General features: G+C 56.1%; 3 protein-coding genes and 1 long non-coding RNA gene across 4 annotated transcripts; 3 read left to right on the top strand and 1 right to left on the bottom strand.

The window, feature by feature from the left end:
- Positions 1-3,409: 3,409 nt before the first annotated feature.
- On the top strand, positions 3,410-11,498 carry KIAA1614. The gene is made up of 9 exons (XM_079313874.1): positions 3,410-5,050; positions 5,606-5,669; positions 6,774-6,920; positions 7,488-8,716; positions 8,789-8,918; positions 9,568-9,772; positions 10,130-10,242; positions 10,334-10,518; positions 10,736-11,498. Exons 1-9 carry the CDS (start codon positions 4,471-4,473, stop codon positions 10,927-10,929), a joined length of 2,847 nt encoding a protein of 948 aa, XP_079170000.1. The 5' UTR covers positions 3,410-4,470; the 3' UTR covers positions 10,930-11,498.
- A 1,272-nt stretch (positions 11,499-12,770) lies between these two features.
- On the bottom strand, positions 12,771-25,609 carry STX6 (syntaxin 6). The gene is made up of 8 exons (XM_079313715.1): positions 25,503-25,609; positions 22,913-23,094; positions 22,253-22,347; positions 20,490-20,552; positions 18,341-18,463; positions 17,043-17,149; positions 15,440-15,534; positions 12,771-13,947 (listed from the first exon to the last, which is right to left on the bottom strand). The coding sequence occupies exons 1-8, from the start codon at positions 25,535-25,537 to the stop codon at positions 13,871-13,873; spliced, it is 777 nt and encodes a 258-aa protein (XP_079169841.1). The 5' UTR covers positions 25,538-25,609; the 3' UTR covers positions 12,771-13,870.
- LOC306805682 lies at positions 15,541-17,190 on the top strand. Its single transcript, XR_013775264.1, has 3 exons — positions 15,541-15,788; positions 16,909-16,971; positions 17,060-17,190. It is a non-coding gene; the product is annotated as an uncharacterized lncRNA (long non-coding RNA).
- A 9,779-nt stretch (positions 25,610-35,388) lies between the features above and the next one.
- IER5 (immediate early response 5) lies at positions 35,389-36,819 on the top strand. The gene has a single exon (XM_079313883.1). The coding sequence runs from the start codon at positions 35,540-35,542 to the stop codon at positions 36,239-36,241; it is 702 nt and encodes a 233-aa protein (XP_079170009.1). The 5' UTR covers positions 35,389-35,539; the 3' UTR covers positions 36,242-36,819.
- Positions 36,820-51,341: the final 14,522 nt, after the last annotated feature.

The raw sequence follows: 51,341 nt of genomic DNA, 5'->3' as shown, positions 1-51,341 counted from the left end.
TTCCTCTGGGGATTTTGGGGTTGCAGCATCCAGAGTTTATGTGCTGGCTGGGCTTCCCCATGTGGCTTTGGGATGAAACACCAGGTCCCTGTGCTTGGGCTGGGCAATGCCATGTCCCATGGGTGTGTTCTGGGCAGGATTGGGACCTTTGGGCTTGGCAAGCAGGAGTGGGAACTTCTCCAATGAGAACCAACATGTTCCACCACATTTTCAAAGAAATGCATTTGCAGCACTCCTGGCTGCAGCCTGCATGTATCCAGTAAGCTCCTACCTTTCTCATGAGGTGCATTCCCAAAGTAGCTGGTGTTCATCCAAGGCCTTTCCCAACCCTGCTCCTGGCCCTCCTCATTCTCTCAAGTGTCTTTGCTGTTTGATTCCAATAAAAGGGGTCAACTGGCACAGCCTTCAGCATGAACATCTTGGAATGGGAGAGATCTCTGGTGGAAATCTCAGCAGAGTTGGATCCTGCTGTTCCTCCTTCCCTAAAAACGTTTGTGCTGCTTGTTCTGCCTCTGTGCTGGCACTCAGCTGCAAGGCTGAGCTGCGAGGGAGGGAAAGCACGTTCCTGGTTCAGGAGATAACAGTCCCTGGGGATTTTACTTCCAACAAGCAGTGGGGACAGTGTGAAGCCTTTGCTGTGTTCTGAGCAGCCGAGTGGCTTTGGCCTTGTCCTGCAGGGATGCTCTGCTCTGCTCTCTGGGCTTTGGGGCTGTGTCCCCAGTGTCAGGCTGTGTGCTGGGCAGTGTCCCAGGGCTGGGACGTGGCTTGGCAAGCTGGGGACACAAAAGCCACTTTGCTCACATGCTGCATCCTAGCTCCATGTCCTCCCTCCTCTCCTCTGCCCTTCTGCTTTGTGCTAGCAGGGGCAAGGTGATCTTCTGCCTTAAACATTTTTTTTAATTTACATTTTTATTCAGAAGGCAATCGGATTGTTTTGTCTCCTAGGGGGCTGGGGCTCCTGGGGGAAGAGTGGGAAATCCCTGTGGTACCTCTGCAGCAGTCACAGCTGGGCTCAGTGGCTGTCACCTCATCAAACCTTGCCTCTTTTACACGACCCCAGTCCCAAACTGCACCTTGGGGAAGTGTCCCCTGCTGCCACCGTGGGCTAAGCTGGTGTGTCACCATCCCTGGGGGCTGCAACACCCCAGAGAAGGGACACAGCACGAGGAGCACCCCGATGCTGACACCCCAGCCCTGGCAAAGTGGGCAAGGTGCCCTCAAGCTCTGTAAACCAAATTGCAAACTCTTCACTCCAGAGGAGAAATTGGGCATCCTGGCAGAACTGGTGATGGCCTCTCCACCCCATACCCCTCGTGGTGAAGGATCAGCGCTCGGAAGGGGCCAGGCTGGAAATGCCAAAGTTCCCCCGGGTCCTGCTGCCACCTTCCTCTCCCCCTCCCTGCTGTGTTGGTCTAAATGATCTTTATGAAGCCCTGTAGATGTCAAAAGTAATTATGGAGTGTGATTAGTCCTCTGTGGGTGCTTTCTTTCTTCCCCCCCCCCCCTTTCTCTTTTGCTATCCCCTTCTCCACTCTTCTGTTTTGGCTCAGTGGAAAAGGTGAGGACAAAGAATTGCTGCTTGCTTGGGCTCATGATGTATCTGTGACTGCGCTATTAGCTGTCTCCTCCTTCCTCCCCAAATGGATATCATTTTTGAAGTGTGGAATTCCCTTCTTGATAAGTAGGTTAAAAAAAAAAAATACTGCACAATGTGATACTGTTTCATAGTTTCTAGGTGGTTGTATAAAGCAAAGTTACTGTGATTGTGTTTTTTCAAAGGAAAAAGTGATTGGTTACGAAATCTGTCCTTTTTTCATTATTACAAGCTCTTTGTTTTCCAATGATCTGATGGCTCTTTTGTCCCTGGTCTGTGTGTGTGTCTTCCCAAGTCCCACCCTTGTGCTGCATCCACCCACGGAGCATTGGCTCCTGCTGCTCTTGCTCTCTTGGGAGCTGTGGGATGTCACTGGCTGGAGATGGAGAACATCCATGTCCTGGGAGGAGGGAGATGTCTGAGGAGGGGTTGGAGGTGGGCAGGAGGGGCTCACACCCAACATGCCAGGGGGAAACCTCCTGCCCAGCCTGTGCTGTGCTGGCTGAAGGCTGGAGGTCCTTTTGGGAGCTTTTGGTTGCCTCTCTCCAGCCCATCTCCAGCACAGGGTGACCTGAGGCTGAGCAGCCCAGCCCGGGGTTGTTTGGGGTCTGTGCTTTTGTTTTGCTCTTTAAATCTCTTCGTTGCCTCTTGCAATCAATCTCCCTTCAGAAGAGAGCCCAGTGCCTTGAAATCACCCTAAGCCTGTTGCTGCTCCAGCAGTCGCTTCCCGGAGGTTTAATCCCAGCCAGGCTCCCCGCTGGCATTCCCTGGCTGCTGGCAGGAGCCTTCCTGCTGCCTTTGCTTTGGCACCTCACCCCAGCTCGATGGGGACATCTCTCAGGTGTGTGTCACCTCCACAGCCCAGGCAAAGGAGCCGGGATCCCTTTCTGGAATGGCCGGCAGGTAAGGATGGGTCCAGGTCCAGGATGGTTCCTGTGCCCCGGGTTCTGCACACAAAGCTCTCAGCTGGCCCTTCGTGCCTGGAAGCAGCCAAGGGACGATGCTCGGTCTGCTCCCCATGGAGTCACCCCTGTGGGGTGGGAAGCCCTTGGGTTTGGCTGTGATGAGAGCCCCAGGGCCACCCAGGGCCAGGGGACATTTTAAGAAGATAAAAGTGATTTCTTGCTGCTCGTGCTGGCAGGGGCCGGTGCGGCCAGAGCCAGGAGGATTAAAACAATTTCATAATCCTGGTGATTTCCTTTTGATCGGGATTATGAAACCAATCACGAATATCAAAAGCCACAGCTTAAAGCGGCAGCCGGAGCGGGGCCGGGACTCCCCGGGCCCCTCGGAGCCCCGGTGTCCCAGGGGACGGCAGCCCTGGCACCTCCAGGTAAGCGCTGCCCACCCGGGACCCTCGTCCTGCGTGTGGAGCCTCGGGGGGGCGGGATGGGGTGCGTGTCAGCAGGCACGTGTCGCACGCCGGGTTTAGGGGCAGGGAATGGGCATGGATGCACCCAGCTCGGCTCCCACCGCCCTCCTGTCTGGAAATGCCCCGGCCCTGGCTCGCCGTGGGTCCGAGCAGGATTTGGCACCCGGGCAGCAGAATTCAGCACAGCTGCAAAGGTGTGATGCTCGCAGGAAGGTGCCGAGAGCCGGCGGGTTTTGCTGCTGCTGAAATCCTGCCGGCCCCGGGAGCGCCGTCCCCATCCCGCGGGTGCGGGACAATCCGCTCCGTACCCGGGGCTGCCTCCGCCGCCTTCCCAGCCCGGAGCCCAGACAAAGGACATTCCTGGGACAGGGAACGGATCCCTCCGGCCCGAGCTGCTAGAGTTCCCCGGGGTCACCCCCTGTCCTGCGTGGCCCTGCGGGGACCGGGCGGTGCGGGCCGGCTTTGGCCGGGTGCCCCGGCCTGGGGTGCGCGGAGAGGAGGAGGAGGAGGAGGAGGAGGCCGGGGCGGGAGGCAGGGCCAGCCACGGCCCCACAGCCCAGCCAAGCGGCTGAGCTCGGGCTCGGCTGGAGGGGCCGGGATTTGCTGGTTTGGCCGTTTTTTTTTTTTAATTTCTTTTTTTTCCCCTCCCCTGCTTCCTTTCCTTCTTCCGCTTTCTTCTCCCTCTTCCCAGCCCTCTCCCGATGCTGCTCCGGGGGTAAGGACAGCCCCCGCACCCCGCCCGCGGCCCCGTCCCGCTCAGCCCGGGGCAGTGCGGGGCTGCGGGGCGCCGATGGGGCCCGGGGGTGTCACGGCGATGCTCCTGCATTCCCGGCCACGGGGGAGGCTCCTCCGGGGGTACCGGCGGGGACAGGATGCTCCCGGCTGGGTGCGGGAGGGCAGCGGCACCGGGTGTCACCGGGACGCGAGGCGGGTCCGGACCAGTGCCACGTGTGGCCCCGGGGGCCGGGGCGGAGCAGGGGCTGGCGTCCGGCTGGTGGCACTTTCGGCGAGTTGTCGCCGGGAGGGATTTCTGTTCTGCGGAGCTTTGGGGCCCTGGTTTAGCTCAGAAAGTGTCAATTCCCTCCGGGTCTTCTTGCTGGGTGTCCCTGGGCGCCTGGAACAGTGTGGGTGGGCACCGCGCTCCTGCCCAGCCCGTGGCCACCCGCTCTGGGGAACCACCGACCCCGCAGTGCTGCCCCATCGCTCCTGCTCCCCAGAGATGCTTGGCAGAGTGCCGGTGCTCCGGGTGGCCTCGTGCCGTGTCACCTCCTTGTCCCCTTCCCCTCCAGGCACACGCCAGGGCAGGTGGGGTGATGCCCTTGGTGAAGGCACCCGGGTGGGTGCTGCGATGGCAGCGCAGGGGTCACTCCCTGGTTTTATCCCTCAGGACTCATGGAGCGGAGCCCTCCCGCTGAGGGGTCACTCCCTGGTTTTATCCCTCAGGACTCATGGAGCGGAGCCCTCCCGCTGAGGGGTCACTCCCTGGTTTTATCCCGCAGGACTCATGGAGCGCAGCCCTCCCGCTGAGGCCCGGCGCCTGCCGCGGCCCCCCAAGCCGCACAGTGCCCCGCCGGAGCGCCCCGAGCCCGCCCGCGGCCCCCACGCTGTCCTGGAGGGCAAGGTGAAGGCGCTGAAGGAGAAGCGGGGCGGGCGGCCCGGCACCCCCGCGGCCGCCCCCGAGCGCCCCTCGCCCAAGAAGCCGCGGCCCCGGCGGGGGAAGGCGGCGGCGGAGGGGGCGGCGGTGGAGCCGCGGGCGCAGCTCCGCACCTACCTGACGGACGGGCTGCTGGATGGAGCGGAGCCCGTGGCCCCGGGCAGCCCCCCGGCACCCCGCGCCTCTATCCCGGGGCTCTGGAGGGTCCCGGCAGGCCCCGAGCTCCCGGACGCGGGCAGCAGGTCCTGGCGCTCCGCATCTCTCCGTGAGAGACCCTCCCTGGATGACGAGGGCCGGACCTCCCTGCGGGACTGGGGGCGTCCCTCTGTGTCCCCCCCCGCGGCGGAGAGCTGGGAGAGGCTCTCGCTGGCTGAGCGGGTGGAGAGGAACCGGCGGCTGCTGCAGGAGGTGCTGGGCCTTACCGCACCTGGTGTGTATTTTGGGAAGGTGGTGGCTCTTTGGGGACAGCTGGGGGAAGTGGGAAGGAAAGCCTTTGTGGTGATGGGAGTGCTCAGGGGCAGCCTCCAGTCTCCCACTCTGCGGGTGCAGCTCCCTGCTGCCTCACACCCCTGGGTTGTCCCATCCCCTTCTCGGTATGTAGCAAATGCTCACGAGATGCTCTGGGTGAATGCTCTGGGTCAGTACCCTCTGGTGTCCCAGTGAGGAATTTCACTGCTAAAAGCAAGACCAAGAAACTCAATTTTGGGGACACACCAGGTCTCTGGGCATTACTGACCCTTTGCAACCTGCCACCAGAAAAGATGATTAATTTATCCTTTGATAGCCCCCATGGCCCCATCCCCATAGTCCTACAGCAACACCCAGGTGCTGTTGTCCCATATTCCATTTCTTTGGGATCTCCCAGAGCCAAACTCGTGGGAGAGCCCTGCGGGGGGTGTTGGGATGGGATACATGGGGCATGCTGTCAAGGGGATGGGGGCTGCCATCCATCCAAGCTAATGCTTTTCCCTGTCCTGCATTTCAGAGATGCCAGCAAGTGATGGGGACTGGGACTCGGGGGTGTCACTGCAGGATGCTGAGGGCTGCAGGTAGGTCAGTCCCTGTGTGGCAGAAATGGACATTTCTCTCTTTCCCCCTTTCCAGTCTTGTATTTTAACTGCACCCTTTGAAGCAGCTCCAGGGAAAGGCTGTGGGGCAGGTGGTGAAGGAGTGTGCCTGGGCCCCGAGGATGCTTTGGTGTGACAAGGGACAGGAGCTGGGTGTCCTCCTGGTGTCTGAGCACAGGACACCAGGACAGGAAGGGAAGTGGGGAAGAAGATGGGACAGAAATTTGCTCCAGGTGCTTAAGAGGATCGAGGCGGCAGGAGTGTGTAATCTTGTTGGACTAATGAAAAACCTTAGAGGTATGGACTAAAAATAAGGAGGTGACATAGGCAGGTGAGAGGCTGGGGGCTGCACAGGGTAGAAGAGTCAGTAGGGAAAGCTCTCCTCCAGTATTGTGGTCGCTGGTTCTGTTTGCTCTGCTCTGGCAGCTGGATCAGCGATGGGGGTGCAAGGCAGAGCTGGGGGTGCAGCACCTCCTGTGGCCAGAGCAGCCAAAGCCTGGGGGAAGCCTGGGCCTCCCATGGTGCTGCTATGGGTGCCAGCGTGTGTCCACTGTGCTGCACTGAAGAGGTTAAGGCCAGGCTTGCCGAAGAGACTGCCTGAGCTGATTATTTTAATCAGGAGGATTAGAGCCATGACCAACCGGGAAGGCAGCGCTGCAGCAGGGAGAGCTGACAGGTCCCTCACCCTGCAGTCAGACAGGGCTGGGGGTGTGGGGAAAGACCCCCCTGCAGGCAAGGGAAGGCAGCAAGTCAATCAGGTCAGGGGGTCACCCCAAAGCTACCTGCCTCCCCACCGCCGCGGGATTTACACCGCGGGGATGGGAAGCAGCGCCTGCCCCCGTTTCCCCATCCACCTCCGGGATGGCCGTGCACAAAGCGCTGCCTGGGCTGAGCCCGTGCCCGAGCTGTGTGGCTGCTGAGCTGCCCCCGCAGTCTCACCCGCCGCCGGGGGACGCGGGGTGCCCGCCCGACCATGAATGGCGGCCGAACCCCGTTTTCCCTGGGCAGAGCAGCCTCGTCGTCACTGTTAAAGCACGTCTAATCCCTGTTATTTTTTCCTAATCCCGCTCCCCGCTGGGGCCGCAGGGCCTTTGTCGGCGGGCAGGAGCTCGAGTTGAGCCCGCGGCACGAGCAGGCCAAGCAGCTGCTGCAGCGCGCCCGCATGAAGGCTCGGACGAACCCGCTGCGCGCCAGCCACGACATCCTGCTGCTGCCCGCCGGCCCGCAGCCCAGGTCAGTGCCCTCCCTGCCCGCCGCCGCGGCTGGCACAGCCACAGCCGCGTGTGCGGAGCTCTGGTGTGCAGGCACGCGTGTGGAGCCGGCATCTGACCGTACCCGGGGTGCGCCCGGCCCCTTCGCAGCGCGGTGTTTGGGAGGCGTTCGGTTGATTGTGTTTTGTGATCGCACGGTGGGATCGGTGCTGGGAGGGCAGCGGTTCCCAGCTGAGGGTGAATGTTTTCCCGGGAGAGAATCGCTGCTGGAGGCTGGACCGCAGCGGCGTCTCGCCATGTGTGCCAGGTCATGTGCGGTGTGGTGTTCCTGGAATGATTAACCGCACACCTCGGGGCAGGGAAGGGGCGATGGAGGTCGAGCCACGGCAGCAGGAAGGTGCCGCAGCCTCTCCGGGTTTCAGCTTCAGGCGGGAGGGAAGCGGGGCTGTCCACACCCGGGGAGCACCGGGCGGACTTTCCTCCTTGCCCCTTCCCTTGCCCTGGGTTTTCCCCCTGCCGCCCTGCGTCCCCCGGGTTGCCGAGCAGCCCCTGCAGCTCGCCTGCGTCCGTCTGTCTGTCCCCATGGCAGGGAGCCCAGCGGGAGGCCCAGCGTCGCCCCGCGGGACGGCGGGAGCCTGAGCGACTCGTCCAGCGGGGACTCGAGCTGCGGGCGGCCGCGGCGGCCGCGGGGACCGTCCCCGTCCCGCGTCCGCTTCGAGGACGAGTCGGCCCGGGACGCCGAGGTGCGGTACCTGGAGCGGCTGCAGCTGCGGCAGCGGCGGGCGCTGGGCTCGGCGCTCCCCTCGCCGGAGCCGGCCGGCAGCAGGCAGCCCGGGGACGGCGCTGGCCAGCCCAAAGCCCGCAGTGGCGACCTCGTGGCCGGGGGCAAGTGCAGCGCCTGCGGCTCCTTCCTTGGTGCTGCCGCCGGCCGGGGCGCGGCCACGCAAGCAGCCCCCGACGTGGCCAAAAGTAGCCCTGCGGCACAAAGAAGCGTCCCAGGGGATAGCAGAGGGCTGAGCATTGCCCAGACAGAGCCTAAAATCAGGCCTCTGGGTCCCGGAGGGTCCCCGCTGTGGATCCTGCCCTCCCGGCAGCGCATCCACACCGAGAAGATCAAGGAGACCTACATCGGCGATGTCACCTACATTGACGAGGTGGACTCGGCCCTGGAGAGCACCGACACCTCCGACGGCTGCCGGACGGACAGCGAGGAGGCAGGACCCCGCAGCCCCCACCTGCGGGGGCACCGGGACCCGCGGGCTCGCGGGCACAGAACTCCCCGCGCTGCCCTGCAGCCGGAGGCGAGGGCCAGGAAAGGGATCTGTGTGGCCAGCGGTGGCCCCGAGGACGGGGACTCGGGTCCGGGGCCTGTTTGTCCCCCAGCACCAGGAAGAACTAGCAGCCGGGAAGATGGAGAACCCCATCGACATCTGGGGGACAGCAAGGGAGTGGGAAACAGAGCTCACGCCCTGCAGCAGCCCAGTGAGCCCCTGCAGCCTTCCTCGCAGCTGAGGACCAGCACCCCCATTCCCGGCACGCACGTCCCTGCTCCCCCTCCTACCAAGAAAGCCTGTGCCCCGGTGCCTTGCAGGAAAGCCCTGTTCTCCAGCAGCAGCCACCAGGCATCGAGCCAAGGAGTCCGTGGCCCGCAGCCGGATGCTGGCAGCGCCACTCCGCCGCCGCCCGGGGGCACGGCGGGGCCGGCCGAGCGGCGGGGTCCCTGCAGCCCCAGGTGGCTCCCGGGGAGCCCCCTCCGTGCCTTGTCCACCAACAATTGCAACAACACCCACGGGCAGAACGCCCCGGTGACGGGCAGAGGTAAGGGACCCATGCATAGGGGGCTGGGGTGTCCCCAATGAAACAGGTGTGTGACTGTCTCTGTGGTTCCAGGTTCACTGTCACACCCCGCTGCTGGCCCTGTCACCCCCGTGCCCTCAGAGGCCGCTCAGGCTGCCGAGGAAGGTGCTGGCATGCCGGGAGCGCAGCCGCAGCAGCAGCCAGCTGGGAGCACAGCACACGGGTGAGTGAGCGCGGCGGCCATGGCATCCCACACCCTGCAGCCTGGGCATCCCTCCCGGGCACTGCAGGCTGAGCTCCCTGGCTCCAAAAACCTCCCAGAAACCACAATATGGGGGTTACAATGTGCCCGTGTGTTGCTGTGGTTTTGGGGGAGCTGCATTTCCCCACATCTGGTTCTGCCAGGGCTGTTAGAGCAGATGTGACAGAGGTGTTCTGCTGGTGTCGGGTTCTCCCCATTTGAGGAAAATCAGTTGCCCTGGGGCAAGTTCGATCCTGCCAGCCCTGTGTCTGGCGCTGCATGTCTCAGCCTGGCAGGACAGTTCCAAGGTGGTGCTGGGTCCTCTGAGCCCATTGGCAGGATGTGATCCCTGAGAGGTGTTAAACCCCTGAAAAAATGGAGAAAACAGGGAAGGAGCCCTTTGAGTCACTCTGAATAGTGAGAAACTTGTGTGCTGGGTCACTGCTGTGGGGAGGCAGCTGTCCCTGATCTCACTGTGCACCCCGATTGCACTGTGCACCCCCATCTCACTGTGCTGCAGCTCTTCAGGCTGCCAAGGCAGATGCAGGATGCACCCCAAGCCCAGAGGCAGCTGCAGGTCCTGCTGCTGCCCCAGGCAGGCTGTGTGTGACCATCATGCGTCTCCACCCAGGGAGCCGGGACGGCCAGTGAGCCGCAAGGGCAGCAGCGCCTCGGCGTCGGGGCTGAAGAAGCTCCTGTGCAGCCTGAGCCAGAGCACCAAGCAGCGCCTGGGCCGCTTCCGCTGTTACAGCATGGAGCAGCTCCCGGCGCCCGGCGGCTCCCCGCCAGCCGGCCCTGGCATCAAGAAGTCACCATCCCTGCAGTCCCTGCAGCTGGTGAGCTTGGACATTGCCCCGTGTGGGAAATGGGGATGGCGCAAGGATGCTGGGATGAAGTATTGCCGAGTATGGATTTGTGGCTCAGGTGGTCCTGGAGGGGCGTGGGGGGATGTGCCACCCCAAAGCTGCTGGGTTTGAAAAGCTTGGAGCCGACTGGGAAGTGGAAGGGGGAAGGAGGGAGAGAGGGGTGGTAGTGAAGTGCAGGTATGCTTGTTCGTCCTCAGCAGTAAGATGGGGAGTGCTTCAGGGCAGTGGGATATCCCAATTTCCTCCACTCTCTCAGCCCATCAGTGGGTGGAGCACTGCGGTGCTGCATAGTGTTTGTCCCCATCTCAGCCAGGCGTTTCTCCCCAGGTGTCACCCTTCTGCCAGCCCCAAAAAGCTGCCTCTATCCAGAGCCTGCATCCCCAGCTGGGCAAGGCACGCCGTGCCAGCACCTACCTCCTGCCACAGACCACGCCTGACAGGTAGGATGGGCCTGGCATATCCAGGAGGGCTGTTCATGGGATGTCATGGTGGCTCATTGCAGGTCTCCAGCAGCTTCCCTTGTCCCCACAGGAAGGGGGGCGCAGGGCCGCAGCGCTCGCTGAGCGTGGAGGACATCGGGGCGCCCGGCCAGCTGCGCGCGGTGGGGCGCGTGGTCGAGGTCTTCCCTGATGGTACCAGCCAGCTGGAGCTGCAGCGACCGCCCCACGGTGCCTTCGGCTTCTCCGTCACCTCCGGCCACGGCCGGCCTGACACAGGTACTGTGGGATCATCCCAAAGCTTTGGCACACCACGGTCCCTCCGTGGTGGCTCTCATTCCACCTCGGGGGTTGCTCATTGCTGCTGAGCCCCAGAGAGGTGATGGGGGTGGGGGGACGCTGCCCTGTGTACACACAGCCCGTGCCAAAGGCCGTTTATCCCGGGTTTGTTTCTGTGCAGCCCCGGGCTCTCACCCACCCTCCGTTCCCTCCGCAGGTGTCTACGTGCAGGAGATGGCGGATGCCGGCACAGCCAAGCTCTACGCGGGGCTCCTGGGCGTGGGGGACGAGATCCTGCAGGTGAACGGCGCGGCCGTCTCGGGGCTGGGGCTGGCCCGCATCCGGCAGCTGCTGCTCCAGGCGGACAGCCTGTCCCTGCGCGTGCTCCGGCACCGCCCCGCGCCGCGATAGCCCCGGCACGGCTCCTGGCGGGAGGAGGAGGATGTCCCGGCCATGGGAGAGGGACGGTCTCCCAGGGATGTCCCGGGATGCTGCAGAATGGCACGGCATGGACCAAGCTGCCTCACAGCGTCAGGACCTGCCCAGCTCAGCTGCAGCGGGGGCAGGTGGCTCTCCTTGTCCTCCTGGGAGAGAATGTGGGACCAAGGACCCCCCAGAGTCTCCAGGAGCTGCCCAAGTGTGGGGGACAAGGGACAGCCTGGCCCCAGCAGATATGGATGGGTCTGTCCTGCTGGGCACTGGGGTGACCAGCATGGGGACACTCCATCTCTGTGATCCCTGGAGACAGAGGGGGCTTCCTGCCAGCACTGCCACCTTGTGCTGGAGGGCTGGTCAGGTCCTTTTAAATTATTTCAAACTGAAACACAAAAATACACCTCTGCAATAACAAAACAATGCCCTTGGCTTGTGGCGTGGAGGAGCTGGGGTGGTGCTTGCCACCTTTGCTGCTTGTTTTCCCGTGGTCCTGTTGCTCCACCAGCCACCTCCTGACTGTGCTGCTGGAGGGGCCCTGGGCACCTGGAGGGGCTGAGCTGCCTGCAGGGCTCCCTGGGGATTTTAAGGGGTTCTTTCTTCCAGCCATGGAAGGCAAAACACGTCCTTGAAGTGTCTCCAGCAGCAGTGGCCCTCTGCGGGTGGTGCCCCACATCTGGGCACAGCTGCCCACAATGTTGAGGTGACCTCAGGAACTGCAGATGCTGCTTGTATCTCAAAAACCAGGATGGTGATGCCTGGCAAATGCTGGTGGGAGAGCTTTTCCCACTCCCTGGTGCTAGGAGACCCCCAGCTTGTCCCGGGAGCAAGAGTCAGGCAAGAAGGAGTGGAGATCTGCGCTGCTGCACCTTTATTTAGTGTTAAAGGGAGGGGCACCACCAGCGACAGAAAAGCAAATGTATACGGGAAAGGGATCAGAGACACTCGGGTGGCTTGTGGTGATAGCAGCTGGGCCACCCCCTGGACTACCAAAGGAGTGGTCCTGCATGGGAGTCATTCCCGAAGGATGCACAACCAGCGGGGATCAGAGGTATGCAAACAGCATCCGGCAGCGAGCCCCGCTCCCTGCCCAGACCCGCGCTCCTGGGATCCTGCTCCTGGAGAGGCACGGACCCCTGGAGTGGCACAGACACTGCTACAGCCGGCCTGGGAAGCAGACACCACTGTTCCCTGCAGGGATGCTCTGCAAGGACAAGGAGCCACTCCAATCACGAGCGCGGGTGGGTGCCGAGGCACACGTGTGCGTTACTGAGGAGCGCCCGGGCGGGCGGGGAGGCTCCGGCCCCGCCCGGCTGCGGAAGGCACGGAGCCGCGGCTGTGCATCCAGCGCCTGCGGGAGGGACAGGGGGACACGCAGACCTCGCAGGGAGCCACGAAACCGGGGGGGAGGAGTGTTCAGTCCCGGAGGTAAAGCCATCCGGTGGGGGGGGGATGATTTTGGGGGTGCTTTGCAATTTCAGCAAAAGTCTTTGCGTCAGTGCCAATTAAGTCCCTCCCCAGCCCCATCTGGGAGCCATAAGCCAGCCTGTGCTGAGTCTTTTCATGTCTGCGACTTAAAATATGGGATCAAGATTGGAGTAAGAAACTATTTTTGCTTTCTTTCAAGAGTCAGCCCCCATCCCAAAAATTGGTGCTTGCAGCACAGCCCCTCTGCCTGTTCCTCCACAGTGACACTGCCCAGGTGAGCTTTTTTCACCACATTTTTGGTATTGCCCACCTGGTTACTCCACGTTTCCTGTAGGGAATCTGACACTGCTGAGACAACTCGAGTGACAGACAACTGGGAGGTAACAAAAGGACTGGAAAGGAAACATGATCTAACTTTGAATCTCCTACCTTTTGGTTGCTTACAATGGAGGTGTCCAAAAAAAAGCGGTTGGGAAAAATTAAGACATCCTATTTACAAGTTCATATACACTTAAAATACATCACTGAGCACTGTTCCTCTGATCATGCGTGTCAAGCACCCGCAGAGAGAATGTGGCTCCAATGGTCATCAAAAAAATCTTTAAAGGTTTTTGTTTTTTTTCCTTAAGAAAAATAAGTTATTTTAGACCTGACAAATCACTTGCCAAAGGGAAGCAGCTGTTAAACAGAAGCAGTGACTCAGTTATACAAGGGCAAAGAAAGCATCAGTCAATGAGCTTTAGAGGCTTGTATAATGAGGGAGGCAAGTTTAAAAGCTTCAAGACTCTCCCTCTCTGGCTCAGGGCGGATTGCCAGCGCTCAGTGTGCAGCACCCCAGGTTTAAAGCTCTGGAGTGTCTAATGGGGCCTGGGTGGCCGACAGCAGGACATGAGCAGGACCCTACAGCTCTGCCCAGTGTAGAGGGTAGGAAAGCTCTGGTAGGACTCACCGTGCTCTCTTGGCAGTGAATTGGTGCTACAGAGCCGCCCACAGGAGGCAGGGAGGGGCAGGGGGAGCAGGGCCAGGACTCCCCTCCCTTGCCGTGGCTTGGGGGGTTTCACCCTTCCCAGTAATGCTTGAGGCTGGCACTGGCACTGCAGTGTGTAATGCTCAGTGAATTCAGTAATTCCTCCCTCTATCCCATCCTCCCCAGGGCTCACTGCTCTGTGCCCGCCTCCCACCGGCTCCTACCTGCACCGGGTGGAAGCGCGGGGCTCAGGTCCCCCTCCAGCTCCACGGAGCCAGACCCGGAGCCCAGATTGCACCGCAGCAGGGGAGGAGGCAGCTCCAGTCTCCACCCCCTCTCCCCGCGGCCCGGGGAGGTGCCGGCGCAGCCGGGCCGCAGTCCTTGGAGGAGGATGGTGGGAGCTGGGTGCAGGTGTTCCTGCCGGGGATCTCTGGGGGCGGACGGAAACGGGGAGAGTTTCACTTCCCCGTGCTGCGGGGGCGAGGGGGCGGGGAGGGGGCGTCCCAGGAAGTTCAGTTTTTGTCATCACAGGACGAAAAACAGGATGAGCACCACTAGCAAGATGACGAAGAGGACAACAATTGCACACCACTGCCGTCGATCTGGAAAGAAAAGGAAGCATCAGTCTTCCTGCTTTAGTGGAGAAGGAAAGTTGGGGGAGCATTCTTCATGTAACTGTGAGGAACCAAATTCAAGCTTAAGCCACAAAAAGCCAAAATAACAGTTCCTGTGGGAGAAAGGCTGTGGCTCTGTATATTGCAGTGAGACATTCTCCTTCAGGATACACTGGGGTTTGGGAACAGCTGTGGGAATTCTGAGGCTTTTTCCCAACCAAGTTCAAATATCTTTGAAAAGCTGGCTCAAAAGCAATTGGGAGGAACAAGCAGAGAGCTGCTGTGTTTGCTGTTCATTCATGGAGTAATCTGTTTGCCAGAGCAACAAGAAGGGATCCGGTGAAAGCTGCCCTGAGGAGCTCTGCCAGGAAGAGATTGTGGCGGCTTCCCTTAGGACAGGGCCAGGAATCAGGTTTCCCTGGACATCTTTGCACCTCATTGGCTCAACATCTCTGAGAGCCGCTGTCTGCCCCCTGAGATGATGATGCAGCAGTGGGGACAGGGCTGCTGGCAGCCCCTCAACTCCTAGGCACAGCAACTACCCCAGAAAGAGCCCTCCCACTCTCCCTGGCCTAGGAGATTCCAGCAAAAAATGCTCTTTCACAACACTCAGAAACACTCTGCAGAGATCCATGGGTTGTCCCAGAGGAAGGGGCAGAGATACGGGGTTCACCCGTGGTTGTGCTGCTGCTGAGCTGCTGGTGACCCAAAGTGCACTGTCAGCACTCCAAGTGGTCTCTCTAGGGCTGTAATCCAGTACCTCATAAATCCCTGGGACAGCCTAATCCTGCAGAGCAGGAGTGCTTTTCCTCCTGACAGGCTGCTGCCTTCCAAGGTCCAGAGCAGCCAGGGGAGAGGGGTGCTGTAGGCGGCGCTGCCGGGCGCGGTGCCAGGCTCGGAGGCAGCCGGCAGTGCGGGACTTCCCGGCAGCCAGGCCGGGCTTCCTGTCTGCTCTGCCCGCCGGCCCCCGGCTCCAGGCACAGCCTTATAAGGACTGTTCTGTGGGCTCAGCACGGAATTCAGCTCTTTCCATGAGATGGACAACAGGCCTGCTGGCGCCAGCAGCCCCAGGGCAGGTGGGATTTGGGAAGGGGATTGCCGCAGGCATTCTGGTGCGGGGGAAGCCACACACGGTGGCCGGTGTTTAATGGCACCTTGACAGCTTTTGTTCCACAGGCAGCCCGGGAAACTGCAGCAGAGCAGGAGGCTGCAGAGCTTCCCCTCCCACCAGCTAGAGGGGGATTTTCCCAGCAGTAGCAGCATAAATAGAAAGGCATCTGTAAATAAAACAAAGGCAAGGGACCGGCAGCAGAGCAGTGTCTGGGCAGGAGCAGCTGCCGGGCTTGGAAGCCTTCCCCTTCTTTCAAGAACTGAGAGCTGCTCCCTCCCCTTGGCTGGGTGGGAGCGCAGTGTTCCAGCCTGAAGATCCAAAGGCTTGTCTCTCCCTTTCCAGGACTGGCTCCCACTTCCCAGGACCTACCACTCGTCATGTGAGACACTTTGGCGAGCTTCTTCATGACATTGTCAAGGCGCGACTGAGTGCTGTCCAACTCGTGGGAGAAGTCATCCAGCATCCTGAGGACACAGAAGCAGAGCACTGGTCAGCATGTGGCACATCCCCTGGGGATTCTGCACACGCTCACACACATGGATCAAAACACTGATGTGAGCACAATATCACCTTGGCAGACAAAATTAATGTGGCCTCCTCTCCTGGAAGCACCCAAGGGAGGGGAAGAACCTGCTGGAACAGCAGCTCTGCTTTGGTGGGAAGTAACTCAGGATTCCTCCCTGTGTGTTTGTGGCTGAACTCTACACACATCTGCAAGGTGAGGAGTGTGTGTGGGGGGCTTCCTCCTTACAAAAGGGAAGTCTCATTTTTAACCTGTGATTAGCAGAGACCAGTTAGATCTATGTGTCAGCTTGGACTTTAAATCTCTTTTCTTGTTCAGGGCTTGCAGTTTAAAGTAAAATCTTGTTTCAGTCATGCATCAAGTGGGAATGAGATCTGCAGTTGCTTTTAAGGTGCTTTTCAAGCTCTGCATGGAAGTTACCTTTTTACTTCCTCCACGCAGTGACTGTAATGAATCTGAAAACCTTCCTGAATCCATGCTTTGTCAATGCCAGTGCTCATCCAGAGTCAAGGTACCAATGCAATTGTCTCCAGCCAGTGGGACTTCAAAGCATAATGTATTTAAAAGGACATACTCCTTCATTTGGAGTGCCAGGGCACTTGTTAAACCTTCATTCAGTGGGGAAAACCTCACTGTGGTAATTACAAGCTAATCTAGCAAGCACTGATGGCTTGTGTGATGATCTAGAAACAGACACACCATGTCAGTCTCCTCTGTGAGAGCAGAGGATTCTCATGCTGCACCATTTCACACAGGAGAGAGGTGGAAAGTTCTTTCTCTCCATCAAAGACGAAATCACTTCACAAGGGACATGGCACTCCAGACTCTTACCAGCCAAACAAGGAGGGGTTTTAGGCATGAATCCTTCAAGCCTTTCTGGAAGCATAGCTGTTAGCCTGCACAACTGGGAACTTGTTTGCAAAGGACAAGAACTGGGAAAGAAATCTAATTTATATGTAAATGGATGGATGCAAAATGACTTTGTGAGCTGCCCTTTAACCCTTTGCGTGGGTGAGGGTTATTTTTAACTTCAGTGATGAAAAGGAGCTCTGTGCTGTATGTTTCAGAGCAGAGCTAAGAGCTCCTGGCCCCAGCAGTTGTCCAGGGGCAGCACAAAGCCCTGTAGAGTGAGAAGTGGCCTGCATCTGCATTACACAGCACCTCCCTCCCTATCTGCTGGCTGCCTGTGGGGGAGCAGGTGAAAAGGAGAGGAGGAAAGGGAAGATGGCAGCTAAGCCTGCCCTAGATCAGGCTTCTAAAGGAAGGAGGTTGCAGTTCGATCCTTGCAGACTGCAGTACAAAATGCTTTCCATAGGCTGGCAGGGAGAGGCTGCCTGAGGGACCAGTGAATTCCAGGCTCCACCAGAGGCAGAGACAGGTGTGTGAAGACACCCAGCCATGCTGCAGCCAGCCCTGTGCCAGGTTTCTGCTGCCATGTCTCACACTTACACTGCTTGCTCTTCCAGCTCCCCACCAATGCGCTGGGACATGTTCTTCAGCACCCCAATGCTGCCAGAGACCAGCTCCAACTGCTCATCCTGCTGCTCCACAATCAACTGAAGGAGAAGAGAAGGGAAATGGGCAATTACAGACCTGCTGCCTGCAGCCCATCCAGGGCACAAGCACTTGTTGCTCAGCCAACATCAGCTGTGAGGCCTGGGTTCAGACCTAAGCCACCAGGAATGAGGAGCACGTTCCTAAGAAATGCCAGAGAGGGGACAACCAGGGGAAAGCCTCCATGGCATGGCATCCCCATGGCACAGCAGGCTGCAGCCTCCAGACATCCCTGCAAATCCAGCCTCAGCTCATCCATGCTGTATGCACAGCTAAAAGTGACTTAGGAAAGCTCCAAGGGCTGGTCATCAAACCCTTGGCAAGGTAAACAGGCCAGGGAGGCACACTGTGCCTGGGAAATGCCACCTGGAATGTGCTGCAGCCAACACGGGGTTAATGCAAGCAGAAGGCTGTTGCAGCTTCTACAGCTAAAAATAGCCAGCCTGGCTCTGGATGTGCCAAAGGAATAAGTCTGCTCCTGCTTTAAGTCGTTTTCAGGGCAGAGTCACGCTAAGGATTAGCTTTACCCTAGTTACCTATTTCTGAAGCTATTTATCTCCCTGCAGTCAGTAGGTAAAATGTGTCTGGAAGCTGAGGTGGCATCACGGGTCAGGTGTTTTAGCAGAGTTTGCCACCTCCAAGTCACTGCCTGTGTCAAGGCCCTGTAGTTCTCCAGTGTGTGCCTGGCCTGGGCACTTCTCCAGGCAAACTCCCCTGTCAGCTGGGAAGTGCCTCACCAGGGGTTCTCCCAAGCCCTCACACAGCCTCTCTCACTAATCTCACAAAAGCAGGAAAAGGAAGCAGGCGCGTGCTCCTGCTCCCAGCCTGTTCTGAGGGGAGATGCACACAAACACCACCAAATATTTTTTAACCACAGGAAGTTGCATAAGACAAACAGGTTCTTTTCTTTTTGCAGCATTTTCACTCTTCCAAGAATTTCAGTACTATTAAATCTTAAGAGTGCTACATCTTCCAGATTGTACTGACTGCCTCCTAAACCCAGAAGAAGCCCCACGCCTCCAGGGTTAAAACCTTTGTGCTGAGATCACCCAAAGCTGTGCTACACAGGAAATGCATGCACAGACAAAAGCCACAAGCAAAGAGGAGGACTGTCAGCCTCCTAGAGCCAGACCAGCCCCCTGGCACCCATTTGGCAAGCAAAGCTATTTAGTCTGTGATGCCAGCTGCCTTACCTGTTGTTGAGCTTGCTGCTCCTCGATGAAATGTGAATTTGCTAATTGCAGCTCCCGGTCCAGACGGCTGTATTTGTCAGGTCCAGAGCTCCAACTCTGACTCCCACTCTCTCCCAGGAGTGCCTAAACAGATACAGAGAGCTCTTAGCAACACCCTTGTGTCTGCTCACAGCCTCACAGGGTGAGGTGGGAAGGCAGACAAGGCAACACTCGTGTACATACGCACACAGCATCCCTTTCCTCCTGCTCTGTTGCTACTCAGCCAAAGTGCTGTCATGAACTAAACCAACACAGAGCCAAAATGCCAGCCTGGGAAGCCTCTGCAGCCTGGAATTGCAGAGATGCCTCTCCAGCAGCAGGAGAGCTGGAGTGTGGCCGACTGACAGTGTGCAGGAGGCCTGCACAGCACAAAGGACTGGCAGAGGCCTGCTCAAGAGGCAGCACTGTGTGCTAGGACATGTGAGCTGGGAAGTGTTGGGATATATTGTGTTAACAGATGCACAGCCCCAACTGAGCACTCTGCTGCTAATGACAGAGGCTTAAGAGGGTCTGGATAAAGTACTTAACCAGTTGAGTTGACAGTAAAATAATGCAAAATATGACCAGAGTTTATGTTCTATGATCCAAGCTGCCTGTCCCTCCAGCAGGCTCTTCAGCTGCCAGCATACAAAGTCACTCTTGCTTCCTGCCCTACAACCTGAACAGAGAAGCTTGTGCAAAGCCTGCAGAGGTGTGGCCTTCCAGCCAAATGTCTGGTCCTTGAAAGGGAAATAATCCAAGCTACAGATGCTGAGAATGAACATGATCTGCAGCTGAGGAACTACACCCTGCACCACTAGGGAAGGGTTAGGGACTCTGCCCTCCAGTGTGGAAGCCAGGCTGACTTGTAACAAGGCAATCCTGCAGCTCCTGGTTGTGGGCAGGATGGAATAACTGAATATTTGTCAAGAACAGCAAGACAATGACCAGGCTGCTCTGTCAGGTTTAAAGCAAGATAGTCTCTACAGTTCATCTCACAAGGTTCAAAGGAGAGGTGGGGAAAGCTGACAGACTGACCATGGAGGAAGCCAACAGGACATCTGGCTTTGTGGGCCCTCGAGACACTAAACAAGCTCCTGGTCCCTCCAGGTTGTGGCATTTTATTTAATGCAGTGCACTAGCTTTGCCTGCAGCTTCAGGGCCTGTTTGCCAGCCTGGGCTGTGAGGATCAGGTCACTGCTAGCCAGCCCCTCAGACACAAAGGCCAGCATAAGCCTTGCAATCTGGAATGAAGGAAGGGGCTGGGAAGGGAAAGGAAGGCAGCAAGGGGAAGTCAGTTTTCCTGACCAGATGTTGCTGCCTGAACTGGACCATATGGTCTCCTGCAGCTATCAGGAAACTCATGCAAAAGAAAGCAGCAAATCGCTACAGACTTATTTGAGCAAGGGTGTCAGGGACTTTGCTGCTGGGAGTGTTTGCCAAGCACATTAATTAACCCTATGACAAGCTCAGGAATGAGTTCTGTGCTTCTCAGTTTGTTGTTTTTGTCATGTGTGGTAAGGTTGATGCAGTACAAACAATTAACTGTATGAAGCACACATCAGCTTTTACTGTGGGTCAGCTCCAGTATCTCCTTACAGCCTCCCCATCAGCCAGAAAGGAGCCAGGAAAGCTGCATCTATTTCTATTCCTTAGATTACAAGTGCAGACAACATGAGACTCCTCAAGCTCCTTCCATCTTCTTACATGGCTATTACCAGCAGCAGCTGCATGAAAGGATATTGCACCATCTTGGCTCCTAAATCCAGCAGAGAGCAGGATTACATTCATTGACATGGATTCTGAGCTGGTTCCCCCCCACGAGGAGGAGGAGGAGGAGGGAGATTTCCCTTTCCATGGGATGGTGCAATGCTGACAGTTGTAAACAACCAGCTCTGAAGATAGACACAGATGGTGAGTGCTGACTTACTGCTCTGAGAGAGGCTTAGGAGAGGCTGGCAGCAACATGCCTGTGAGAAGCAGCTCTCCCAGGGCAGCCAAATGGACACAGCTCAGACACAGCCTGGCTGCAGCATGTGAGCCCCTTCCCACACCACAGCTCTGTCAGGGGAGGAACTCCAGACAGGATATACAGTGCAGCAGATACACATTGCCCGTTTCTGCTTCTCACCTGCCTGTTTTTTCTTTCAGCCAGTGCTTGCATGGAAGAGTTTGACATCTGATCCTTCATGTCCTGTTCAATAAAAGAAGCAGCATGTGAGCATTGGATTGGAGGTGACAGGCAGATTCGGGGTGCTACAGGGTTGTCTATACCCAGGTAGGCTCTAAGAGGGGGAGTGAGGGAAGGGAGATTTTCTTTGAAAACCCACATTTTAGAAGAGTCTGGAAACATACTGTAGGAAGTTTCATTGTTATACTAATACTGGAATCAACAGCATTGGGATATTTTGAAAATACTCTTCATTTACTACTCATTTTGCTCCACTACAACCAGAACCACTTTGATTTGTATGATAAACTAATGTTCTTGTTGACAGAGGGTAAGGAAGTGTTTGTCAAGGCCTTAAAGCCTATAACCTCCTGTGCTTCATTCCCAACTGCATCTGGTTTTTTTATTCCATAGTATGAAGTCCATAGATTTCCTGTCCTGTGGCCACCCTCTCTGACTGTGTCAATGTTCCCTCCTACCAATTATTTTTTGCTGTGGAGTTCCTGCAGATCACTAATCACAGCAAGCTCCCCATCACAATGTAATAAAGCCTAGTTTTCATAAATTAGCAAATAGTCAATGTCATCTGGCAGAGACTGATCCACTACCAGAGTTCTGATGCCACTAGAGCATTCAGATGTGTTTTACTGTTCAGAGATGTGCAACACATCACCAAAGAGTACCACCACATCCCACTTGGGTAACTCTCACTGGCTGCAGCACATCACAAATTTCCCTGGAAACCTGGAAGTCAGCTGCACAGGGCTACTTACAAATTTCATTTCCCAGTGGGAGACACTGCTCCAAAACACATTAGCCAGCATTTTTCAGCCAGGAGAAAAGGACCAGAGAGGAAACTTGCTGGATCTTGCTCATTAGGGAGTGGACTACACTGAGGGCAAGGCAGCAAGCATATGCCTGCTACCTGGGGCCAGCATGGTTTTGGGATCAGTTCCCAGGCAGCAAGCCTTAGGAATGGCACCCAGACTGCAGGACTGCAGGTAGGGTAACAGGCTTGCTGCCAGCCACACCAGTGCATTCCGTGGAGCAGGAACATCACAGTCATGAGAGGCAGCAGAAACTCAGTGTAGCTATTAATAGACAGAAAACTTCGTAACTAGCAGTTTGTTACCAAGCAGTGAAGTTTTTGGAAAGATGTTTCTTCTCTATTTGTTACCACCAAGTTGTTAAAATCCCCTTTTTGCTTCTCAAGTGTAAGCTTAAACTAAAAAAAAAAAATCTTCCTCAAGTTAAAAATAAATCCAGTGGTTGTTTGGACTGTTTTGCAGGGGTAGGAAGTTGAAGTCACCATGTCAATAACACCAGGCTTTAACCATCTGTCAGTGCTCCAAGTGGTCTCCCTGTTACTGAAAACCAGTGCTACGAATGGCTGGGACATTTCCCTCAACTCTGAAGGGAGGCCCCACACTGCAGCTGGGTCTTCACTCTTGCTCCTGTTACCACAGGCTCCCTGTCCCAACAGCTCACTGTTGTGAGAGCAGTGTGAAGACTTCAAGAGTCTGCAGCTTAAAAGGGGGAAATTCCATGGGCCACCTGCACTCCCAAACCCTTCTGGGCAGCTCCAGGAGGGAATGCAGGGGGAAGAGGAGGAAACCTGAGACTCACAGGTAGCAGGTTTATTCTCTGCTCTCCAGCCCACCACAGAACTTTCCTTTTTTATCCACCCAATGCCCCCCACGCCTTGCCCAGGGCAGGTTCCTTACCCTGACCACCTGCCGTGTGCTGGTGATGAAGGCTTTGCGGATTCCCAGCTCTGTGGCATCGAGGTTGAATTTCCTTGGGTTTGCCTCGACAATGCCTGGGCACCGAGTCAAGGAGTCCCCAGAAGCAGTGCTGGGTACAAATGGATCCACAAACCCCTGTGCCTGCCAAGTGGCCACTGTGTTGTGCCTGTTCCCAAAATCTGATTAGCAAAGTACAGCATGCTGGATGGAAAAGGAGGCATGGCAGGAATGTGCTGTGCAGCTCATGCATACATGCAAGGTTTCTCTTTTCTACTTTTGTTTTTTTTTTTTTGGTTCTGTGATGCTGTGCAGCATTTTCAGGAGCGCTCAGAGGAACACAAGGGAAAAGGAGTATTTCTGGAAGCCAGCCTAGAGAATGAACTGACTCCACAGAAATCCAGATTCACACAACACAATGGGCTTGCTAGAACAAAGCATCTTAGAATATACCTTGCAAAAAAGGGAGACGAAAAGGCAAAAGGAGAATCCTTGACTTAATTTCTCATTTGCAATTTGGGAAAAGCCGATGTGAACGCAAAATGCAATCCCAAACAATTCTAATTTTTGCAAAGAGCAACAATCACTGGGACTTGGCTATTTAGTACAACTTGGGAACTGCAACTACCTCCAGAGGGCCACAAGAAAGGATATTAATGGTTTCATCCAAGTCTTCCAGGTCCCACTCGATGCTCCGCAGGTTGTTCCTGAGCTCATTAGTGGTCCAGTCGATTTCTTCTCTTGTGGCGATGGAGGGATCTTGCAAGAGCTCTGTCCACCTCTGGAAGAGCCCCTGGGCAGTGTTCACAGCTTTCTGCACCTCCCTGCAGCCAGTAGGAGAGTGAAGAGAAGCCAAGAATTACCATCAGCTGCCCTGCAGCAGTGACACAAGGGCAGCCTGTGTCCAGCTGAGCAGGGATGTCACAGCTTACTCCCAAACACCTTTCCTTCCAACAACTTTGTGTTTATTTTATAAAATAAGGATGTGCCCTGTATCTTGCTGCAGCGTGAAGTTATTCATGAAGGGACCTATTTCTTCAGGGGAAGCAGCTGAGTGTCACCCAGGCAAGCCAAGGCAGAGGGGCTGAGCTCTTTGGCAATCCATGCTTTTCATTCCTCTCTCAACAGTTTTCCTCTCAAGGCCCTTAACTACCCATGTAAGATACCCCAAGGGCACACAGCATTACAGGAACTGTCCCCACACCACAGCCAGGCAGATTGTTGAGTGCAGCACTGTTTATTTTAATTCAGCATCTAAAAAAATACACAGCCCTACTATGCTGGCTTAGGAAACACAAGGTTTTTCTGCTGCTCTAAGCTCTTTTGGAGACAAGTGCATTCACAGCAGGGGAAGGCACTGCTGACAGCTCTGGTTTGGGGCAAGCAGGTTTGTAAATTTGGGTTACAGACTCTCAGTGTGGTTATCTGCATTTACAACCTCTGTAGTCCCGAGCTGTGAACTGCTCCTCCAGGTTTGCAGGGAGCTGGGATTAGGAAGTGAGACACACAATATGAGCTTGCACACAATGGCCAGGTGTTTCACCCCATGAAGGAAAGCAGGGGAGGTGCAGGCCAGATGAACTGAGGTGCCAGCACTGCAGCTCTCTCAGTTCCACCAGGGCCTGAAGTGCTCCAGCTGCTGTCTAAGCTGCTGTTTCTCAGCACTCTGATGCCTGCCCCTCCTGTCCCTGCACGCCTACGGCTCAGGTCTGCCACGCTGAGTGCCCTAAAGCCAGCAGCCTGCACTGAGGATCTGGAAAACTTCATTCCTTCCTCTACTTGCCAGCACAAGTTTTGGGTTAGTTTGTTTTTTGATTTTTTTTTTTCATCTGAGCACACTTGTGGAAGTACCCAGCAGGAAGAATATAAAGCAGAGCTGGATGTCCTCTGATGGGAGGAGTTACAGACACCAAGAAAGCAAACTAGTTAATTCCAGTGGGTACACCACCACCAGCCCCTCTGCCCGGCCAGGTAATAATTAACTCAGGGAGGGGCAGGACATCCCTTTTCCCCTCCCTGCCCTTCCCTGCACGCTGGGGGAACATCTCTGGAAAGTTTGACAGGACGTTCACTCCCCACCCATGGCGACTCCCACACTTTCCTCGTGGAATGAGTTCAGCCTGGGAGAGGGATCCACTTTCCCTGGCTGCACCACTATCCCTTCCCACACTTCTTGTTCTCACAGGGCTTTTCCAAACACCCCACCAGGAGCCCCTCAGGGCTGTTTCACTCTGACACCGGGCAGAAGATCAGCCCCCAGCACAAGCTGAAGGTGGCCCGAGGGCAGTGTTGAGTGACTGAGCTGCTCTTACAGAACTGCTGGGGTTGGAACTGTCCTCTGTGGACCATCCAGTCCAAAACCCCTGTAAAGGCACTGTCATCTAGAGCACAGGACACAGGGATACCTCCAGATGGGTTTGGAATGTCTCCAGCAAACTCCACGACCTCCCTAGGAAACCTTTTCCAGGGCAGTTCCCAAGGCATCGTTGTAAAGAAAGTTCAACTCAACGTTGAGGTAGAACTTCTTGTGTTTTAGTTTAGGGCAATTGCTACTCGTCCTGTTGCTGCAAATGGTCTCACACCATCCTCCTGACACCCCTCAGAGATCTTTATATGCATTGATAAAATCCCCTCTCAGTCTCCTCTGGACTGAACAGACCCAGCTCCTCCCGTCTCCTCACCAGAGAGATGCTCCAGATCCCAAATCATTGCTGTGGCCTCCACTGGACTCTCTCCGGTAGCTCCAACAGAGCTCCTTTCACCCCATTAATGACAATTTTCCTTTGGCCACCTTTACCCGGCATTTCCCAGCGTTCAGGCCCTTCTCCGCAGGCTTTCTCTCACGCCCATTGTTTTCCCCACAGCTGGCTGCCTGCTCCTCTCCACCTTTCCCCGCAGTCTCCAGCCGGGAGCCCCCAGCCCCGCTCTGCCCGCAGCACCTGCAGCCGAGGCTGCTCCCCTCACGGAGCCCGGCCAGGCCCGGCCGCGGCCCGGCACCTGCCCGCCTCACCCCATCGCCTCCGCCGCCGCCGGACAGGCCCCGGGCCCGCGCTCAGCCCCTCAGCAGCACGGGGGGGCCTGGCCGCCATTTCCCACCCTCCCCACAGACCCCCGCCCGCTGCTCGCCCCTCGCTCCGCGGGCCTCCCGCGCTGCGGGCCGGCCGTGCCCGCCCCCCTCGGCTCTCGGACCGTCGCTCTCCCCGCGGCCCGGAGCCCCGAGCGCGGCGCTCACCCCTTCACCACGAAGAAGGGGTCCTCCATCGACATGGCGCTGCCGCCGCCTCACGCCACGGCCGCCGCCAGGCCACGCCCCCTCCATCAGACCACGCCCCTCACGCAACGCCCTCCGCCGGCCACGCCCACGCCGCGCTCATAAGGGGCGTGGCTGGCTGACGTCATCGCGTCATGGCGGCAGCGGAGCGCCCACGGATTCTCTGGGCAATCGGTGCCGGTGGTCACTCGTGCAATGAAGTTTTTCCTTATCTTATGTAGGTTATAAAATAATTCGTGTTGGTTTGTAATTAATGTGAAATAAATCATGTTTGTATAAATAATAAGGAAACTTCAGAACGTAAAGCTGCAGAAGGAGGAACAGGGGTTGCTTCATTGCAACACTGCAGCTGCCAACAAAAGCTGAAGAACCTAAATTAGCAAATTAATAGAAGTGGCTCGGGCAGAGATAGCCCCTTCAGAAACTGTCCCGGGAATACCCAAGCGATGAACACCCGACAATTCTCGATAATCAAGATAACCGGAGTCGTCAGGGAAAAAACTACATCTTAATGCCTGGTTCCCCTAAAACAAAATCTGCATTCACCAAAATTCATCGTTTTGTCCAGCCCAGCGCAGAGAAAGAAAACTACATGAACAAAAAGCTACCAAAAAAAAGAAGCACCTCTGCTCCAGGGTAGAAAAAAACTGTATAAAAACAGGACTAACCAAGGTGGTTTTGCGAACATTGGGGGATCCAAAACAGCAGAGTTTGGATCATTTTGTGTTCACCCAGTGCCGATCCAGGGCTCAGCGTTGTCTTTTGCGAAATAAAAATAACTTTTTGATCATACTTAATTCAGCTTGATCTTTTTTTTTTATTTATAACACTTGTATTCAGGCGTGTAGTGACACTGAACAAGTTTAAGCCACAGTAAACATGTCTAAACAAGTCCAAGCCTTAGTCTGTACTATCTGCACCAGCCAAACTATATTTAGCTATTTTTCTCCATATTTTACTGCCTAGTTGTTTTTCTGCATATTTTGCTGTTCCTTCACACACTTTTTCTGTATATTTCTTCGTTTAAACCAGTGTTTATAACAAGTGCACGAAACAAGCCATCTTTAAGTGTTTTTCTACAATTTGTTAAAACCCTTCAAAGCCACTAAAGCATAAATTGTGCTAAATCAGAAGAAAAGAAGCTGAAAAACAAAATACCGAAATTAAAAAACCCAAAATAAAAGTAAGTGATGAAACTTTATACAATCACTAATCACTGTATCTAAAAAACTTCTACAAAACAAGTGAACAGCATAAATGCACCAATCAAAAATGCGTAATCGTGTAAACAATAATCTCAAAATGTATAATTAAAGCTAAAAAGTAAACAATAAATCAGCCTCTACATAATCATATTAGTTTGCTATCCAAAGTCCTGTTTCTCCTGCACTGGTGTACATTGGTTCCTGCCCCTTGGCACTACTCTCCTGGCACATATTATCTGCTAATGGGCCAGCTTTAAACCAGCTGGGACAATCATCTTTATCTTTCCACAGCCCATCCTCCCTCCAGGCAGATATCATCTGCTGCTGGCCCATTCAGTCCCACTGCATGACTGATAAAATTCCATCATCCCACTGGGAGATGCTCCAGCCAGGGGGAGCAGCCAAGCCTTTCCTACCCAGAGAAAAAATGAGATTTTGGACACCAAGGGACCTTCTTAACACTGGATTCCAGAGGAAAGCCAGACCTTTCCACATCATCCCTGCACCTTCAGAGGAAACTGCACCTTCTCCAGGAGCACTGCTCCAGCTGAACCACATCTGCCCCTGCAGGAGGATGCAGCCACCATTGAATGGGACTGCTGCCACCACCCTGACTGACTGACGGGTGTCAGCTTGGATTCTGACTCTGGCAGTGTTTGGGATTGCTCTTTGTAATACTGTATTTCTATTTTAATTTTCCTAGTAAAGAACTGTTATTCCTAATTCCCATATCTTTGCCTGAGAGCCCCTTAATTTCAAAATTATAATAATTTGTAGGGAGGGGGTTTACATTTTCCATTTCAAAGAGAATCTTCTGCCTTTATTGGAGACACCTGTCCTTCAAACTGGGACAACAGAGCACTCCAGATGTGCTCTCACCAGGGCAGAACAGAGATGCAGGATTGCTAACCCCAGCACCCTGCTCTCAGCAGCCCTGTGATGACAGAGGTGGTCACATCTTCCCATATAATCCCTTCCCACAGTGGTCCACAGTCCTTAGCATCACTGTGTCACCAGCAACCACACAGAAGGTGGTGTATGTCCCATTCCTTGTGTTATGCAGATTAAAGGTATTTATTTTTTGTTTTAGAGAGCTAAAAGCAGCCTTCTCACTGAAGAGAGGAGTGAGGTGAGGTGTTCAAGCACCATCTCCTCACACACCTGTATTGAGCAGAAGTATTGCTTGTGTCAGAGACTTCAGTGGGGAAGAAATTTCATGCTTTATTCCAAACCCAGAACAGTAAACTCTTTCTCACAGGATTTGCAGTCTCATATAAAAACCATCCAGCTGGACTCCTTCACCCGGATTCATGGATCAGAACACAAACCTTGGCACTGTGGGGTTCTGTCCCCAGCAGGAGCAGCTCAGCCAGGCTGTGTTCCCAGCCGGTGTGAGAGGAATGAGGAGGGAGAGACAGGCAGTCTGCTCGGCTCCTGCTGCCCTTCCTGCCCCAGGAAGGCACAGGCACTGCTTCCTTCCTCCTGCCTTGTGGGGTGAGAACAGCCCTGTGTCGCTTGGATGTTGTCCATCTCCGGGTGAGGATCCCTTCTTCCCTCATTCCCACCTCTCTGAAGTCTCTGGGCTCTTTACTAGCTGAGCTGGGCTTGCAGCAGCTGGCAGGAGAGGGATGATGCCTGGAGAGCTCTGGGGGATGTTCCCATCCATGGACACACAGCAGAGGGATGTCCCTGCCTCACTCCCACATGGGTTCACTTTGTGGAGGCTTGTCCAGCAGGAATCCCCCAAATTTTAACCAGAGTACATCCTGGCCTGCTCCTCCCGAAGGTGGCAGTGGTCCAGCATCCTGAGCAAAGGCAGGGAAGGGGCACAACCCCCGTTTGCAGAGGTGCCTCCTCAGCATGGGAAAGGAATACCCGGCTTTTGCAAGGCCAGCAGCTTTCCTCACACGCACCCTGGGCTGGGAGGGCTGTGGCACACGTTGGACTGGTTTCTGCAGCTCTTGGGGTGAGAATTCCACCTCCTGCTCTGGCCAGCCCCACACCAGGAGTGGTGCAACAGGTGGCAGCTTTAGGGCTGGCATTTGCTGGCCCTTCCTTGCTGGATTTGGGATGACTTTCCCACGCTGGCAGGATTTGGGGTGTCCTTGCCAAATGTGTGCTTAGCATGGGAGGTTCCCTCCAGGAACAAACAGAGTTCCAAGGAGTCGCTGGTCCAGTTTGTCTGTCCCTGTCCCACAAAGACCTTGTGCTCTCCAAAACTTGATGATCCTCCTGTGACTTCCACCTGTGCCTGAAACCTTCGTTGCACTGGGAATGGAAGAGGGAAAATGTCTTGTAGACTCTTAGAATTACCAGCCAGGAATTTCAGAAATCCTTCAATAAATTATGTGAACACTCAATTCACTTATTTGAATTTTTTTTTTTTTTTTTCAGAATCATTTAGGTTGGAAAATAGCTAAGATTGTTGAGTACATTTGCAAAAAAGTGTAAAGCTTCACAGACCTGTTGAGGGCTGAAAATAAGGAATTTTACTGAAATGTAGGGAAGTCATAAACTTTCAAGGAATAAAAGAGACGGCCTGGTCTTTGTTGCTAAAAATTAATTTACATGATGTAGTAAATAATTTAGATTTTTCACCTGAAAACCACTCCAACCACACTGGGGTTGGTATGTTTTAGAACGAGGCTGTTTTTTTTTTCCATTATTCCATATGGCAAGCTCTGATTTGGGGCTTGGAGGCAACGAGGAGTTTTTTGGGAACTCTTCAGCATGCTCAGCTAAGCGATTCCTGCTGGGAGAGGAGCACTGGGTGCAGAGCACACAGCTGCAGAACTGGTCAGGAAAGATCTGATGAAACATTTCTGCACCGTGAAAAGTGCCAACTCATCAGAATCCCAGCTGTCTGCAGGGAAGAGCTGGGCTCCCTGGAACTTCTATCAGGAAAATCTTTGTGGCATGTGTGTGCATGCACAGGGGGGTGTGGGATCCCATACTAGCCTGGTGCAAAGGATGTGCAATTGGTGGAGAAGAAGAGCCTCTTCTTCTGAGGGAAAAGCTGGATTGGTTTGAATTTGGATTTATAAAAGTAGAGGGGACTTTCCCCTCCCCACCCCTGCAAAGGTTTTACAGCTAAAGGAAGAAGCCATAAAGGCTTTCAAATGCTTTGGTGGTTTTCCTCCTCATTTTCATTTTTAGTGATAGCTGAAATTTTTCAGTGGTGATTTTAAGAGGATGATGAGACAAAACACTGGTCTGGACTTAAATATTCAGTGTTCGGGTGAATGAAATGGGTAAATGAAATTGAGGAAAGGCAGCATTGCTTTCTGCAGGATGAATCCCTGGGATTGCCTGCCATGTGATGCCAGGGATGCTGAGATCTTATATGAATCCAAAGAGATTGTTAAACTGCAGAACCAGTGAGGTGCTGGACTGACAGGGTCCTTGTTATGGGTGAAATTAGAAGGGACTTTTCCCAGGCAGGCTTTAAACCCTAAAAACTTCCTCGTTATCCCTGTCTCCATGGGTGATCTCTCCAGGCTCCAGGCTCCCCACAAACCCTGAGAAGGACAAGGTGGTCATAGGAAGGGCCTTTCAAGAGGGAAGGGGCAGAGATCATCAGGAACTGGGGCAGTCATTGCCTGCTGGCAGGCACAGATGTTTCATCTCACAGTTTTCCTTGCTGGGAGGAGGGATTTGACTCAGAGAGGATCCGCTCTGCCCTTGCAGAGGATCTTCTCTGCCCTTGCTGCTCCCAGCGGTGGCTGGGAGTGTCTGTGGTGTCATTTTCTGTCAAGTCCCAAGGTCCCGCAGGGGCAGGTGGAAGGAGGAGGGAAGCAGAGCAGGCAGCTCCATGGCTCAGGAGCATCCCTGTGCCACCTCAGCCACACAGAGGGCACATCTGCACTCTGGGACTGCGGCTGTCATTTGCCCCATGGCTACAAGGAAGGTGACATTGAGATGCAGGGAGAGAGGGGGGGAAATAATTAGGCTGAGACTCCTTTGGGCAGCCGAAGTGCCCTGCGGATTGCTGAGCCGCGGCTGCAACTGGCTCCGTGTGGAGTTCCCCTGATTAATTGGAGATGTTTAGCCCCAGCCATCGAAGCTGCTGCCTGCTTTAGCTCAGAGATTGCTGGGGAGCAAATCACTCCAGTGAAAAACCTGGGCTTTGCTGGGCTGCTTCTTTATATCTTGGACACAAGGCAGCCTTTGGAAGTGGCACGGGACCCATTGCAGAAAAAAAAATACAGGAAGGTAGACTACAATAGAAGGGTTGTCTGATAGGAAACCCCGGACAAATAAATGCATTTTTTCCCCAGGAAACCCAAACCAGTACCATAACCCACTGAAAGATGTGGGGTCACATTTTTTTTCCAAGGGAAACAGCTGCCTGAAGAAGCTGATAGCTGGGAGTGGGACTTTTCCCCCCCCTCTGTGTTTGGAGAGGCTGCTGGAGGAGTAGCAGGATATCTGATGGGCAGAGGTACAGGTCACTGTTCTCCAGGGAAGGAGAGGGAAATCCCAAACCAGTGGCTCAGAGAGAGGGAAGGGAAATTTTAAATCATTCATGTTGGGGGGAGAAGGGGGAATCCCACATTACTGGTGAAAAAAAATGTGTAGGAGAGAGTCCTGCCTGCTTGGGATATCAGCACTATAATCTCTGTCATGGGAAGGGGGTTTTAACCCTGGAAAACCCCTTTGCTTTCTAGTACATGGCTGTACTGCAGGCTCACACCTCACTGTGGTTTTGGAGTGGGTGTCTCAGCACTCTCAGAAGCCGAGGGACTTGCTTCCTCTCCTTTGCGTTTAGGTCTGTATTGATTTGTTTGTATTTGTTTCACTTGTGTTTGGCTTTCATTCATCAGTGATTAGTGTTTGGCTCTCTGGGCGGTGTTTTGGGATGTTTCTCAGCTCTTCTGACCTTATCTCCAAGCAAGGATAAAGCAGAGCAGTTGGGAACTCTGGGAAATTAGTTACCAATATCCGATTGTGGCAGGTCCAGACTGCATCCATGTGAATCATTGAATTTCCTGGGAAAAAACCCAACCCAGACAACCTTCCTCCTCTTCCTCCTGAGCTCCTTATGGGTGCCTCGCAATTTAGATGTTTATTCCCATCCACAAATGAACTCAAGCTGTGGACAGATTCCCATTTGGAAATGTTCCTCTATGTCCTGCTTCGTTTACGTCAGCAATCACTGGGGATGTGACCTGATCTCCCTTGGGCTTTGGTTGTCCTGAAGTTCCGTTTTCGCTCCAGGCAGCTGTTGGTGTGAAGGCTTTTGCCCCAGCACCGCTGGTGGTGAGGGGCTTTTGATGGATTTGTTCCCATCCCCCTCCCAGGAAGGGTCTAACTCGTGAGTCCTGGTGCGAATAGAAGAGAGAGGCGCCGATGCACTGCAGTGGCACTGGCACAGCCGGTGATGGATGACTCCAGCTGTGCTTTGAGGAGACCCTAATTTCACCGTCCATCCTCTTTACCGCATCTGGCTTCCCCCTGGGGTCTGGCCCGCACATTTGGTGACAGCGAGGAGCCGGCGGGGGCTGAGGAGGCGCCGCTGTCGGAACAGGATCTCGCTAACCACATCCTCATCCCGCGGCCGCTCGGGGTGGCCGTGTGCGAGCCAGATGGCCGTGCCGTGCCGTGCCGGGCTCAGCCAGGCGGCTCGGGGGGCCGGCAGAGCCGGACCGGGCTGCCCCAGCACCACCACCCCCCCCCCCCCCTCCCGGCCAGGATCCGACCGCGCCAAATCCCAGCGAGCATCCCGGCGCCGAGCCGCTCCGCTCGGCAGCGAGGGCCAATTGAAACGCCTCCAAAACAGCCGGCAGCCCTCTGCAATTATTAGTTGTACCACAAGCTGCTTCCTCCCTCGAGCTGCTTTTATGTCGCATTGTTTGCCTTTCCAGGTGGGTCTCCGGGGCTGCCTCCGCACCGCCGTGCCGGCCGCAGCTCTGCTGGGGAGAGGCCACCTTTGTCTGCCAGCCAGCCCGGCCGCCCCCTTCCTCCTCCTCCTCCTCCTGCTGCCAGAGCTATTTCGGGAAACAGCAGCTGAGCCGGAGGATTGTTAATTGTTCGTCAAACCCCTTCCAAGCCCGTTGGATCACATGAGGAGATTAGAGCGCCCGGTCACACCCTTTCCCTCCGCCTCCTTCTCCCGTATCCCCCGCTGACCCGCAGGGGTGGGGGGCGATGTCCCTTCCCCGGGCAGATGGAAGGACAGGGGCGCATCCAGCCCTCCGGCTGGATTCCCAAATCGCGGGGATGGCGAGCCGTGGCTATCGGAGGTCGCTGTGCTCGGAGCGCAGCCCCAGCGGGGTCAGCCCAGGGGGCCGCTCCGGGCAGGAGCCGGCAGGAGCCCAGGGCAGGCACAAGGAAGGCAGACAAAGCCACCCCAGGCGCTGACCTCAGAAGCTGCCATGTGACTCTGCCTCAAAGTTACTAAAGCATGACATCAGCCTGGGAGGGAGCGGCGGGGCTGCCACCAAAATACTGCCTGGCTTCAACCGGCTGCCGCCGCTGCCACTGCTCCTCTCCTGCCTGCCTCTTCCGTGGGCCCCCCCGAGCGATAGCAAACCATCACCCCATCTCTGCAGAGCAGGCAGATGTCGAGGAAGGGCTTTGGTGCTCTGGGAATAACGTGCTGATGGTTGTGCCATCAGGGATGGTATTGCTGGGTGAAACTCGTGGGTACAAGCTCTGCTGTCCGACGTTCTGCACCCCTGCTCCTCCCTGCTGGTGCTCTGTCTGAGCGCTAAGAGGGATGAGGGATCACTCAGTCCACGTCCCCATGCTGCTAATCCCTGGCCAGAGCCGGGAGATGCTGCTGGCCTCCCTTTTCCCAGGCAGGGTAGCAGCCAAAAGGCAGTGACTGGAGAGAAGTGGTGCCTCATGCCATGAGGGTGAGGTGGTGAGCGGCAGAACAGGTCAGTCTGCTCAGATCCAAGCATCTTCACCCCACAGAGCTCCCACGCTGTGCCTCCTCCACCCGCTTCGGGCTTTTTCCAGCCAGTGTGATGACAAAAAGCACTGCTGCTTGTTGTCCCTGAGTTGGGATATGCCCAGCAGAGACGTATCAAATCTGACTTTTTGACCGAGGATACTTCTGCTGAAGATGCAAGTGCCCAGATCCTGCAAAAAGCTGGTGATGCATTTCCCAGGGGCACAGCCACCGAGGGGACACTTCTGGTGGGCAGACGTGCTGGAAGAGCTGTGACTGCAGTCCCAGGCATGCCAGCCCAGACCTGCCCTGGCTGGTTAGGCTGACCTGAGGGCTTAGGACAGGGTGTTGCTGGCCCTCCGAGGTGCGGGGAGCAGGTTTGGCGGGTCGGGAAAACCTCAGTTCCCACCGCTGGAGCTGGCGTCCCTCCGGCCTCCCACGCTGGGTGTGGAGGGGACAGCCCCGCTCCCTGCAGCCAGGACAGACTGTCCCTGGTGGGACCTGGCTGAGTGGCATTTGAGGTTTTCCATCTGTTTGACCAGGAGGAAAACATACATTTGTCCTGAACGTGGGTTTGTTGTTTTATTTTTTGTAGAAGGCTCTTGCTATGTCAGCTATGCGTTGGTGTGGCCTCATCTTCACCTATTTTTTGTTACCTCTGTAATCAGCCACCCTTTTGTCCTTCCAGATAGCTAGGACATGTCCTGCCAACAAAAAAGGGTGACAATCATGACAGCCTGTGGCTTTCCTTTGGGGGAGTCGGTGGATTCATCCCCTGGGAAAAAAGGGATGGAAGCAAGTTGTTATGTGTCAGCTGGGAGTGGAAACTAATACTCTGGGGCACAATGTTAAACTTCCTTCATTTTAGGCCCTTTCACTTCTTTTCTGCTTGCAAATGGTGGTTAGACCGTGAGGGGAAGGAGGATGGTCTGCACTCCAAGCTCTGAAACACTCTCCAGACTTTCTTGGAGGCTTCCCTGGTGCCTGGAGCTGTGTCTGGGGGTGACTGTGTTGTCCCTTGTGTCCTCCCAGCCACCCAGCTGATCCTGCCACCAGCTTTCACAGGCACAGCCAAGCGAAGTTTCAGTTCCCAAACAAGGTGCTCCAGTTTGCCATGGTCCCCACCATGTTCGGAGATGCCCGATTTGTCCTCCCTTGTAGCCCTTCCCAGCCTTGCTGTGGATCTTCCTCTCTGCCCTGGGCTTTCTGCGAGCTTCACTGCCAGACCCCTGGAGCAGAATTCCGCCTGGCAGCTGGGCAAGCACGGCTTTATGCTCCATGTCAGGGCAGATTTCCCTTGAAATCCTCAGACACACTTCGCCCTCCAGCCAACATCACCACCAGCTCCTTCTCTAACGCGATAAGATAGCAGAGACAGGCTTGAAATTGCGGGAAACATTCCCAACCTGACAAAACAGAGGCTGCCCTCCGTTTGATTTGTTTTGCTCGGGTTTTTTTCTTGTTTTTTTTTTTCCTCCCCAAGGAACATTTCCATCGCTTTAGCCAAAATCGCCCCCTCCGCCCGCGTGGGGTGCAGCGAGCCGGGGGTTCCGCGGTGGGCCCCACCTCGGCGGGGTGCTGGCGTTGCCGCTTTAAGAGCGCTCTCCGCGGGGCGAGCTTTCGAACGCGCTGCCCTGCGCCGCCATTGGCTGGCGCGCGCGCGCGGGGGCCAGCCGGCGGTTGGAGCGGCCGGCGGCGCGCCCTGATTGGCCGAGGCGGGGGCGGTATAAAAGGCGGGCGGGCGCGTGGGCTCGCTCAGTCTGCGGCGCGAAGGGGCGGCGTGCGGAGCTGGGGCGACACGCCGGTTCCCCATCGGCCCGCAGCTTCTTTTTTCTGGCTTTTTAATTTTTTTTTTTTTAATTTTATTTTTTCCTCCCCTCGCCCCGCCGGTATTCCCCATGGAGTTCAAGCTGGAGGCTCACCGCATCGTCAGCATCTCGCTCGGCAAGATCTACAGCGCGCGGGGCCAGCGCGGCGGCCTGAAGCTGCACAAGAACCTCCTGGTGTCGCTGGTGCTGCGCAGCGCCCGGCAGGTCTACCTGAGCGAGCCGGGCTGCCCGCCCGAGCCGCCCCCCGCCGCCGCCGGGCCCCCCGAGGAGGAGCCGCCGCCCCGCACCGCCGCCTGGGCGGCCGAGGAGCCGCCGCCGCCCCCGCAGGACGAGGCGGGGAGGGACTGCCAGGGCCCCCGGCCGCGGCGCTGTTGCTGCGGCGAGAGCCGCGGGGGTTGCGCCGGGGCCCCCCCGCCGCCGCACTGCCCCCGCAAGCGGAGCGCCGGCGAGCGCGGCCAGACGGGCTCCCCGGTGAAGAAGCCGCGCCGCGAGGAAGAGGAGCCGCCGCCGCCACCGCCGCCCTCGCCGCCGGGCGAGCAGGAGGACATGGAGACGGGCAACGTGGCCAGCCTCATCAGCATCTTCGGCTCCAGCTTCTCGGGACTGCTCAGCAAGGAGCCCAAGGGCCGGCGGCGGCCGCCTCTGGACGGCGGCGAGGCGGCGGCGGGCACGGCGCCCGCCGAGGCGGCGGCCGAACCGGGACAGATCTGCTGCGACGAGCCGGTGCTGCGGACCCTCAACCCCTGGAGCACGGCCATCGTGGCTTTCTGATGTCCCGGCCGCAGAGACTGGCTCCGGAGGTGACACCCACCGAGCGCCGCGGGGCTCCGGCGCCGGCCAGACCCGGCCTCCGCACGGGACGGACCGCGGGGCCGCGGCGGCGGCGCTTCCCCGTTCCCCGCCGGGTCCCGGCTGCCGGCACCCGCCCTGGGAGCGCCCCCGGCCCTGCCCTCCCGGAATTCCCCTTCCCGGCAGAGCCACCGCCCTCCCCGGCGCCCGGGGGAGGCTCCTCGGCCGCCGCCGACCCCGGGGGCGCCCCCGGCGGGTGATATTTTAAGCTTGGAAAGTATTAAGTTTATTAAATAAAGTTTCTATTTTGGAAAGGTTTAGGTCAGAACTGTTACATGGTGCTTTTTAAAAGTGTTTATTGAGAGGAACGAAGTTTACAGACGCTCTGACGGAAAGTCCTTGAGCCTGTTTGTTAGGCTTGGTAACTCCCGGTCTTTGTTGTATAAAGGCTTGGGGCTCCCGTAGGGAATTTTGTACAGTGTTTTCCTTCAGTGATGTATCATGTTTTGTATAAAATGTAATTCTACGTGTACAACACGTATTAAATATTTTCAACTGTATGAGCCTAGTTCCTGTTTGTGCCCCGCTGGCTCGAGGGGGAGGAGGGCAGGCAGCAGCCGGGGTGTGGTTCTGCATGTCTGTGGCTGGATCCACCCAGCCTCGCCAGAGGCTTGGGGTGGGTTGGAGTCCAGCTCTTCTGGGAGCTGGGGAAGAAAGGGAACTTATGTCAGGGTGCCTGGAGTCCTTCCCAGGAACTTCCAGGTGTTCCCATTGCTCTTCTGGCTACAGCCTCTTCTCGGGGCCGGAGCTGCCGTGGCATTTGAGGTCTTGCTCTGAAAGTACCTAATGTGCAGAGTCACTGTCTGTGGGTGGAAAGCGGTTGCTAAATCCCGGAGGAGCAGCTGGGTGCAGTCTGACCGGGCCTGTGGCACAGCTGGGCTCAGCACTGGCTCCAGCATTGCCGGCTCCGAGATCCAGACTGGGGCTGTGTGAGTGGATTTTACCCAGTAGAATGCAGCTACTGCTCTGCATGAAGTGTTTCTGTGCCTCTTCTTTGCTGTTACTTGCAGAATAGTTCAAACGATAAATATCAGGAGGATTTTTTTTTTCTCTTTCATTATCAGTAAGCTTGTAACTGGGTTAAAGTTCCTGCTCTTAGGGGTGGGGAGAAAAGTTTGGCCTTGTCTTCACAGTGAGTGGAATGCCCCAAGGCGTTGTAATTAGACTGAATTGTGGGGGAATTTTTTTTTTCCTGCTTCTTGCTGGAAGATTCACTAGAGGCTTCTCTGCTCCTAATTAATAAACTTTTCAACTGAGGCTTGCATCTCTGGCAAGTCGAAGATATTTGCTGTGAAATACAGCCTGGGATATCTGGCTGAACCTTGGGAGCACGTTTTGGGTGGAGCATGAGAAGTGACCAGCGTGGGGTTTTTAACACCTTGGATCTGTGAGAACTGGAGGTGTTGGGCTGGGTCATCCCAAAGCAGGGGGATGGGAGAGATTAGGAGAAACTACCTGCTCTAGGGTGGCTTTGAGGCAACTCTACTGCTTAGTGTACAATTTAATAGCTCCTTAGGTAAAAGCAAAAGTCCTACCATCTTAATTTTCTAGGTAATTGCACCTAATGGTGATACAATTTCAGTCTGGTAGATGACACAAGGAAATGGGGTGTGATGAGGCATTTCACTCACTGAGCTTTGGGAGGTGATGGGAAGGCACTGTCCCTGCTTCCCTTGTACAGGTGCTCTCCAGGAGAACCCCACACTCACTTCTGTCTCGAGGGAGGTGAGGTCACCTCGGGATGTCTCCTGTAAGAGGAGAATAGCAGAAGGAGGATGGCTATAGAGGACTATCCCCCCAGCTCTCCTGCTGCCTCTTGAAACACTCCCAGGGTCAGAAGCTGGGCTGGAGGATGGACACAGCCTCCTGCTTCCTTCCCAAGGCTGGGTGGAGCAGGTTTCAATCCTTGGTCACCAGCACATCTCCATGGAAGCAGATGATTTTTACCCAGCTTCCAAATCTCAGAATGGGATGAGGGCACTCCTGATCTTGGCATTTCCGAATGTTTTCTGGGCATCCAACCCCTGGAAGATCACCTGGTCCCACTGGTTTGTGTGGCCTTGGTGTCCCCACAGAGATAAGACCCAACCTCCCTCTGGCACTGAGCACCCAGCAGTACTCTAGTCTTCCAGAGGAAAGTTGTGCAACAGCTTAATTGCTGCTGGTCCCTGCAAACAGGGCAGAGACTGCCCACAGGTGCCCACGCAGCTCCCTCAGGCTGGTGTGAGCTCCTGTGGAGCTGCCTGAGGTGAGCCAGTTCTCCCTTCCCAGCTCGTGGCCACGGAGCTGTGTCCCCAAAAGACCCGGCTCCATCTGCTGTGCTGACACGCCTCGCTTCATCCCGTGGCTGTTTCTACCTGTGGGGTTAGCTCCCTGTGTTTTTACCTCTGGGGTTTGCTCCCTGGGATGTGCTTGTCCCCGGGGAGCCTCTGGCTGCTGTGGGTGAGGGGGAATGGAAAAAAGTAACAGAGCAGATAGCTGCTGGTGAGCTCTGCTGAGGGGTCTGGAGCAAACCAGCTTCCAATCGAAAAGATCCTTAATAATGACACTGTGTTGCTTTTGGAATCAATTTATCTGCTCTATTTTGTTTTATTTTTTTACTCATCCAGTGCTTTTTTTTTTTTTTTTTTTTTTTTTTTTTTTTTTTTTTTTTTTCTCCCTAATTCCTGTAATCACTTTTACCTAAGCTGGGTCTGTTTTCCTTAACTCATCTGTTCTGTTGTGCTGCTTCAACCCCTGGACTTTTCCTTCTGCTCACAGTGCTACAGAGATGAGGTTGATGGAGGGGACAGCTGAGGAAGGACAGGGAGTGAGCTCGAGCTGAGGCTAATGACCCAAACTCACTGCCCAGGCCAATGCCGAAGGAGGAAAGAGAAGTGCATAAATAAGCCAGATAAAAATAAAAACTTCCATCACTTGGGAGAGAGGGTGACTCCTATGGAAACTGCCTCACCGGGTCGAGGAGGAGATGACTTAATGGGAAGATGGCAGGATCCTATCCTTCCTAGAATAGCAACGAGCCGCTGGAAGCGCTCGCCTCTGCTGCTGCCCTTCCCCCAGTTCGGGTCAGGTCCCGTGGGAGAGAAATGCTGGGAAAATCCTTTAGCGCAGCCGGAGGGTGGGAGAGATGCTGGCAGAGGGAGCGTGGCAGCTGGGCTGCCAGGGTGATGCTTGGGAAGGAGGGCAGGCAGCAGCCTTTCACTTTTCCCCTGCTGTAATCATCCAGGAGCAATCCCTGGTTGCAGCTCCGGGCGGGTGAGCTGCGGCTGTCCTCAGGGATACCTTCTGGGGAGTGGGAATGACTTAAAACCGATAAGAGAGTGTCAACGGTGTGAATCATCCCGGCCTTTAAAGGTGTCTGGCCCGGGCCAGGTGCCAGCAGGGACTGGGGGGAACCCTCGGGGCCGGGAGCCGCTGGGCAATCGGGGGTTCGCAGGAGGCTCCCGGCTGCTCTCGCTCTCCTGGCCTGATGCAACCCGGCCATTCCTCTTCTCCTGGGGCAGGGGAAGGGGAGGAAGGCCCTGCACACTCATTGCTGCAGCATCCTGTGTCAGCGCTCAGGAATCCGGCAGGCTGCTGGGAGGGAAGCGGGAGGCAGGCCAGCAGCGGGGCTGTGCTTGCCTGGGCCTCTCCCTGCCGGGGGAGCCCGCGGATACCAGAGCATCCCTGGGGGCTGCTCCTCCCGGGATCTCTCCCTGCCCGGGGATACGGAGCATCCCTGGGGGCTGCACCTCCCGAGATCTCTCCCTGCCCCGGGATACGGAGCATCCCTGGGGGCTACACCTCCCGGGATCTCTCCCTGCCTGCGGATACCGGAGCATCCCTGAGGGCTGCACCTCCCGGATCTATCCCTGCCCGGGGATACGGAGCATCCCTGGGGGCTGCATTTCCTGGGATCTCTCCCTGTCCCAGGCTACCGGAGCATCCCTGGGGGCTGCATTTCCTGGGATCTCTCCCTGTCCCAGGCTACCGGAGCATCCCTGGGGGCTGCATTTCCTGGGATCTCTCCCTGTCCCAGGCTAGCGGAGCATCCCTGGGGGCTGCATCTCCTCAGGCATCTCCCTGCTTGGGGAGCCCGGGGACACCAGAGCAGCCCCTGGTGGGAAGCTTTGCTAAATGCAAACCCCCAGGACAGGATTTTTTTGGGGGGAAGGAGGAATGGGAGTGCTGTGGCACAGCGCTGCGTGCTTAGATGATAGTTGCAGAGGCTGAGGAGAGGCACGCCTGGATCTCCGGTGCTGCTGCGGGGCTTGCATCTGTCTCCAATGTACTGTGCTTGGCGGCAGCGCTCTGCCAATCTATATTTAGTGTGAGTGGGGGGACCCCCATCCCCGGTCCCCGGTGGGTTGGGGGGTTTTTGCAGGCGAGCAGGGAGAGGCTCCATGTTTTCTTGGGCAGGGTGGTCCAGCCCAGGGGGAGGGGGAAGGCTGTGGATCTTGCTGGCAGGGCTAAGGCTGATGGAAAACTCCAGGGCTCCTTCCAAGGAGGATCCTTTGGGAGGCTAGAGCGAGGCAGAGAGAGGGGTTGGCACCGTGAGGGGATGGGTGGAGTGGGGAGAAGCTGGCTGGAAGATGCCCAGAGGTGCTTTGGCAGGGAGGAAACCCAATGGAAGAGAGTTATTCCAGGCCAGCTGGGTTTGCAGAGGCAGGGTCAGGGCCAGGCGCGCACCGGGATGAGCGACAAACACAAACAACTCCCTTCTCCCGGTCTTCTGGTTGTGATTTCTGCTCCCGGCATGCAAACCCTGAGGGGCCCCCCTCCCCTCCCTCCCTCTCCCCAGCTGGGCGAGGGCTGGCCTGGCCGCCTAATGAAATGCAGAGCTGCTTGGGAGAGCAGAGGGGGGGGGGGGGGAAAAGGGCTCTGTTTGAGGTTTTGTGCCTCTGGTTTCCTCTGGCCCTCTCTCCCAGCGGGGTGATTTATTGGTGATGGAGCCTGGGGAGAGGGGGAGGGAAGGGCTTAGAGTTGCAGGCAAATAGTCATCGTTTATTTCCCAAGCACTCACGCGAGGCAAAGGGAAAAAGGGGAGGACAGGGAGATAAACTGCTTGGGTAGGGACTGAGGAGCATCCTTCACTGGAGCCCTCCCGAGCTTCTCCCAGTTGCTCTGAGGCGGTGTTTGAGCACTTTGCACACCAAAGGACTGGCTTTGAGGTGGATGCCCTCTCCCTCTATCCCAATTTTCCCACTTTCCCTCCCTCCTCTCTATCCTCCGAGGCAGTGAGGTGCTGAGTGCTGCCTGCAGGCATCTGAGCTGGCTCTCGTGTCCATCCTTTTTCCTTTTCCTGCAGCCAAGGAGCCCAGCCAGACCCTTCCCAGGCTGGCAGAGAAGCAGAGCTACCGATTGTCACTGACTTGTTTTCAGGCACCTGCATGCCCCAATGCCCTGCGTGCTGTGACCTGCTTGGCTGCAGATGCATTTGCTGCCTGCAGCTACCCCGGCTCTGACCAGCCTTATACTTAAGCCAGGCTTTAGGCTCTGCTGTATCGAGGTGTCCCTGTCCTGTGGGATGCTCCGGTGTGCTGCTTTGTTGCAGGGTGACCTCCTGCTCGGGAGAAGCAAGCAGGGCTGTCTGTTTTCATGCTCACTGCTCTGGTTGGGAACGAATGTGGTTTCCTAGGGGGAAGGTCTCCTCCTCCTCCTCCTCCTCTTCGCTTCTGCTGACAGCGTCTGACCTCAGCTGTCGTCCCTGGCGGTGCAGGGGATTAATCTGAGCCTCGGGACAGGTTGAGGCATGTCCAAGGCGGAGGAGAGCTTCATGCGTACAGACACAGAGGAAGGAACAAAAACAATTCCCAGGGAAATATTTTCCTCCTGCTTTTCCTGGCAGCGAGCAGAGCGGGAGGAAAAGGCTTTAAATCGCTTGCAGGAGAACTCCAGCCGGGGGATCCGCTTTCCCTTGGCCTCCCGCACCCTGCGAAGCTCAGACCCGCACCAGGGATGGCACAAAGGGTGCTCAGCCCCCTGAGTGCCGCTCAGCATCCCGGGCTCTTCTGAGTCGAGGATCGCCCCCGGCTCCCGCTGCCTGCCAAGCCCCGGCTGCACGGAGCATTTGGAAAACGAGGGGAAGGAACCTGGCCAGCAGCTCCCTGCCCGGAGCTGCGGCAGGGTCCGCTGGTGGACTCTGCCCTTTGCCTGCTCCGGCCTCGGCCGCCCTCCTCCTCCTCCTTGTGTGCTGTTTGCTTTGGCAAGCCCCAGCCTCCACCCTGCCAGCGGAGCCCTGCGGTGCCGGGGCAGGCGGAGCCGGGGGGAGCCAGGGGAATGGAGAACAGGCAGGGAAATGGGGAAGCAGGCGGCTGGCTGGGCGGATGGGACACACCGGCCCTGCTGTGAAGGGCAGGAAGGACACGGCTCGCTTGGAAATCTGGGAGAGGCAGGAAAGGGGAGAGAGAGCAGGAAGCAGGGAGCGTGGCCGCAGTGGGATGCAGAGGTGGGAGCCGCAGTGCCGCCCCCGGCTTGGTCTATGGGAGTCCTGGGGGTGTCTGCTCCCTCAGCCCCGGTGTCCTGCTGCCTTTCTGGAGCCAGCAGAGGATGCTGGCAGTGTGACACAGCAGCAGCGCATCCCCACCCCCGGCGCTGTCCCTCGTGGAGCCGGGGTCCCAGCTGGAGCATCACTGGGAGAAAAAGGGAGGAACTGGCTGTTTCAGCCGTGTCCCGCTCAGTTTCTCAGATTTATTCCTGCTAGCCTGGCCATTAGTGAAAGTGCCGAGCCAGGAGCCAGGACAGGACGCAGATTTGCCCCCAAGGCACGGTGCTGAGGGCACTGAGTATCCCTGCCTTGCCTCGACTGGGTGAAAGGAGGCTGTGGGAGCAGTGCAGTGCTCTATCTCCATGGCAATGGGACTGCTGTTTTTTAAGGCAGGAGGAATTTATGTGGTTTTTCACCCTGAGATGGCTCAAGGCAGTGTTTTATGGCAGTCAGAATGCAATATCCACACGCATTGACAGTCCTCTGGGAATGGGTGACTTGTGAGGGGCAGTGGCATACCCTCACCTCCCTGGGGTGAGAAACCCCTGGAGCCCAAACTTACCCCCAACCCAGGGCTGAGTGGATAGAAAACCCTCATGTCAAGGGTGTGGGGAGGGGAGGGCAGAGCTGGCCACTGCCCGTTTGCAGCTTTGTGTGCTCCGGTGGGAATATTTGACCCCGTGAACCCTTGACATGGTGGGGAGGCTGGGAGGAGCTGCATCCGGAGGAAGGCACAACTCCCATGGGAAAGCAGGAGGGACAGGGACAGACAGGGGAGGGAACCGGGACTTTTCTTCCTGTCCTTTGGAACAGGTTTCCCTGAGAAGTTGTGGATGCCCTATCCCTGGAAGTGGTGGATGGGGCTTGGAGCAACCTGAGATAGAGGAAAGTGTTCCTGCACATGGCAGGAGGACTGGATCTTTTAAAGTCCCTTCCAGCCAAAACTATTCTGTGATTCCCTCCTTGGTGGTGTGGCATAGCTGGCCAGGGAGGGTTGCAAAACCCTCCTGTTGTTGTGGTAATTTCGAGCAGGGATTTACCCTGTGCCACACTTGCCTTCCCAGCTCTGGCACCTGGCAAGGGCCATGGCAGCACCCAGCGCCCCACAGCCTGTGCCACTTCCTCCACTGCTGAGTCCCTGCCCTCTGGCTTCACTGTCAATGGAAAGCAAATGCCAGCAGGATGTAAACACTGGGTGGAGAGAGCTGGGTATAAACTGTCCTGGACACTCATGTCATTGTTCTCCCATCCCTTCTCAGAGCGTGGCTCTGTCCTTGGAGGATAGCACTGGTGAGACGGCTGCAGTTTGTATTTCTCCCAGTCTTGTCCTTGTTGTGGTTTTCCAGGAGGAATTGTTTTGTGTTGAAGGGCCAATGTGCAGGGAGGTGGCCGGGGTGACACATGCCTCGTGCTTGACCTTGTCTCCCGTTGGCCCTGGCAGCGCTCCCTGCTCTGGGCTCGCTGAAATTCCCTTCCTGGAAACAGCAAAGGAGCGAGCGTTTGCCTTGGGCTCAGGAGAGTGTGACGTGATGTCCCTGGTCGGTGGCCAGGTGGGGAGGGACCAGCCACGCTGGGCTCAGAGCAGTGCCGGGCTGCGACAGACGCCTCCCAGGGGCTCACATCCAGGCAGGAGGGAAGGCTGTTAAAAATAAACAGGGTGACAAGCGGCAGGAGGAAAGAGCCACCTTTCGTGTCCCCGCGCTCCTCCCCGGGGAAGGGAAAGCGGCTGTGCCGCCCGGCGAGCCGAGCGCAGCGCTGGGCTCTGATCCCAGCCCTGCCATGCTGGCAAGGTCAGTCCCCTCCCAGGTCGCCCCAACGCCTCATTCTCCCTGCCACAGCCCGCTCCTTCCCTCCAAGCTCCCGGCAATCGCGGCTTTGTGCCCGCGGCAATCTCTGGAGCCGCAGAGCTCCCGGTGCGGAGCTGGCTGTGCCTCCCCCGGGTGCGGGGAAGCTGAGGAGTGCCGGGGGCAGCGGAGCTCAGCCGTGTGCTCAGCCCTGCCTCGCTCCGGTGCTCTTCCCGAGCTCTTTTCCCTGGGGGGATGGAGCAGCCGCTTGGCCAAGGCAGCGGGCGCATCCCCCGCGGTTCCCGCCCGTCGCTCCGTGTTAGATCCGGGCTGGAGGAGGCTGCAGTGACCTTGAGAGATGCCGTGTGGTTCCTGGAGATAGCCTGGCAAGGCTTGAACCCTCATGGAACTCAACCCGCGGGAGATTAAGTGGCTGTCCTACTCCAGACCTCACCGTTTTGGGGATTGGTTTGAGCGGCAGGGATCTGGGAGCTCTTCGCCTGAGGCAGCGCTGCATCTGTTCAGATGGGGGGTTGCTGTCTGTAAGGACACGCTCAGGGCTGGCCAGCCCAGGTGCAATGTGCCACTGTCATTTCCCGGAGCCGCTGGCCTGCAGCGTGTCCCTGCACGTACCTGCGCCGTGATTCACATCTCCTGCTCGGGACCAGCGTGAGTGTGCATGGAAATCAGGGTGAATTCCTCTGGCCCTGCCGGGGGCAGGAGACTCATCACCCTCTCTCGTGCTCCTCCTCTGCCCTGCGAGTTCCCACGGCGGCAGCCAATGGTGCTTATCTCCGTGGGAACAAGGGCACTGCCCATCCATCATCAGATGTGCTTCAAAGCTCCCGGCTCTGCTGGCAGGGACCGCGGATGGCAGCCTGGTGCCTCTCCAAAGGCAGTGGCCAGCTTGTTGTGCAAGTGGGTGTCTAGGGCTGTGTCCCTGCTTCGGGGACAGGTTTAGTGCCAGAGTCCTCTGGGAAAATTTGGCTCAGCTGTGGCCACCCCGGGTTACAGCTCGCCACGGAAAGAAAGGCTTCAGTGACAAAAAAATGTCAATACCGTAATTCACATTAACATAATATCACCTTTGGGTGTGATCCTTGGTGACCGAGTCCTGCTGGTGCCTGCTCAGCCCTGGCTGAGATGTGGGGTAAAGCAGGACCTAATTGGAAACAGGTTGTGAAAGGATCTCCTCTCGTTTCCTTTCCTTGTGCAGCAAAGCCCTCTCGTGGAAGTTGGCAGTAGCTTGCCAGGGGAAATCTGGCTGCTGCAGTGTGCTGCCTGTTTCCCCAAAAAACCAACCAAATAAAAAACCCCAAAACAAAACAAAAAAAACCCCAACAAAAAACAAACCACCAACCGCCCCCTCAACAAACAAACAACAAAAAGCCAAAACAAAAACCCCAAACCCACAAAAAAACCCCCTCAAAATAACAACCCCCCCCCAAACACACACACAGACACACACACCAAACAAAACAAACAAAAAAACTAAACAAAAAACCTCTCCAATCCCCGCCCCTCAAAAAACAAAGGAACCCCAAAACAACAACAAAAATGAAAAACAAACAAACAAACAAACAAAACCAAAAAAGCCCCAAAAACCCCAAAACAACAATCCTCCCCCAAAACACACACACGCACACACACACGGGTCCCTGCGTTGCAGTGGCTTCCCTGCCTTCCTGCAGGAGGCAGTGGCAATTCTGACAGAGTCCTTGTTCTGTCCCCCATTGCTCTCCCGAGGTGACACGTCGTTCATTGCTCTGTATCCTGGCTCACCTGGGAGCAGCACAGTCATCAGTGGCACCTGGGTGATGGGACATTGCTCTCACCTCTCTGCACCTGCAAAACTGGGTCCCAGCTGGTCTCACCTGGGCATCCCACCCACACCCTGTACCAAAAGCTGCATTTAAGATGAGAATAGGGATTTTAGCTCTGAGTTTGGCTGTTTGGGGGAGATTGGGTTGCTCTGTTCATATGAGGCTCCCCTTTTGTCCTGCACAAAGGCAGGGGGTGTGGATCAGACTGGAGTAGCATCTCCCTCCCTGCTCTCCTGCAAGCACCCAGGGAAGGGGATATTTCCTCCTTTGGGAGCCCTTTTGGTGTTGCTGATGGTGGTGGGTGAGAAGTACCTTTGTGTTCTGCAGGCACTGATACCTCCTGACCACTAAACCTCATCAAACCCCCAGGAACGAAGATTTTTCTTTGCATTGCTTAAGCGCTTTGTTCCCTTTGTCCTGGCTGAGTTTAATTCCCCCTGTTGGGTATGTTTAAGTAATTTTCTTGCATTTTTAACGATGCAAAAATTGTTATGCTGGCTGCACTTTTTAATTCTCAAATTGTAGAGTTGCCACCTCCTTGCCTGGGGGCTGGTGGCAGGCTGTGTAAATATTTAGTGTTGCTGCTCCCCTGGGATCAGCCTCTTGGTTTTCCCAGCCCACCTTCTCTGCTATTGTCAGCAGGGTCTTGTTCCCCAGGCTCTGGGGGCTGGCTCACACCCTGCCGGAGGTGATGGGTACAATCATTAGGGTGGAGAGTGGCTGCATCCATCCCTGTGCTCGTGTGTGTGAGCAGCAGAGCAATCCTGCTCGACAGCAGGTGATTTTTGCGGGTGGGTTGCTTGGTGAAGGTTTTAGTGGTGAAGCTGCTTTTCTGGAGGGGGAGCAGGGCTGGGCTTGAAGCATCGCTGGTGCCCAGTGCAGGGGTTTAGCTGGAAGCTGTGTGCCTTGGGGGTTCCCGTCGGAGCTGGAATGTGCATCCTCCGTGGCCGAGCCGGCAGATGGGGCTCTGCCCGCGGCGAGCAGCTCCGGAGGAGATGGAGAGCCTGGCGCTGCTGGGGTGACCCAGGGATGCTCCCTGACCCCAATCCCTCCTGGAGAGCTTTTGCTTCATTGCACAGGCTTTGTGGATTTGCCTGCTCGTTGTCTCTCAGCAGCTGGACTCAGCGTTTCCTTGCTGGAAAAGGAGCCTGGTCACACATCTGGTCTCTTGGGGTGAAGGGATCCTGGATCTCTGCTCACTTCATCCCCCATCACCTGCCCCACCCACCTCTGAGCTGTGCCTGGCCCTTTCCCCTTGGGGGGATTCTTATGGTGGAGTTGTACCAAAAGTGTAGGGTTTATACAATTTATGCAGCGAGTTGTCAAGTCTTGGTGCTGTTGGCCTTTTTTCCTGGGTGGGGGCTGAGCTCAGGTCAGGACCATGTTGGAGTAGAGAATCTGCTCTGCTGGCACCACAGTGTGGATGTGCTGTTTGTTTGGAACCTCCTCCTTCTCCTTTTTTTAAAATAGAAGTGGTCTGTAGCCTTGTGATGGAGCAGAGGGAGGTGTAGTTCAGGAGGACCCTGTGGATGAATGCTTGTGTCCTGTGCTGTCCCCTCTGCTCCTGCTGTGCCTGAGCATCCCACAGCCAGTGGGGTGTCCCACCTGCAGCAGCTGCCTGGCTTCTTCCCTGCTAGAAAGCCTCCAGAGGCATCTCCTGGCATTGTGCTCCAGGGTTCTCTCTCCCCTCTGAACTCTGGCACTCCTGCTCCTGGCCAGATGTCCTGTGAGCATCCAGATGCAGCATTCATTAATTGTTCAGCAGCATCTTTGATCAATAACTCATCCTCTGCTCTATCCAAAGTAATAAAATAAAAACCTCCTGGGTGCTGAATGAGTTGGTAGAGATGAATGATTTTCTCACTGCCTGGCTCGAGCTGTAAAACAGCCTCTTCCAGGCATTGTCACTCCTGGCTCCTCATTCTCCTCCTGCTTTACATCTCCCTGGGGAGAGCTCTGCTCCAAGGGACTTGAGCAATGGCCTGGAGCATTTGGCCCAGCTGGAAGATGACTGTCAGCATTGGTAGCTGCTGTGCTGCCTGGAAATTGCTGCTGCACTCTTGGAAGGGGGTCAGGAGTGCTTTAGGTCCATCCTGCCTCTTCCTGGCAGGCAGAGGATGTTTGGGACAGGTCTCCTGGCCAGATCCATTTCCCCCCGGTACATTTCCCCCCCCTCTGTCCCTGCTGGGTACTTGCTGAGGTGAGGGAAGAGGAGATCTGGGGAGTACCTGAAGCTGTTTCTCTGTAAAATCACCAGTGACTCAGAGAGGGGCTGTGGGAATGACTTGATTTTGGGTTTTATGTGAAGTCTAAGGGATTTCAGCTGGAAGCAGCAGGATCCAGATTCTGCTGTGTGATGCTTGCTGCAGAGATGTGGGTGCTTAAAAACCAAACTAATGCTGAACGCAGGTGGTGAAAAAATCCTGAAAGAGAGGACTACAGAGGGCTATGAAATAAAAATGAGCTTGTCTGTGCTCTGCTATCATGTTTGTAGGCTCTGAGAGCTGGGGTGGTGCTGCCCCACATGGGTCTGGGGACTGTCTGAATGATGCTGCAAATGGAAGCAACTCATTCTCATTAGGTGGGTTCAAGGCCTCTTGTGATGACACAGGATTTAATTAGGCAAAGTGGGGAGGTTTGTGCCTTTCTGGGGCACAGGGAAGGATCACTACCCCATCCCTTTTCCCCTGGACAATTCTCCCTGCTGGCAGCAGTTGCAGTGGATTTGAGCAGTCATTTTTCTTGTCTTCTGGGTAGAGTGAGCTTCCCTCCACAAATATCTGGGAATGTCTGCTTTCCCATGGCTGGCAGTGCCCAGGTCTGAGGTGGGATGGGCAGCTCTTGGGGCTCCTCAGGAACATGGAGAGGTGGCAGGTTTGGGGTTTGCCCCATGATCCCCTGGATTATCAAGAGGGGCTGGGAAGGGCTGGATGGATCCCTGACCCCCAAATGGGGCCTTGAGGGAATCCAGCTCCTGCCCTCGAGCTCCTGTGTGCCCCTGGAGATGGCCAGTGCTTTATCCAGGAAAAACAAACCCCTTCCTCATCCCAGCCCTCTCCAACCTTCACTGGCTGGGAGGGACTCATCTTCATTCCGCTGATCTGACTAAAGAACCAAGCCCTTGCTTGGACACTTGAGTCCCTGGGCATCAGATTGCTGCTGTGGAAAGCCACCAGGGAGAACAGCACCCTGAGGGACACTTTATCCTGATGCTCCTTGCTGTGTGTGCTGCTTGGTCTGTGTGCAGCTCCCTGAGTCCTTGCTCTCAATTAGCTGGGTGGTGATGAATCCCACAGGTTAATTGTATTTGTACATAAAGGAAAAGAACCCAAAAAACAACAAACACCCAGATTATCTGTCTGTTGTTCCAAACTGTTGTGCTTGGGGATGAATTCAGGGCTGCTCCTGTCAGTTTTTATTGTAATGGAGACAGCAGAACCACTCTGAGCTCCCACCTCTCATCCCAGTGCTGCTCCCTCCTGAATCCCTGCCCTTCTCAGTCTCACCATGGCTGAGATCTCTGCAGTCACCCCTGGCCTGGTGTCCTGGTCTGCTCCTCCCTGTCTCCCATGGAGCTGGGATTCTTCCTTGGAATTCTTGTTGTAAACTCCCTACAGCTTGGGGAGTGTTTCCAACACAGAAGTGTTGGTGTATGTTTTGTGGGATCTCCCAGGGAGTTGTAAAATCATCCTTTTATGATTAAACCTGCTCTTGTTGCTGTAATGGAACTATTCTGCTGTTACTAGGACCTTTCTCAGAGATGCAGGTGATGCCTGCTATGACAGGATCTTCTGGCACCATGGTGTGACCCCCTCTCTTCACAGCTGAGAATTTGGGAATGTTTTCCATAGCTATTTATGGATCATGGCAGGAGCTGTTCTGTGTGCTGGAAGCCTTCAGACTGCCTTGTGGAGGGGCACAGGAGGAGCACACCTTGAGGGGAGGTGGATGAAAATTCTGACTGCACCAATTTAGTCTTCCTTCAGCTGACAAAACAGTTTTCCCCACTAGGAAATTGCAGTGCTTCAATGCTCAGCTGTCTCAGGCAGAATATTATTCAGCATGGGAATTCAGAGCTGTGCTCCAGAGTGCTCCCAGGTTGAAACCTTGCACTCCCAGGTGCCCTGAAGTGACCCAAAGTGTTGGTCTGAGCAAGCACTGCCCAGAGCTGCATCTCTCCCTTCAGCACCAGTGTGAGGGAGGCTGCTCTGGTGCCTTGTCCCTGTTCTCTGCCTGAGTGATGCTGGGACAGCACCTGCAGCTCCATTTGCCATCACAAATCCCCCTAGTCTTGCACTGAAGACCCCCAGACATCCAACAAATGTCCCTGAGGCAGTTCCTGACACTGAGATGAGGAAGGGTCTGTCACCTTTGCAGCAGCCTTGGTTCCCCCATAACCCAAAAGGACTTTAAAGAGGACCAAGAGCTGGTGCTTCATGGTCCTAGCAGAGCCTGACTTAGGGCTTTTGCAAGCTCTGCTTTGCTCTGCATGCTTTCCCTTGGCAGCAGAGCCAGCAGGGACAGCCCAGGAGACCCACAGTGGGAGGAAAAGCTGGTGCCAAAGCCTTCCCCTGCCATGCTGCTTCCCCAGTCTGTGGGCAGAGGCTTTTAATGGGGACTCTGGCTGCATCCATCTGCCTGTCAGCTGTAGCAAGATGTCCTGTCACTGCCTGTGCCTGCCAGGCATTCTGCTGTTTTGGGGTGTCCCTCTTGGCTCCTTTCTCTGGCAGCATCTCCTCTCAGGGAGCAATGAGCTGGAAGCTGCAGCAGTCGGTGCTGCAGCTGAGATAAAGGCAAGGGAGCTGGGGAGGGGACCTTGGTGCTGCCATCTGCCACCAGGGTGGGGGGACCAGACCCCTAGGGCTGCCTGAGCTCTCTGCTGGCCCTGATTACAGGCTGGGATGGCTCCCAGGGTGAGGGAGAGGCAGGAGAGCCACAGTGTCCTCTGC

This window comes from Erithacus rubecula (genome assembly GCF_903797595.1).
Source record: "Erithacus rubecula genome assembly, chromosome: 10".
Taxonomy (NCBI): Eukaryota; Metazoa; Chordata; class Aves; order Passeriformes; family Muscicapidae; genus Erithacus; species Erithacus rubecula.
Note: the sequence above shows the minus strand (reverse complement) of the source record. Positions and strands in the feature narration are given on the sequence as shown.

Excerpts from the sequence above, each read along its gene's own strand:
- STX6 (XM_079313715.1), bottom strand. The coding sequence starts at position 25,537 with ATGTCGATGGAGGACCCCTTCTTCGTGGTGAAGGG. Across the intron at positions 18,464-20,489 it reads CTGAAAGAAAAAACAGGCAG|GCACTCCTGGGAGAGAGTGG; the intron begins GTGAGAAGCAGA and ends GTATCTGTTTAG. Across the intron at positions 13,948-15,439 it reads AGTGTCTCACATGACGAGTG|ATCGACGGCAGTGGTGTGCA; the intron begins GTAGGTCCTGGG and ends TTTTCTTTCCAG.
- KIAA1614 (XM_079313874.1), top strand. The coding sequence starts at position 4,471 with ATGGAGCGCAGCCCTCCCGCTGAGGCCCGGCGCCTGCCGCGGCCCCCC. Across the intron at positions 5,051-5,605 it reads GCTGGGCCTTACCGCACCTG|AGATGCCAGCAAGTGATGGG; the intron begins GTGTGTATTTTG and ends CCTGCATTTCAG. Across the intron at positions 8,717-8,788 it reads CGCCCCGGTGACGGGCAGAG|GTTCACTGTCACACCCCGCT; the intron begins GTAAGGGACCCA and ends CTGTGGTTCCAG.
- IER5 (XM_079313883.1), top strand. The coding sequence starts at position 35,540 with ATGGAGTTCAAGCTGGAGGCTCACCGCATCGTCAGCATCTCGCTCGGC.